The 61,754-nt window shown below is 38.5% G+C and overlaps 2 protein-coding genes across 2 annotated transcripts; both read right to left on the bottom strand.

Annotated features, from left to right (window-relative positions):
* Nucleotides 1-26,799: 26,799 nt before the first annotated feature.
* Nucleotides 26,800-42,208, bottom strand: LOC139714782 (peroxisomal acyl-coenzyme A oxidase 1-like). Its single transcript, XM_071626437.1, has 15 exons — nt 42,076-42,208; nt 39,071-39,230; nt 38,061-38,215; nt 37,345-37,452; nt 36,916-37,035; nt 35,531-35,646; nt 34,674-34,843; nt 33,903-34,065; nt 31,846-32,036; nt 31,215-31,367; nt 30,169-30,274; nt 29,671-29,817; nt 29,037-29,107; nt 27,717-27,852; nt 26,800-26,862 (listed from the first exon to the last, which is right to left on the bottom strand). Exons 1-15 carry the CDS (start codon nt 42,206-42,208, stop codon nt 26,800-26,802), a joined length of 1,992 nt encoding a protein of 663 aa, XP_071482538.1.
* A 5,477-nt stretch (nt 42,209-47,685) lies between these two features.
* On the bottom strand, nt 47,686-59,512 carry LOC139714783 (protein-serine O-palmitoleoyltransferase porcupine-like; the record flags this gene model as incomplete). Its single annotated transcript, XM_071626438.1, has 7 exons — nt 47,686-47,974; nt 48,799-48,906; nt 54,784-54,869; nt 56,159-56,222; nt 57,222-57,298; nt 58,078-58,178; nt 59,384-59,512. Coding segments are annotated over 7 exons (667 nt in total), but the record flags the coding sequence as incomplete, so codon positions are not given.
* Nucleotides 59,513-61,754: the final 2,242 nt, after the last annotated feature.

Raw genomic sequence — 61,754 nt, forward strand, 5'->3', positions numbered from 1 at the left:
TTAATACCATAATACCTGGTAGGCCTACCATTTTTTCAAAGAAATAAATTATGAACTCTCAAACATTAAAAAACAAAAAAACAAAAATTTCTTACCACACTCTCTGACACAACTCTTGGACATCTCCACCTCAATGCAAGTTATCACCTAAGCTAAGCAGCCCATAAAACAACCATCTTTTTGACCTAGTAAACACATGATGCTGGAGCTTTGTGTTGTGTGTTAAAACGTTTCTTTGACTAATTCGATTGAGACAATGATGATGATGATGACAATGAAACAGCATTTAAACTATATAGCGCCATTTTTCTGTACAAACATTCAAAGGCGCCTGGCTCCCACAAATGCACATATCACACATCATTCAAAAAGTTACAGCTGAAAAGATAGTTTTCAGTTCAGATTTGAAGGTATTGAGGCTGTTGCATAAAACTATACTAGTAATCGATAGACACAACATCATCTAGGCACTAAATCAATTTGTCTAAACAGTATACACACACACACACACACACACACACACACACAAAATGTGAACATTACTGCACTCCTTGAACATTTAGAATAAAATGTTGACACCGAAATGAACCTCTGTGCGAGTACGAAAGGATGACACTGATTTTCCACATTAATTGGCATTCAACTATATTTGGACAGAGGAGGAAAGTGGTGGCTTTGGCATGATTATTGCCTTTGCTTTGCTTTGACATCCAGAATGTGATTTGCCCCAAGGGCCCAAGTTAACTTACCCGGTGCTAATCAACCTAGGAAATCTACTAATTTTGATTGTGAGTGTCGTCAAGACTTGTGTCCTTGGGCAGGCATCTCCAGCTTTACAGCTATCACGATTCACATTGTGTTTCAACCAAACAACTGACCCAATTTGACTAAAATTCATGTAGGGCCTACAACACATGCTAGTTATCTGCCCACATCATCACCTTTTGAGTTGATTCGATCCCTGGTGATATATGGGTATATGGATGGTTGCCTTTTGATGTGTACAACAATCCGTCAGTTACATGTAGCTAGCTGCAAGCAAAAACTTGTGACCTGCGCATCTCATCTACAGTGACCTCACCTGCTTCTTGCAGACTTGATGCCAAGCCCACCACAAGAAGACTGCCAATAATCCCGTCGTCCACGTAGCCTGACGAAAACAGTATATTTGCTACAACAAGAGAAGCAGCGAGCAATGTCTCTCCTGACCAAGTTCTCCCATTCACAGTACAGGGTTAGTCAGAATTAGGGACATGCGCAGAAAAAATGAGGAAGAGGGAGACCTCCTGTCTGGGGAGAAAGACGAAGTTCACGCCGCATCAAATAAAAGCACGCGAAGGATGAGAGAGATGGAGCGCGCACTCACATCATCACCCGGCGCCGCGCCGCTTGCCTTGGTTCACCCGTGGATGCAGGGCCGCTGCGCTGCAGACTTCGGATGCGGCTTGCTTCAAACCCGCGCCCACCTTTTCACAATCTCTGAAATCTTCCTGTAAAACACCACTGGTGAACACAGATAATAGACATCTCACCAAGAGATGGCGCTCATCATCTTTATGACACGGGCGGGGGTTTCTGTTTTCTGTTTTCTTTGCTCATTTTATTTTTTCCACTAATAAATATCATTATCAAAAACATAATACATTGTAATCTTCACGAACAGAAATAATCGGTTGCCGTCAGTTTCCAGGACGAAATTTTCTTTGAGAAAAAAGCACATTTGACCTCGTTCATATTTTTATTTCCTCAAGGATAAAACGAAATATATTGGAAATTTAGAAGGAAAATTTATTGCTTTATTTTTGTTGTTTGTTAAAAGCTAGATCGCACATGGTTTGATATTACTGACTTCCTCATTGAGTCATGCTAGCGGGGACATATTAGGCCCTATTGTAGAGCCTGCTGAGCTGGAAAGTTTAACTTATTTTCATCATTATTTTCATACATCATGTGCTCGGAGACGATGGTATAAAGGACAGAAAGTGTGTTCCTTCGAAAACCTATTCTATCAATGCTTATGGGCCTACACCCTTTTCCAGAATGGACTTGGAATTCACATAAATACAAGGATTTTGACAAAAGTTTTTGAGATAATTACTACCTTGACTGCTTTTCATGAAAAGGATGTAAGGAGTAAGAAAAATTTGACATCTGACAGTCAACAGAAACATTAAATAATGGAAAAATTACCAGCAGGCCTATATATGAAAAGTTTTATTGCAAAACAAGCTAACTCCATCCTTGTTGAGATATTTGTGATTAAAGCTGTTCAAAATAAAGAAAATAATAAGAAAATATAGGATATCTTTAATTTCAACTTCTAGAATATTCCTTGTTATGTTACAAGTGAGGTATCATTGGAAAGGTTTCATTTTGCTCTCTCTGACGATGGACCATAAGTTAATGATACTTTAAAATGTTTAAAAATGACGCTTAGCTCATTTTGCAGCCGAAACTCTTCATAATATGTCTACCCACAGGAGTCTAAGGTTGTGTGCAGTCAAAAGGATCACCATCAAGAAAACTGCTATGGTTTGTCATTTTTGCTCTAGATACATCTCACTCAGGCATTAAGCCTATATGAACCAGCCCTAACTTGTCCGTGTATGTAGTGTTTTGATTCAGAAAAAAAAAATGCTTTAGATATTTTTGTTTTTCATCAATGCGATGTCAGCAATTACCATTCTTTTCTTATACTTTTAGAGAAACTATCAAGAAGCCCTCCCTTTAATCATGACAACTTTAGGTAGGCCTACTTTGAACTTAATGGCATGAGAGGTCATATAATGGATAGCTTACACCACTCAACAGATCATTCTCATTTTCACACAGAATTTAGTCAAAAATGTGCATATGAATAGGAACACTCCTGCCAAATTATTTTGCTCAAACCCTTTCGTTAAAAAGTTGTCAACCATTTTGATTAGGGAAGTAACTTTTCTGTTGTGTACTCTCTAAAAAAAATCGAGTGAAAATATTCACTCTTAAAAGAGTGAATACAAAAAAGAGTGAATTCAGAGTGAAATTGGAGTGAATTTTGAGTGAAAATGTTCATCTTCACTCATTTTGGAATGACCTCAGGGATCACTCGAAGATTTTGGAGTGATCCTTGATGTCATTGCACTCTAAAACGGGTGAAAATGAACATTTTCACTCAAAATTCACTCCAATTTCACTCTAAATTCACTCTTTTTTGTATTCACTCCTTTAAGAGTGAATATTTTCACTCAATTTTTTTAGAGAGTATATTATTATATATTTTACCATATAGATATATATGAACTGAGCTGAATTAAGTGTCTTTGTTATGAAGAGTTTTATCGTAAAACAAGCTAACTCTATTCTTAAGTGGAGATATTTGTGATTAATGCTGCTAAAAACAAAGAAAATAATAAGAAAATACAGGATATTACCATATTACTAATCATAACTTCTAGAATATTCCTTATGTCACAAGTGAGATATTACTGGAAAGGTTTAATGATGATGGACTTACTTTGAAATGTCTTTAAGTGGCGCTTAGCTCATTTTGCAATAAAACTCTTCATATGTAATATGCATACTCAGTATATATATATATATATATATATATATATATATATATTTGCCTGACGCCCACAATAGGGAGACAAATGGGGGTTATAATGTGGATATTAAGGAGACAATTTCTCAAAGGAGACAATTTGCTGTCTCCTTAATGATTTTACACCTTGTACCATCTTGCTGAAAGGATGTTGGCGTCTTTTGCACTCTTTTTCGTTTAGAGGGAACCAACCTAAGTCTGCAATACCACTCGGTCTTGTATTATGATTTAAAGGTGGAAGACGGGATAGGTTAGTTGTTCTCATCGTGTATATCTGTAGGGGTTATAAAGCGACATAGAGGAGACTTTTAGTTTTTGGCCTATTGTGGGAAGAGGAAACTGTATATCTTCATTACAAAGGTGGCAGCAACAAATATATCTTTTCTATACATTCTGGTACTGGTATCATCAAATATACTTCCGAGTTGTTCATTAAACATGCACTTAATTGAAAAACGGCCCCCGAAATTGCACGTTTTGACCCTTACGCACTGTTCGCTTTCGATCGGCTTTTCGTCCGCTTGCGCGCTACGTACGCCTCCCCCGCGCGCGCCGTTGCATGATAATGTCGCGGCAGTACCAAAACACTTGCACCCAGAACGTGTGAAGAAGAAAAGAAAGAAAGAAAGAAAACACCTAGAATATAGACAGTTACTAACGTTATTCTGTACATTGTACCAACGGCGTAAATCTGTACTGACGAGTGGGGGGAGGGGGGGGGGGATCGATGATCGGCGATAGTCACCATCACCACGATTGCAAGCCCATAACCGGACCGGCGCAGCCTTGGTGGGGGGGGGGGGGGGGGGGGGGGGGGGGGGGAAGAGGGGAGAGAGAAAGAGAGAGAGAGAGAAGCTTGGTGCCCCCCTCCCACACACACACACTTCACAGGGATTGAATGTCCCACTCTTTTGTATAAAATAAAAAGTGGGAGGAAAGTGGCAGCAAAAATATAAATACTTTTGTTGTTGTTGTTGTTGTTGTTGGTTGTTTGTTTGTTTGTTTGTTTTTTTTTTGCTTGTCAGATGACTTTCGGCGGGAAATCAGGCCTTAAAAGTATGAAGACCTTTTCTGTGTTTGAAATATCTGTGCCAGGAAGAGGAGCGACCAAGCGGGAGAAGGGTGTGGGAGGGGGGTATCCCACAAGAGGAAGATTTTGCATTTTCAGACCCGAATTCCAGCGATATGGTGCACACTTTTGGTGAAATTGTGCATTTTTCTGTCAAAAAATACAAAAAAGAAAAGAAAATGAATATAATTGAATGACTAAATCGGGGTATTTCAGCTCTTGCTCCGCCTGTGCGACATAACTGTGAAGGCCTATCACCGGCGTAGCCGGGGGATGCGAGGGAGCGAAGCGAGCGAGGGGGGAGGGTGTAGGGAGGCCTTCCGCTTCCCACGGTGAGAACTTTTTGCATTTTCAATCTGTAAATGGTGCAATTTGATGCAATTTTTGCGTGTTTTATCGATTTGAAACAGTCCCACATCATTAAGGTAGCACTTAATTGTGATATAGATTATTATTGAAAGTTTTTGCGTATAATATATTATGATTTATAAACATCGTGTACTAATTATTACACTGAATATCATGAACACGACCGAGCCCGAGCGAGCGAAGGGAGCGAGGGGGGGGGGGGGGGTCCCCTCCCACGATGAGAACTTTTTGCATTATGATGTTGTGCATGGTGCAATTTGAGGCATTTTTGTTTAAGGTAGCAGTACATTTTGAGGTAGATTATCATTGAACAACTTTAACTATAAAATTGTATCATTTGAATAAACTTCTTGTACATTTGTATTAATCATCACCGTGCGAGGGGCTATCTCCCCTCCCATGGTGAGAACTTTTTGCATTTTGATTTTGAACATGGTGCAATTTGATGCATGTTTTTGCGTGTTTTATCGACTTCAAATAGTCCCAATTGTTTAAGGTGGCAATGAATTTTGATGTATTATTGAACAATTTACCTTTAATAGCATCATTTAAATAAACTTGTATTAATTCTTCAACTGAATATCATGAACGCAACCGAGCCCGAGCGAGCGGAAGCGAGCGAAGGTGGGTGGGGTGGGGTGGGGGGGGGGTGGGGAGGGCGTTACACTGAATATCATGAACACGAGCGAGCGGAGGGAGCGAGGGGGCGGGGGCGGTGGTGGGTGGGAGGGAGAGGGGTGTCCTCCTCCCACGGTGAAAACTTTTTGCATTTTGATGTTGTAAGTTGTGCAATTTTATGCATATTTGCGTGTTTTATCGACTTGAAAAAGTCCAAGCACGCGAACGATTCGCGAAGGACAAGAATGGAAACATCCAATATTCGGAAAAGTTTTTCTCCGAGTGTGTTCCGACAATGAAGCTGAAAACCATTCTTGCGCAATTTGTGCGAAGTTCTCACGACGTACTATGTGCGAATGTCGTGTGTATCATTGCTATAAAGTACAGCATGTTACGTGCACGAAGAACGCACGAAGGAAATGCGAACAACCCAAATTTTTAATGTACCCAAGGGTTGGTGGGAGCTGTCTTGAGTTTTTTATTCTTTCCTGAAATTTTCCTTTCTTTTTCTCTCATTTCTCTATTGTGTGCTGGCCTAGAGTTTTTTCATGGGACATAAATTATCTCCACTAGTAAATCATTTGACTTTTTTTTTTTTGGGGGGGGGGGCAGTTTCTCCAACACATAATCTCTAGTTTCAGATGTAGTTTTGGCATACTTTAGATTCTGCGATATTTTGTACATCAAACATTTCTTTCTCTTTGGTGGTCTTTAATTTCTTTTTTACTATATAGTTGTTAATAGTTGTTCAGATATATGCTACAATATGTTTGGAGAAAAAGTAGGTCATCCAAACAAGCGCTAAACGTGCGTGAGAATGCCTCAGAAAGTACGCGAACAGTTTGCGGTTTGAAGTAAAAACGATATTCGCGAACGATTAACGACGCTTCCGAACCTTCACGCTCGTTTGGCGATCTACGGAAGCTTATAAGCGCCAACCAGATGACGAGATAAGAAGACGAGAAGACAAGTTAAATACCGAGAAGCCGAGTTATTGGAACTCGGCAAGTCGACTTGTTTGGATCAAGAAGACAAGAAGCCGAGTTGTTGAGTCGATTTGTTTGGGACGAATAGACAAGATCATGAGCTGTCGAAACTCGGCAAGTCGACTTGCTTTGGACAAAAATACAAGATGACGGGTTGTTGGAACTCGGCAAGTCGACTTGTTTGGGTCAAGAAGACAAGCAGCCGAGTTGTTGGAACTCGGTAAGTTGACTTGTTTGGGACAAGATTTCAAGATGACAAGTTGTTTGGGATAAGAGGCCGAGTTGAAAAAGATAACGAGTTGTTCAAACTCGGAAATTGACTTTTGGGGGATAAGAAGACAAGATGATGAGCTGTTGGAACTCTCCAAGTCGACATGTTTAGGACAAGAAAACAAGATGACAAGTTGTTTGGACAAGGGGACAAGGAGCCGTGTTGTTGAAACTCGGCAAGTCAATATACATATTTCTTTGCGACATTTGCAACCTCATTGCGTCGCGGATTTGCATACTGAGTTTCTCTTCCACACGACAGCAATATCTGGAAAAATTGACATTCTTCCTGATTTTTAAGCTATTTGCCATATTCCACAAATTGTTATCATGGAAAGAATAGTACTGGAATACGTATTTGACAGACGGAAGGCAGCAACTTGCTCTTTAAAACATCTTAAACTATCTGAAATTATATTAAATTATAGGAATAAATTGCGACAGTAAATAAGCCTCTTCATTTGACATTTTGAAATTTTGTGGAAAAACTGAAAAGAAATTATGCAACTAATTGGGATTAAAACCAAATCAAAGACATGGACTATTGAGCCATTCACTCTGGAAATTTAAAATAGAATCATTAAATAAGCGTTGACAATTGACACAAGTATTATCATAAGCATTTCTCAACAAAATGTGATATCAACACATAGCATTGATTTACCAAGGGCGGAATGGGGAGAGGGCATAGATTTTATCTACGGCCACTAGCACTAACTTTTTTGACAAGCTGCAAGAACTAGAAAAAAAAGATACAAGAGTCAAGCTTATAGATCGATTTACGGAGGGGGGGGGGGGGGGAGGCAGCTCAGTTCATAAACCTGTCATTTATGTATATTATGGTCGTTCCTTTACTTCTACAGCAATATCATATTTCGCAAACATTTTGTTCCCATCTCCCAGAGCACCCCTCCCCACCAAGCAGGGGCGTAGATAGCAGGGGGGGGGGTGGTATATGCACAATCATTCCCCGCAGGTTTCAGAGATAGTAAAATATATGTGTTCCTAATAAATCGCCTGATTTTTCCTCGTGAAGGGTGGGGGCAGTTGGCAATAAAAATATTGGAGGGGGGGGGGAATATTGTCCCCGGCCCCCATATAGGTCGCTTAATGTCAAAATTTGGGCTTACCGTTACAGGGCGGATACAATCACCAAATTTGGAGAGGTGATCCCCTAGGACCTACTCAGGAGCCCTCTGGATTTTTTTTTTTATTTTTAGGGTGAAAATGCTGAATTTCAATATTTCTCTATTACCGTATTTGCGTAATATATAGGGGAATATGGTGACATATAGGTTCAGATCTGTTGTGAATTGATTTATGTTTTCATGGATTGAAAATATTTAACGTAAACTTGAAACCATGATCAACATCAAACCATATGAAACATGGAGTTGGTGGAATTAATTACCGATCAAATATGATTATACAAATGATGCACAGGATAGAGTGCGTTAGTGTAGGCGTATAGTGCACTCGAGGGTATTTACAATTGTGAAACATGCACTACATTGTAGATACCCAAGAGTGAGCTACGCCTCCACTAACGCCACGAAATAATCCTGTGCGTCATTTGTTTTATAAAATGGGTCGAAAATTCGAAAACTAACAGCATTTTTCAGCGTTTTTCACGTACCTTTGTGGGTCAAGACGTCCGAAGATGTTCGTCCCAAACATTTACGCGCGTCGCACTCGGAAATCCCGCACATACAGTATAAGTATAATGGGGGGTTGGGTTTCCGGACACTTAAGTTCCCGCATGAAAACTTACATTTTACATAGAATATGCACCCTTTACCTTAAAGACTTGATATAGACTCCTCATATAGGCCTACTAGACAACATACTCTGAAAACGGCGTGATAATTAACCTGCTAAATCGTTGGATTTGCCCTTCAAAGTGACTCCATGTACGCGTCCGGTCCCACAACGCTTGGTCTACTGTACACTGTACGTATGATACGTACGCCACACAATATATATGCATGCACAAGGGAAGAAAGGCCGGCCGGCCGGCAGTCCGAACTAGAAGTTGTTTACAGGATTGACAGCGCGTATGACGTGATGCAGGAGCCGCCGCGCGCACAGACGATCGGCAATAGGATTTAACACGCAGTGCAATGGGACTGAGTAACCAAAGCACATGTGACTCATTTCAGCGCTTCCTATTGGCTACATTCTTGAACCCATTTTATAAATACATATATTACATACCAATCAAATATATGTATACAGTTTAAAAAGAAAATAGTCTCTGACATAAGCGGTTTTCCTATATAGTGGATCCAGGTGGGGGCGCACCTAGTTTACAGGCACAAACCCTTGTTGGTCGTAGAGGAGTCTGCGCCAAGACTACTATATGCACCACTTCGGCACTGTCCCATAGGCCCTGTGTTGTAGCTTCAACAGTGCAGTTTTGCGTGTATTAGTCTTGGCACATGCAGACTCCTAATACGACCAACAATGGTTTGTGCCTGCAAACTAGGGCGCACTGGCCCCTCTTCTTTGTTGAAATAAAAGAAATAAATAGAAAAAAAAAACATAGCGGGGGAGCACGTACCCCCCCCCTTTTTTTTTATTTTTGTAAAGGCGCCCCTCCCCCTCACGGAATTCCTGCATCTGTCCCTGCTTCTCCCATAATCTGAGACTTGTTTTACACTGAAATTATTGTGCAGTAAGATTTTGAACTGTTTTCAGGTACAGTGCACCCTTGTAATAACGAACGTGGTAATAATTTTCGTCATTATAAACGTTTTCGTTTAAAGTTAAAAACCAGGTCCCAAAGCTATCATATATCCTTCTATTAATACTTTACTGTTCGGTTGTAACGAAATTTCGATATTACGGGAAGAAAACTGCTGGTCCCGACGACGTTTGTTATAATGGGGGTGCATTGTACTGCAGTCTTTTAGAAAACAGTATTTTGACTCCCATCGTAAATCTAGCAAGGTCTAAATTGCATGAAATTGAATGGTCATCGATTAACTAATTACTTAAACCACGAACAACTTCCTGTTGTGCTACGGAAGGTCATGCTGAGATAAGTTATTCATCTAGAAACAGCCAAAGATAGACATCTTAGAAACCACTGGTGAGGATGTTTGACTACATTCAGCTACTGCATTATTCTTCTTGTGCCACCGAAACGTGTCTCAGCAACCGAAAACTTCCCTTCTGAGATTATGGGTGAACTTTATCTTTTACCAAGAATTTCACTGAATCAGATAATCATACCAAATGAGGACAGAAAAATATACACGATGTCTTGTCATAGTTGTGTTGGCCATAATCTATATTTGTGTTTACAGATGTTTGAAGTTTTGTGGGATGAGGGAGGTTTGTTTTGCAGAATGTTTCATCAGACGAAAGAAACTAGCTGACTGGCATAGTCGCTTTGTCCTTTTTCCCCCCAGAGGATTACCTTTATCATGTACATGTGTTTTCTGCTGTAACAGCCCAAGGCATCATAAATGTACATACCTAGAGATCAATTTTCACCAGAAAATGTCTTTGCTGCCAAATACATGACAATATTACTCCAATCCACCTTAAAGGACAAGTTCACCTTCATATACATATGGATTGAGTGATGGCAACAATATTAGTAGAACACATCAGTGAAAGTTAGGGGAAAATCCGACAATCCGTTCAAAAGTTATGAATTTTTAAAGTATTTGTGCAATCACTGCTGGAGGAGAAGACTACTACAGTGCATGATGTCACATGCGTACTGACTGAGCAGAAACTTCAAAAATTCATAACTTTTGAACGGATTGTCCGATTTTCCTCAAACTCTCATTGATGTGTTCTACTAATATTGCTGCATTCACTCAACCCACATGTCTATGAAGGTGAACTTGTCCTTTAAGTGAAATGATTGAATGGAATTCAAAGGTTTATACGATAATTGGATTAAATTCCAATACTTTTGCTTTTCAGAATGTAATCCATCATGGTAATTAAGTGGGATCGTTGCGTGATTTGCCAGAAGACACCGCTCAACCCTTAAAGTGTCTCTTGAAGAGTTCAAGGGCAAGTGGTGACAAGACAGATCCCTACAAGTCTTTCCTGTCGAATGTCGAACAGTTCCGAGTCATTAATGCTGTTCCAGTTTAACTCTGTTTTGGAACGAAGAAAGTGTTGAAAGCTTTCTTACAACTAAACTCTGCTCAATGGCACAGAGCTTACCATTTGCAATTCAATAAATCTAAAGTGGAGAAGCCAAAGAAAAGAGCGTTCACACCCCAAATAAAGACCAAAAAAGGCTCACCAAGCGCAGAGATGTTTAAAAATGTTTCTTCTGTGAGAAAGGAGCAGAGGGTGGAGGATGTCCTCCATGAAGTGTCAACATCCGACGCTGATAAAAATATCATTGACATGATCACAGAGCTCAATGACACCTTACTAATGGCCAGAATAGTCGTAGGAGATGTCATTACAATGGAAGCAAAATATCATTTGACCTGTCTCCTCAAGCTTAGAAATCAATATCGCAGTCACACTCGCAAGACAGGCCAGTCGCCAGAAACATATACAGTGAAACCCCGTTATAACGAGGTCCGTGGGACCGCCGAATTATAACTGGTTCCTCGTTATCAACGTACGCGCTAAAAACAAAGAAAAACATAAGCATGGAGTCGCATACCAAGGAATCAAACTTATGAGCAGTCTTTGTGTTGTTATTACACAAGTAAATGTATCATTATTATTGAGAAAGAATAAAAAGGAATCATTTGTGAGTTGATACCGTAGCCAAAAGAATAAAAAAGAAGGGGTTGAAAACGTGTTCTTTGTTTTTCTTCCGAAAAATCTCTTCGCGTGTGTTGTGCATGCGTTCTTGAAAAGTGCACGGCAGGGTTGAACTCTTAATCCTTTCTACACCTATCTCTTCCTCGTGTTTTGAACCATTCTGAAAGAATAAAAATATCATTTGTAAAACACAGTATAAAATTTTAATAAGCAAAGTCATATTGTATTAAAAACGTTTGTTACTTTTTTTCTGAACATGGGTGCAAGCAGAGTAACATGCATTATTCAAAATCATTTTACGCTGTGTGCGCCCAGCGGGATCGCGATGATTACATTAATTATTTAGGCTGTATTCCAAGTCTGCACTTTGCGTTATTACATTACACAAGTAAATGTATCATTATTATTGAGAAAGAATAAGAAGGAATCATTCGTGAGTTGATGATTCAAAATCATTTTACGCTGTGTGCATCCAGCGGGATCGCGATGATTACATGAATTATTTAGGCTGTATTCCATGTCTGCACTTTGCGTTATTACATTACACAAGTAAATGTATCATTATAATTGAGAAAGAATAAGAAGGAATCATTTGTGAGTTGATACCGTAGCCAAAAGAATAAAAAAGAAGGGGTTGAAAACGCGTTCTTTGTTTTTCTTCCGAAAAATCTCTTCGCGTGTGTTGTGCATGCGTTCTTGAAAAGTGCACGGCAGGGTTGAACTCGTAATCCTTTCTACACTGACACCTGTCTCTTCCTCTTGTTTTGAACCATTCTGAAAGAATAGAAATATCGTTTGTGAAACACAGTATAAAATTTTAATAAGCAAAGTCATATTGTATTAAAAACGTTTGTTACTTTTTTTCTGAACATGGGTGCAAGCAGAGTAACATGCATTATTCAAAATCATTTTACGCTGTGTGCGCCCAGCGGGATCGCGATGATTACATGAATTATTTAGGCTGTATTCCATGTCTGCACTTTGCGTTATTACATTACACAAGTAAATATATCATTATTATTGAGAAAGAATAAGAAGGAATCATTCGTGAGTTGATACCAAAAGAATAAAAAAGAACGGGTTGAAAACGCGTTCTTTGTTTTTCTTCCGAAAAATCTCTTCGCGTGTGTTGTGCATGCGTTCTTGAAAAGTGCACGGCAGGGTTGAACTCGTAATCCTTTCTACACTGACACCTATCTCTTCCTCTTGTTTTGAACCATTCTGAAAGAATAGAAATATCGTTTGTGAGACACAGTATAAAATTTTAACAAACAAAATCATATTGTATTGAAAACGTTTGTTACCCAAAAGAATAAAAAAGAAGGGGTTGAAAACGCGTTCTTTGTTTTTCTTCCGAAAAATCTCTTCGCGTGTGTTGTGCATGCGTTCTAGAAAAGTGCACGGCAGGGTTGAACTCGTAATCCTTTCTACACTGACACCTATCTCTTCCTCTTGTTTTGAACCATTCTGAAAGAATAGAAATATCGTTTGTGAAACACAGTATAAAATTTTAACAAACAAAATCATATTGTATTAAAAACGTTTGTTACTTTTTTTCTGAACATGGGTGCAAGCAGAGTAACATGCATTATTCACAATTATTTTACGCTGTGTGCGCCCAGCGGGATCGCGATGATTACATTAAATATTTAGGCTGTATTCCATGTCTGCATCAGCAGGGGTTGAAAATGCGTTTTGTATTTTTCTCCCCAAAATCCTTCGCATTTTATACATGCGTTCTGGAAAGGTAGACGACATGGTTGAATTCGTGATCCTTTTTACGCCTATCTCTTCCTCATTATAACGGACCATTCTGAAAGAATGAAATTATTCATTTGTAAAGATACAGTGTGAAATAATAATGGACATCACGATAATTTCATAAATTATTTCGGCTGTAATCTTTTACGTATAGTGTACACATCAATGTTTCCTAACCAGCAAAACAACTGGAAGTCGGAACTAATATGGAAAGGATTATGATAAGCTGCACATGCATTCCAAAAATATATCTCTCAATGTTCTGTCACCAGTTTGTTTTACTGGATGAAACAATTTTGAATGAGTTTTTTTTTTTTTTTTTTTTTGGTCACATGCAACAGGCTCAGGAAAGGGACACAGAGCGGGAGGGGTTAGGAGGGGTACGATCCCCCTCGTAAGCACAAGAGATTTTACATTGCATGCATTCTGGTGCATACTTTGGAAAAGATATTTAGACAAACGCAAGAAAATTTTCCTCATTTCGGGAATTATTTGGCGACAAAATGACATGTTTGCCCCCACCCCCGTCGTCCAGAATCTACGTCCCTGCATACGAACTGGGCTTTTGCGTTCTTAGAATACAGATACAAATGAAAAAATTTCGATGGAAAATTTGGAAAGCTGTCAATCCCCAGAATGTACTATAAGGTTTTTAATGGGAAACAAAGCGGGGAAAAGGTGGATTCAAAGAAGATATCCCCTCCCACCGCGATGGATCTGTCGTGTTCTCTCTTGTAACTGAAGTGAGAGACCTGGTGCACTCTTAAGATAAAACTTTTGGGAATCTTGCAATCTAAAAAGAAAAAAAAGAAAAGGACCGAAAGGGGAGGGGGTACCCCCTCCCACGCGAGATATTTTTTTTTTCGCATTTTCAGAATTGAAATTCTGCAATGTGTTGCACACTTTGGATAAGATGTTTGGACAGTTTTCTATCCAAAAACGCAAGAAAAGTTTCCTCATTTCGGGAATCATTGGGGATCAAAATTATATGTTTGGTACCCCCTTGCATTTTTAGAATTCAGATGAAAATATGTCGCAAACACATTTATAAGGTAATCTGGGAAAATTTCAATCCCAGAAGTGTATACTTTTTTTTTGAGGGGGGGGGGGGGACCCTTCAAAAATTGAAAGCATCTAGATATCTCCTCCCACCCACTGAACTTTTGCATTTTCTTTTAATTGAAGTAACAGACCTGGTGCACACTTTAGATGAAACATTTTAAAATCTGTCAATCTGAAGTGTACGGGGAGGGTATGGGAGGGGGTAGGCCTAGGCCTATCCCCCTCTTACTCGAAGGAGATTTTGTATTTTCAGAATTGAAATTCCGCCATCTTTTGGTGAAATATAAAAACAGTTTTCTATTTAAAAAAAAGGTAAGAACATTTCCACATCTCGGGAGTTACGAGGAGGAGCAAAATGATATGTTTGTCCACGATACTTTTATTGGGGAACCCCCCCCCCCCCCCCACACCGACCCCTCTGCATATGAGGGAGCTTTTGTAAGTGAAAGATCTGCTGCACACTCTGTGATAAATTATTTGGAAATATACGTCAATCTCAAAAGTGTACAAAGTATATTGTAAGGGATCCAGTATATAGCGGAGCTTTTGCAGGTTTATGAGTGCAATTCAACGATCTGGGGCATAGCTCTGGCGGCATTTGGTCAATTTTCCATGAAGAAAGTTCGAGATTTGTCCTCATCTTGAAAATTCGTGGGGGACAAATGATTTGTCTGCCCAAACACTCCCATAGGGGCGGGGCAAATGCCCCTTTGCCTCCCCCCAGATAGATTCGACGCCCCTGATCATCCCTTAGTATACCCATAGATGTATCCTGACTGAGTCAGCAGAGTCATCATCGTTTCTCAGGAATGATTCAGGAATTAATGGAGAGGGTTCAATTATGGCGGTATAGTTTTTGTTATTGTTTGTTTGTTTGTTTTTCGTACATATTTTGCAGATGGTCCCGAGTTGCTCGCGTCATAGCATGTTTACATGTAGGTCTATATCTATTGACGTTGTTAACGTCTGGGCCATTCCTTACAGTGTATGTCGATTATTACTTTCTTCAGCGCTTGAGAAAAATATGTATTTACACAACATCCTACAAGATAGAATACTGTTCAGTTCTGTTACCTGTATTTCGGGGGGGGGGGGGGGGGAGGGATTCATACCCCCATCCCCTAGTATTTACGCCCATGCCTTGTACTCGTGGTAGGGTCATTGTCATGCTACTTAAATTCTGAAACATTGAATCGTGAGATTTTGCAAATTGTATAAGCTTGCGTACTGATCATGGAAGAATAGTCAAAAAAATACTACAAATACAAATGTGCGAGCTTTTTTTTTTCTTACGATTGACACCCATGACACTATGTGACCGTGCACCACAAAACGAACAAAAAGTCGTACACACTGATTTTGTGTGAGGACTGAAAATAAGTGAAATGGGCCAACTTAAGCGATCTTGAGTTTTTCATATTTTCTGAAAGAGCAAGTCTTCTTCTACATTATGCTAAAATTTGGGATCATAAAACGGGTAGAAAAGTGTGTTTTTTAGCAGTTTATCTTGAACATGTTTTGGTAGAATAGTGTTATCAGGTGTGTTTTTAGAGTCCCTTTTTCATTTCTTAAGAACCTTGTGCGTACTCTTCACTTTCAACTCTGATAACTTTTTAAAGGATGATGCTACTGCTTTGAAAGTTAGCATCATTTATGAACAAAATATGTTGATAAGGCACGCTCAATTTCAGTTTAATCTGATAATCTCTTCATCATTGTTACTTTTGTGGTTTACATCCTGTTTTTTGTCCCATTCATTGCACAGCCAGCGCGGCTTGGTAAAGATTTAGTTAGTGCTTGAATAGACACTGCACTTCAGAGCCTCTTTTCTCAGTTCACACTTTTCCTGAGTGTGTGTTTTCATTTCAATATTTAGATAAAAATATGTTAGGAGAGTCCATTTGATTTGAGTTATACATCATTTTAAAACTTAAAGTCTGCTATTTTAGATTATGCTCTTAACTAAAATTTCATGTCTGGCGACTTTCTGTGCGTTTTGTGATGCAGGGTCACCTATAGTCTGTGGCAACATCTGACAGATTTTAGGATTTATTAGGATTTAGCCCCCCCCCCCCCCCCCCCCCAAAAAAAAAAAAAAAAAAAAAAAAGCCCAAGCTATTTTGACCCTTCCCAAGCCCGGGGGGGGGGGGGGGCTAACTTTTTATTTTAATCATTTAATATATCACCGTCATATTTGGCACATGGATAGAGCAACTCACATGCTGCATGACCGTACATTTGAATTTTCTCATGGTCACCCATGGAGGGCGCTATTTACGAGAAACGATAAAGAAATACATAAGAAATATGCTAAAAACATGATTTTCCTGTGTAATATCTTCATCTCGGTATACATGTCTTATTATAGACCAATCATTCTCATATTTGCCACAAATGATAAGTAAGTAGAATCTCATTATTGGCTATGGTGGAAATTTCTCAAGATCATCACATGGAGCGCTATTCATATGACATAAAAAATACATTTTGAGACCTGTGACCTGGGATAGGTAGGCGTACGTGTATAGTTATCACATTTCACATTTGCATGATATTGGAATTTTGAGTTTGTAGATAGATAATAATTGATTATGATAATGTAATGATATTACAGGCATAACTAGAGTGTAAGAATCAAAATGATACATTATAGAAGGGCAATCGTTGTAAAAAGCGGGTTTTTTATTTTCGCTATCAACGTTTGATGCTTTTGTCACATACAAACAATGGACATGATAAGAAAAACATTTTTAGGACCATAATCACTTCACATGTTGCTTCTCCAGCAAATTTCAGCCCAGAAACGCCCATTCCATTCATTGTAATTTTGTTAATTGAAAGTGGAACAGAAAAAAAAAATGAATCTGACTGACATGGTTATCAGTTTATGGTTGCCATGGTAGCCAGCAATATCAAATAGAGCTAAATGTATATCGAAATGTTTGCAATAAGATGTTAGGATAAGTCACTAAATCTGGTTGAAATTGGATAGAGGGCAAAGGAAAGGCAAATGAAAATCTGGTACGGGCTCAATGCCCCCCTCCCCTTAATGGGCTTTAAAGGGTTAAGCTTACGGGGAAGGGTATGAAACTTTAAGTTACGAGTACTTAATCATTAAAACAACATAAGAATTGAATATTTCCTTGTGAACAATAGCAACAGCATAGCAACAGAAATGCTATTAAAATAATAAGAAAAAGAAGGAAGAAAAAAAATAATGTACGTATTGCTGTCAATATGTATATGAATACGTGTGTACTTAAACTCTGTCTCCCTAATATGTGATACATAAATATGAAATTTGATATTGGCACATTATGGAAAAAGGTCTCCCTAAGATACTTATTTTTCAAAGTGTCTCCCTAAGGTGGACTCTTGGGTTAGAAAACCTAAAGGAGACAAAATTATCACTTTTAGAATAAATATCTGAAATGAATTTTCTTGGTTCCAATTTATATTTCGGATTAAAAAGAGATCTTCATTTCCAATGTTTTAACGTAATATGCAAAAATAGAAACTATGACAAAATCACTCTTTTCAGAGTTTACCATATTGTCGCTGTAAGGTATGTATTTCACGAACGTCTCCCTAAGGTTTCTTCCAGGAATATATATATATATATATATATATATATATATATTTATATCAAAAAATGTAGGTCAAAAATTAAGGTCAAAGGTCAAAGAAGTCAAAGGTCAAAATTCTGTGTAGAAGTTTTGAAGCCCTCACCTAGTGCCATCACATAAAGCAAACAGAATCGAAATCGGGTAAGAAATGGCGAAGGAGTAGCATTTTGTAGCAAAATGTACAATACAGGTCAAAAATCAAGGTCAAAGGTCAAAATTCTGTGTAGAAGTTTTGAAGCCCTCACCTAGTGCCATCACATAAAGCAAACGGAATCGAAATCGGGTAAGAAATGGCGAAGGAGTAGCATTTTGTAGCAAAATGTACAATACAGGTCAAAAATCAAGGTCAAAGGTCAAAGAAGTCAAAGGTCAAAATTCTGTGTAGAAGTTTTGAAGCCCTCACCTAGTGCCATCACATAAAGCAAACGGAATCGAAATCGGGTTAGAAATGGCGAAGGAGTAGCATTTTGTAGCAAAATGTACAATATAGGTCAAAGGTCAAGGTCAAAGGTCACGACTGAAATTCTGTGTAGAAGTTTCAAAGCTCCCATGTAGTGCTATCATATAAAGCAAACAGAATCAAAATTGGCTCATAAATGACAGAGAAGTAGCAATTTGAAGATTTTGATCACACACGGACGCACACACGGACGGACACACGGACGGACGGACGGACACACGGACACACACACGTACGGAGCCCGTTTCATAGTCCCCTGCTCGAACTCGTTCGGCGGGGACAATAAATAGTGAAAACTTTGAGCAAAGAAAATGGGTTTTCATCAGGATTCGAACCCGAGACCTCCGGATTACTAGACCGGTGCTCTACCGACTGAGCTATTGAAAGCCCTAGATCGGTGTTCGTCCCAAACCCTTATTCTCTTTGTTCGTGTGGTCAGAAGCTATAGTGTGTGTATTTTTCTTTGCTCAAAGTTCTCACTATATATGAAGAGTTTGTTTGCAAAAACCGATAAGTCCATATTTGCCAAATGGAGATATTTGCGATTAAAGGTCAAGAAAAATAAAGAGAATAATAAGAAATGTTTTGCTTTTTTTGACCATAACTTCAAAAATACACCTTTATATGTAGTGACCAATACATCATTTAAAAGGGATTATTTTGAACTTTATGACAGAGACCGTACTTCAAAATCTTCAAAAATGGACTTATCGGTTTTTGCAAACAAACTCTTCATAAATATATATATATATATATATATATATATATATATATACATCTATATATAATTTATATTTACATATGAGTGTGTGTATGTGTGTGTATATGATAATATATGTAATATATATATACACACACATATAATATGTTTGTAAACACAAAATAGAAATAATTTGTGAAAAAAGTTTTTTATTCATATTTTATGAAAGCATTTTGCCACATTGGACACACTGATGACATTGCCTCACACCTGCACAGCTTCCCAATTTCAGCAGTCAGTGCATACAGGTCGTCCCCACTGAACCCCCATAGAAAACCAGCTTTGCTGATCACGGTGTTCCATCCCACTATGCGGAATTCAATTCAATTCAAGTCCATTCACATTTGTGAAAAGATATGTTTGTGTACATAAAACAAAATTTCACACAGTTTATTGATCTTATACCAAACACACTGGCTTTTAAAACAAAAATGTCCACTTTTTTTTTCTTCTTTCTTGCTGCTCCAAATCTGCAACCCAGATTTTGTTTTTGTTTTGCTTTTGATACATTTTGTGTCCACAGTACTTTTTTAAAAGGCGATCTTGAGGAGAAGTGTACATGACACTATGACAGGGTTTGTTCATGCCATTTAAGTCTCTCAATGCCATTCTCAACTTGCTTGTCTGTGGTGTCAGGGACATTTGGGGGTTGAGGACGTGAGAGGGGTTAAACGACACTTGCTGGTTTAATCTCTTTATGGCAAGCAGCACTTCCAAAAGACTTTTTGACATTTTACATAAATTATTATGCTTGTAACACTACCCATTTGCTCACAAGAGATGACCATAATGACACCAAACATTGAAATCATTCTCATTCATTTAAAGTGCAAGGTATAGTCTTTATTATGCATATTAAAGATGATATCATTTTTGCATTATTGCTTTCTCATGTACACATTAGAATACTGATAATTGACATTTACAGATAGACATTCATTATAATATACATATACATAATACATTTTACAATGATTTAGGGCAGTGCCTGCTGTGTGACTAGACATTTGTGTGAGTGTGGGGGTGTTTGTATGTGTGCCTGTGTCTGCATTCAAAAGAAAGAACCTGTTTGTTTATTTATTTTTTCAAAAGGAGATGTCATCTTGGGTTTAAAATATTTAAACTTGGATGTATTCCAGACAAATCTCTGATTTTGGTGCAATGTAGTTCAAAAGTGTTCATGCAACAGGGCAAAATAATACTACCAGGTTACTCTTGATCTCCTTAAGTATGCAGGTACATGTAACAACATTGATAAAAAGAATGGAATGTTTAGGAATGTATTGTGTATATAAAAAAAAAGATGACAAACAAATAAAAATCAAAATGTCACAAATGAGCTCATGAAATGCAACATCATTCAGTACATTGTAATGAAATAAGTTTAGAGCACTGAAGTAAAGGTCTTGTGTACAACTGGTAGGACATAGGGGGCATGCAGTGACCCAATGACCGTAAGAGTTTCGGTGGGGGTCACGGGTCGCACATTGATACACTCTCGCTTGGGGGCGGGGGTAGAAGTGAGGAGTTGTTAGCTGATTCTCAATGGAGGCGGACGTTGCCTGCAGTGTCTCTCAATGTTTTGTTGCATATTGTATATGCTGTGTGTATCAGCCATTCGTGCGGCGAGTACAGTCAATTATGCTTGGTGTCAGGGGAACTGTCCTGGTTGGTAGCCAGATCATGATCAGCGAGTATGGCAATAAAGCTTCTCATTCGCATACACTTCTATCGTCATCTGAATAATGTTGACTCAGTGTGACGCTGCTGTATTGTATTGAGATTGTTGTGACTCTGAGTGAAATGTCCACGAATATACCCAAAGAAGATCCCACACAGTAAATGGAGAAATCCAGTTGTATTACACTGGTGGGAGCGATGGGATGGCTTTCGTGGACCAAGTGACTGCTTAATGATGATTTTTATGTTCATTTGATATTACTTTGCATTTGAAGAGAGACCCTTTCCCCTGCAGTGCTAGTAATGCCCTTGTTACAAATGCCTACTAATTTTTTCAGTGCCTGCAGGGTGACTCATGTCTCTAAATCTGTAAATATATCATGCCTATTATTTCGGCCTGCAGGTGAAAGCATCTGTTACAGGTGAAGGAGCCTGCAGGTGAAGGTAAGAAGGAAAGAGCCTGTAGTAGGCCTGCAGGCAAAGGCCAGAGACTCCAACCCTAAGCACCTTCTGATCCGGAGATTCTCCCGCCTGAAACCCCTAGCAAACGGGAGACTCCAACTCGCAAAGCGCATATCACAAGCGCAAAGTTCCAAGCGGGCCCTGGAAGCTCTAATAATTAGGGTTCTCGTATGCTCTCTCGTGCTATATAAGGCTTATTTTTCAACATATGAAGACAAAAAGTAAGAAATCATTTCAAACGGGAGACATAGAGCCAGGGCGGGAGAAATTAAATCTCAAGCGGGAGAACGGGAGATTTTGCAAAAGTGGGCTTTCGGCGAGAGATCTCCTGTCGAAAGCGGGAGAGTTGAAGTCTCTGAAAGGCACCTGCAGGCGAAGGCACCTGCAGGTGAAAGGGGCTGCAGGTGATGAGGCCTGCAGGCAAAAGGGCCTGCAGGTGAAAGGGTCTGAAGCCAAAGGTGTCGCCCTCAGGTGAAGGCGCCTGCAGGTGAAAGGCACGCCTGCATTGTTCATAGAATATGCCCGCAGGTGACTACGGCTGCATGGAAGGATCTCCACCTGAGGGAAATAATAGCGCCTGTCAGGAAGAAACAGCAGCACCTGCAGTGCCAGTGGTGCCTTCAAACTGAATGCCCGCTCTGCCTGCACATTCCCAACTTTACCATCAGACTTGGAGACTTAATCACTCTATTCCTGATGATAAACATTTGTATTGCTACACATCATGACAGTGGAGAAATTACATTCCAGTGTTGAATTTGATGTCTTATAGTGGCAGTGGTCTAAAAGGGAAAGGAGGCATTGCTCAACTCAAGGGCAGAAAATCAGACACTGCTGGAAGAGAATTACACAACGAGAGAGCAGTTGCAACAGTTCGGATATGACAGCTGCAACTAAGATGCCAACAAAGTGCACTGGCAACAAGTACACATACCCTGTAGAGTAAGAGAGGACACTAGATTCCCCTCTCCACTTCAATAGTGTAGGGACATTGCTGAATGAGGAAGGGCCTACGCCTGTAACTCAAACAGAAATCGGTCCCAAAGAAAATTGGATACCTCGGAAAGCTTCAACCATTTGTAAATTAGGGCTTCAAAGTCCGGGATTGACGGAGTTGGCATGGTCCATTCCTGATTGTTGGAAAGTTATCAGATGTCACCTTCTGGATAAAGGAGAAGAATAATGGAAAGAAATGAGAGATTCATGTTGATTGCATGAAACTTGGGTGAGCCATTGCAGTCATGGATCGAGGTCGGTGGAGGTAGTGATGCTCCTTTGTACGTAGGAGCCAGATCGTCATGTCCTCTTGGCACCAACTCAGAAGGTCCCCAATGAAGCTGCAGAAGTTAGACCAAAATTTAACCCTACCGATTTGCACATTGGCGAAGAGGTACCCAATACTCCAGCTTCTGCCAGTACTCCTCCCCAAAGCAATCCACGTCGGAGGCAAAACCCAACTCGGCGATGTGGTGACTCGTAACAGGAATGCTGGGCAGAATGTCGGGTGATTACAGTGAATGTGTGTACAATAATATTATAATATAAATATGTAGGAAGTTGTGGGATATACCTGTAACACCATGTATAATTTTGACAGTCCAACCAATGAATACATCGTCATATTCGATATCTTTCTACAGCAGAATTCCAACATGTCCAGATCACCTGAGAAAGGTCTCTGAAAGTGTTACAATGGTCACTGATATTTCAGCCATCATTGAAGCTTATCCAGGCATATCGACGGTGAACAACGAAGTCGGCACAACCATGACTGCAAGCGGTGTGGAAAGCAATTCTCTAAGAGACAACCTCTTACCTAATTACAAGAGACTGCACAGGGGCCAAAGAGAAAATTCTCCAACATGGGGAAAGGATAAATGGGACCACACCCGCAAACACCACGGCCAAAATGAGGAAGCTGGAAGCCAGCATATATAGGTCCCACTCTCCTGCTGCAAAGCAGGTGAAAAGCAAGATTTTTGATTCCTGAGATTCCTGGCCCTTGTGCAGAAATCGAGATGGCAGTCTCACCAGAAACACAGCAAGAGGTGGAGCAGTCCCTCCAAGTACCCCTGGCTATGGCAGCATGCGGAAAAACACGGGGTATGCTTGCAATGATAGGGCCACCAGATCCCAGGTAGAGAATGCCAGAATCGGAGCCAGATATCCCAGTATCCATGCTGGATGGGGACACCTTGGAACCACAAATATGGCTGATACAGTATAGGTGAACCAGCCTGTGGGAGAGCTGCCCATCCTGAATCTCCTGCAAAATCAGTGGATAAACGTTGGGGAACAATCCTTGTGATCCATTTATCATGAGGGGGAAAAGATCTGGGAAAAGATCCAGGAGAGAAAGTATGATGTTGTATTCCTTCAAGGTTTTGAGCAAAAGCCCACCGCCACAGCTCATGAAGTTGCACCACGTGGAGACTGCCACACCTAGTGAACCCATGACAGAGGAAGACTTGGCCAAGGTCCTTGTTGGTCAAGTAAAAAGGATCACGGAGACAGTCTGCGAGATGACTTACAACAACGGAGTTTTGTTTAGGAGACTGAAATGGCGCAAGGAATTCTCCGTAGACGCGGTGATTGGAGTGAAGGATGGGAAGCCATAGCGGAAGGCTCAATGACGCACTACCCTTCATTGTTGTTATATATCTTTTAAGTTATGGACTGCTATTAAGAGAGATTTACTTTTGTGGTATTCAAATAAGTGTCAATACCATCTAAACCACTGTACAAGACACCTTTGGTCAAGGAAGGAGTGCCGAAGCAACCAGGATTGTAACCATTATTTGTACCCGTGTATTCTATAAGTTCCTTGTTACAGGAAAGGAGAAAGACCAAACACATGTGAGTAGTAAATGCCTAGCTAGTAGAGTAATGACTCGACTTTTACCATGGTGTTGACTAGAGTTACGGTATGTAAATGCATGTAAATCCGAAGATGTGAGCAGGTATTTTGTGTACTTTTGTAATATAGTTGTTGCCGTTAGCGTGCTTGGAAGATAAGGTGAAGATAACAAGTCCGCAAGGCTTATATGACATAGAGTAGGAGGATGTAAGAAATTTCATTATCGTGTTATTCATTCATGTTTTTGTTAATGTGGGAGACAGGATTTCAATGTCCAATGTTGGTCATTTCATTGTTTATTTAAAGTCCAGCCCTAGTCAAGCGACTGACTAGTCTTAGGGAGGGACTGTGCAATGAAAACGGTAATGAAGTTTCTCATTCGCACACACTTATGTTGTCATCTCGGTGAATGATGTTGAGTCTGCGTGATGCTGCAGTGTATTGAGATTATTGTGAGTCAGAGTAAAATGTCCAAGAATACACCACAAAAAGATCCCACACAGTAACTGGAGAAATCTGGTCGTTGCATGACAATATCATGATGCAGAATTGAATGGAGTATCACAGAGAAAAAAAAGTAAATGACTAGTCAACTTCCATACCAAATATACATACACTTGTAGCTGCAATAATCAAAATTACAGTCAACCCTGCTGAAGTTGACCTCGGGTAAGTCAAATAATAGCCTAAGTCGAAGGTCTTTTCAAGTCCTCTTCACTGTATATTCTATTGATATTATCCCTCACAAGACAAGTTTTCTCAAAGTCGAAGCTGTTTCTTCAGTCCAAATAGATTTGACTTTATAGGCAAGGTTGACTGTACATTATACAATGTACAAATTTCATAACAAACAACGGGTGATTTTGAATTCGGTGTTAGCGTTGGTGCTGGTGTTATCTCCAAAATAGTCAAATTGAGCTCCAACACTAACATGATCATAACTATCAATACCCAACACTAATGTTATCTCACGACCACAGCAAAATTTATGTCATTGTATTGGAATTACACCAAAAAAAAAAATGTCTTTTTAGGGTCAACCTGCAAACATCAACTAACTTCAAGTTTGGGGTTATCACCAGCACTAGCACTGAATCTGAAATCAACTTTTTTCATTAAGAATACACAAGTAAAATAATGATGACACATGCATTGTACAAACAATCAAATTCTAAATTTACATGAAATTAACACAAAATTTTCCTGTTGGCAAGAAATGAGAATGCCATGATGCACCAATATAATGAACGCAAAATCAAGATGTATGTATACACAAATACAAATAATATTACATTAATGTTAGACAAAACAGACCTTGCAACAGAATGTCTGAGCCTTAATCTTTTCTGAATGTCAGTCCATAATGTGATTATACTGTCAAAATTTACTCTCTTATGCCCAAAATAATGTCTTCTGGACACTAGAAAGAAGTGCTTTCGATTTACAAAGTGATTACTTGTATTACTAACAAGTCACAAACACATTGTCTCATAATATTTAAAGATGAATAAATTGCAGTGGGATGGAACAATCTTTGGTCTTGTGTCTTAACAGAAATTGTTACGAGCTACAAATCACATCGCTTCTTTGTACATTGATTTACAAGCACATGTGACAAAGGCAAATACTTGTTTTCTTCCTCTTTAAGATGAAGAATTGCACAGATACTGTGGGGAGAAAATGGGATTTTGGGTTACAAGCAGAGTTCCATTTTATCTAGATATATTCTGTTTATACTTGAAGACTATCAACAATTTTTTTCCCCTTTTTGATACGAAAGATGTCAAAATACCTATCTCTCTTACTTACTTATACACACGAACACACACACAAACACACACACACACACACACAAGAAATGGCACAATGAAAAACTGGCTTCCAAAATCTAATTCTGAAATAAACAAATTGAGCATCTCCAATTATCACACACATAAGTTCTTTTGGCAAAATACCAATTTGTCACAAAAGGCCAAATGTTTTGATTGACTACAGATATGTCATAATCAGAATCTACTGGGCAATAGTCTACAGTACCCTCGCTGCATTTACCCTGATATCAACATCATGTAACAAAATAAACCTTATAAGTTTTTTTTCCTGCATATCTAACTAACAGCTCCAAAGTACAACATTCATATATGTTTGCATAACTGTGATCCCTGACCAGTACACTCTGAAAACATACTGATATTGCAGCAAAGCCTGTGCTTGCTCTTAATGCTTTGGTAGTGGTCACTGAATATATTGCATTTATTCGCAAGATGGTACATCAATGACCTGTTTGTGTCTACATCAAAATTACTTAAAGCATACAGAATGTCCAAGGAATTGTAAGCACCAATAGCCAATACCATTTCTTCAACACATTCTCTTTCTTTTTCTATTGATTGTCCCAAATTGGGTACAATAAAAGCTACATGGTTTTTCTCTTTCTTTCACTCTCTATCTCTCTCTCTATATTATATATATATATCTATCTTTCTCTCAAAGTTTTGCTATCAATCCCTTGAGTAGAGGCCTCAGATACTTGTAGTACGTCTCATGGACCTGAAACAAAGCAGGCAACAGTGAAAGGAAAAATTAAATGATATTTGTTCAAATATGGGCTATCCAGCCATCTTCTCAGATGGAAAATGAACAAACAATATACACTTCAAAAAATAGCCTATAGTCAGGCATCCTGAAAGCTCAAATAATATTCAGCCTTTATGTGTACAGACTTACCATAATATAATGGTTTCAGCCTTTTCACGTTAATGACTGGTTCAGTTGCTTCATCCAGCTGTTACCTGGCAACTGGTTGAATGCATCTATCATATTAATTGTACGTAGAAGATTCTTTCTAGTACTTTCTTTCGTTCTCTTTCTCATTATCTTTCAATTTTGCTAGTCCTTTCTTTTTCTCAGCATCACCTGTGTACATGTCTATTAATGTTTTCTTTTCTGAAATAATGTCTTGTCTTGTTGTAGCTAAGTATATCAATATTTTATAGTAGCCATTTTTTTTTTTTTTTTTTTTTTTTTTGTATGTATCTAATAACACCCCAAACATTTAGTTTGCTTACAAGGTATCCTCCGGCATGGCAATATGATTTTCTTCAAATTTCTTTGTACTCTGTCACAATGATTTTACACATTCTTTCATATTCAAAGCTAGCAATGATGAATCTAAAATTAATTTGAATGTTTGCTCCAGTGATTTGTTAATTTGTACCATGCAGAAACAATAAATGCAATGAAATAAAAACCTAGGATTCATGATAAAATTCAATATTCAGGTTCAGAATAAAAGATGATTTAGCACTTTTAATACCTTGCCTCTCTTTCAAATGATTGCTTGTAAGTGTGACTTTTCCACACATACTTCTCCTCAACTGTACTGGACAATGACTGTAACTTACCTCTGTCTTATTTCTTGGGTCCGTCTTTGCGTATTCATACATGCGCTCGTAGACGTTGCCGTCGTAGCAGCCCAGCGTGGATTGGAGGAACTCATCACAGATGTCAAAGGAGTCCACCAGTGTGACTGCCTCTGGTCTGTAGGGACACAGCCACGTAGCAGATATCAGAACACCAGGCAAAGAAACAGACCAGTACATTTGGTGTTTATTTTAAAAGCCTGAGCCATGGTAGCAGGTATCTATTGTACAACAAATAGCATTAGTAGTACCGGTAGTAGTAAAGAGAAACCCTGTTATAATGGGGTCACCAGGACTGTGGATTTCACCTCCATTACAACCAGTACCTCATTGTAAACATACTAAAACTGAGACCAGCTACACACAGTAATGGAAAAATTGGGACCACCGAAATGACCTTGTTTAAGCAGTACCTAGTTGTGAGCAACATTGTTACAACAGGTAGTATTTTAAAAAAATTGAAGTTATTGGGTCAATAAGCATGCCACATTCGTACTGTGACTAATAAATATCGACAAATACTCCTTGAAAATTCCCTACATCATTCCCATCATCATTTGTGTATTCAATTATTTAATGTAGAAAGGAACTTGTCTTGCCAGGTCAAAGTTCAGGAACTTTTTCTACATTCTCAGGATTTTTGCAAAAATTACATTGTATCTTTATTTGCAGCTCAGATAGATGACCCGTCTGTGATGTATGATATGAATATCGCAAATGTCTTAGTAATAAAAGGAGCAGCCCTCTTTTGAGTCTTGTTCAATCCATTTCATCTGGAGATACCATTATGTGTCAACATGGCCGATGAAAATGTTTTACTAGTCACAGGGTCAGCAGAGCAGAAGTAAAATTATTCCTGAGAATGCCTTTCCTTCCATTCACTGCCCTCAACATCATCCAGTCATTACTAGATATAATTATGGATCAGATTCATATCAACAATAACTCACCACTTGAGATAGCATTTCAAAGAACACTTTTCAACTTTTGTTTGAGAGTCACAGCAAGTCTATGCCAATAAGTGCAACTAAAATAACCCCTAAAGCATTTCCACGAGATAACAGAGAGTTCAAGGAACATTTTTTGGTCTTATCTGTACAGGTGGAGATGTCACTTTGACCCAAGCATTATATAGGACGGACTGATTCTGCTACAACACACATTTCCCAGAGACACCTGCTTGAGTATACTCATCCTCAACGGTTTAACATCAACCATAACCTGTTAATGTCACCTTCAGATGCAATCTTTGTGGCTGCTGAGTGGACAAATGAATCACAATAGCACAGCCAGCTCACTCACCTAATTATGGGGAATGTCTCCAAGTAGAGTCTGTGAAGCCAGTCTAGCTGGTCTGATGAGATGAAGCCATCCTATAAAACGAGTCCACAAAATCATACAGCAGTGATGATCACATACTAAATACATGTTTTGGGAAGAAATGGAATATTTTAAGACACCACTGTAAAAAAATGGTGGGCAGTGAACCATGAAGTGATGAATGTAATGAGACACCTGTCAAAAGTGAGCTGAACGTGTCACGTATGAATGTAAACATTGTCAATTCTGCAACATTATTTGAAACCCAAGGTTCTTACCTCTCAATAATTCAATAACATTTAAAACAAAGTAGGGCCTATTGTTTCCCTTATTCCCATTATTGAATGTGTAACTGAGCATCACAATGAAGGATCCTTGAGGAGTATACATATATACACACTTTTTGCAACTCTATATCATGATCATTTACAAGCTATATCAAATGGTCTCACAACTAAAGATGGAGCCATTCACTACCCTGATGTTTGACACAAATCTAAGTGGAAATTTAAGCTGACATCCTTAAAAAGGCATGAAATAACTGCTGACACAAGCCAAGCACATAAACTTGGCCTCTCCCAATCTTGTCAGGCTTATACCTAGGTTCACAACTTACCACCACAAATTCTCCTGCATTCTCTTCGACGTGGTACAAGGCATACAGTCGGCACAGTGCTTCTAAGACTTTCTTCGTAGCTGGAGACACTTGAGTCTCTTCAACTCCATGGTAGAACGACTGCACAATGAAGTACTGTGTATGTGCCTGTGAATGAATGATAAATGATGAGTTTGAACTAAATGCTGGAATCATCTTGTCTTTCCAAGGGCACCCAAAGAGTTTGACTTGATCCCAAATGTATTTCATTTCAGCATACTCAACAAAACAAAAATCACTTTATGCAAAACAAATACCCTTGATGTATTTCAGGCTAATACATGCATGCTCATGAGAAATGAAAATGACATATTAAGGAGTAGTAGTCTACTCAAACAGTGACAATGTAATTCATATGATCTTGAAGAAATTGTAAGGATGACTTTAAATGCCACTGCAAACTCCTGGAGCTACTGCAGAATTTATTCTGGATACATTTTAGCTGAGCCACGATCTCACCTGAGCTGCCTTGACCAAGTCGATACCACTCTCATTCCAGGCTCTCTTCTGTGTCATCCCTTGTGCCATCAAGCCTGCCAACCTCTCCCCAGCCTTCTGGCCCAACCTGTTCATGAGAGCAGGTCAGGAATGACACTGGTCAGGCATATCTTTTTTTAATGAAATCATCTCTTCACCTTGAAATGAAAAGTCACAAAGATTGCCTCTCCCACTGAGCTTCCAAACTTTCCTTTTCTTCAGTTCTCAATTACAGTTCACTTTTTGCTTGACCATTACAGTAAAAAATGACATTGATCAGATCAATAAGACAGTATAATTGAATGCTGTAAATATCCTTCGTTAAAACAAATAATCTAAATCCTATCTCAAAAGGGAGTCTGATGACATGTGGCAATTTTTTTTTTGAAGGAAACTACACAAATAAGTACATGGTTCAATAAAAATTGATGTAAAGCAAAAAACAACAACAATCCACGAGTCATCACAGAATTACAGATTGAGAAGGGGCTGATCTGTTAAATATGGTAAATGAATAACAGGGTCGGTTAAAGTGTGCTCACCTCACCTGAACATTTTGAATATGGTAGTAAAGTACACAACTGAGTGATAGCTACTTATTAACAAAAGGGTCACTTTATGCCCTTTACACTCAGCCAATATGATTATCATTACAATTTGATAAAGGGCTTCAAAACATATCAAACTGTACATTTCAATAACACACTTACATCATCATTATGTTCTGCCATATTATTCTATGAATCCAATGTACTGACATTATGGAACAGCCCAGTCAAATAGTGGTATAGGGTGTACATGAAAAAATAGATATGACCAAACTGCCTTTGGAGATGCCTAGTGTATCAAGTAGGACCACCTGTCAATGGGCACCCCACTAAGCTTGACTCCCCTTGGCTTTATTCACATGCGTTTGAGGGTGCTGTGTGCAAAGATCACCCTAAGATAAAGGCAGCTTTTATTTCCCACTACATTTGCACAGCATCTACACACAGCTGATTGTGACTACAAGTGTACTACACGCATACCTCTGTGCTCGGTGTTTGTATGCTGCGAATATGGATTCCCCATCCAGGGACTCGTGAGGGCGCCACTGGTCTTCTGGCTGATTGGCCAGATATGCTCCCACGCCAGACACATCTGCACCCATCTGAGCTCTACTCAGAATCTTCATGAGATACCTGAGTTGAAAAAAAAAAAAGAATATGACTGCGGTTTGATATAGATGTAACAATAAGGACTTCACTTGTAAGTGATGATGATTATGATGATGTTGATGATGATGATGATGATGATGATGTTGATGATGATGGTGATGGTGATGGTGATAATAATAATAATAATAATAATAATAATAATAATAATAATAATAATAATAATAATAATAATAATAATAATAATAATAATAATAATAATAATAATAATAATTGCATTCATATGGCACTTTATCCATCTATCTATCTATCTATGTCTGTCCATTCATATATCTATCTGTCTATCTATTTATCTATATGTCTGTCTGTCTATTTACATATCTATCTGTCTATCTGTTTATCTATCTATCTATCTATCTATCTATCTATCTATCTATCTATCTATCTATCTATCTATCTAAGTATCTATCTGCATTCATTTACACTGTATTAAATGTACACACACCCTGCGACTTGCAGCAGGAGGACAGTGTTTTCTCCCTCATATATGCAGGAGGCCGAGAAGCAGTCATAGAGCTCTGGGAGACCACTCTGCAGCATGACCCCGTGACCTCCGCAGGCAAAGCGACATGTTTCCATGTGGAGAACTGACTCCCTCGTGGCGAGCGCCTTCAGACCTGAACAAAGAGCATGCAGCTACAAAAACAACAACAACAATGATGATAGCAATCATACATCTTTGAAATAATGAATGTTGATCATGAATCTTACAGTCAATCACATTTGACACTATGTTATACATATAGGATGTGTATAACATTCAAAATCGCAATTGCAATTACATTCTCCAACTTCAAGAATCACACTCGGTTATGAACAATTAATTCTGAATAAAAATGAGAAAAATGATATCACACACAACAAATGAATTTCAGTAAACTTGAAAAATCTGCAAAGCCACAACTATCTCAAAGCTCAGGTTTGAGTTTCTTCAGTTTGTCTCCCTCTACAAATGAAAATTTGTTAAGATAGCAACTGCTGATCTGTAAATTAACAAACATGTCGGAAAAAAGGAACCAGTGGGACTCAAACCTGTCATCTACTGCTTTCCGGAGAGCGACACTACCACCAGGCTGTCCCTGGTTGCCGGCAGTGACACGATGAACATGGAACAAATACCCAAGCTCCGAAATTCCGACACTGTTATGTTAAGTAGTCCAAGGCGGACAAATTTTCATTTGTAGAGGGAGACAAACTGAAGAAACTCAAACCTGAGCCTTCCCCCCTCTGAATAATATTTTTCTTTCATTTATCTCAAAGCTGTCAAGCAGTCATTTGACCATAATATCAATTGAGTAGCTTCTTTTCATCCGCTTTGCACACGAGGTGCAACTGATCATTTTTTTTTTGTAACACGTCTTGTCTATATGTTACGATGAATTTTCTTTCATACAAATCTATGGCAGTCTTTTTTTTTTTCAATGTGGCAAATGAATCTGATGAAGTAATTCACAAGTAAAACTATGTAGGAACAGACACATGACTAAACTGCTATTCTACAAATCATGAGTGGCAATACTTCATAATATATTGTCGTCATTGGGGGCGACAAGACCTTGTACCTTCAAAATGTCAAATGTTTAGGAGAGCAAAAAAGCATGGTTACCAAAGCACTATATCAAATGGGATAGCCTTTCCTTTAACATGTCATGGTGGCTTCATTTTTGGGGTAAGACAGCTAGGATTTGGACAGGACTCACTTAACTGATTATCTGACCATTAATAAAAAAAAAGTCATTTTCACCAAAATTTGGGATACAAGGTCTTGTCACCCTAGTGACCATATGACCATTTATACAAAGACAACTATTCCACAATTATTACCTCAATTCATTCTCACTCTCCTAGATATCGTTATCGACATTGTGGGTGTATCAATGATTTCCTTTGGACTGACCAATTTTCACAGGACCCTTATCCTTTCAAAGAAGTAGCCCCCACTTGTTAGTCACAGTAATTGGAAATAGTCCTCTTCTAGCTTTAAAAGTGGTTGATATACTCAAACAATCTCTTTGTTGGCCGTAACGCAGAACTGGACTGATAAGCAACAGTGTTCACACCTCAAGATAGAAGGGCACCTAAAATTTGCGTACCATAAAACACAATATTTTCGCGGTATGAAATTTTCATGAATTGGCGCCAATGGCTTTTTTCGCGGCCTGAAAATTTCGCAAGTTGCCTCAAACATTCAATGGGTATAGTGTACACAAGAACTTTCAAGTGCATTTTAGTTTTGTGAATCTTGGCTCTCGCGAAATTTACGAAATTAAAATGTATGCAAACATTCCTCATTTTACAATACAGAGAAGACAGAATCAGGAAAAATAAAACATTAATGTCTCAAAGCCAATCCCTTTGGTAGAATGGTTTATGCTGATGGCTAACACATGACAGTCAGACAATGAATACCATAATTATAAAAAATTTCACTCGGGAACTGGGGGAAGGGGGGGGGAACCAGCAAGAGGGTGCCATTTCCTTTTTCTTTCATGGATGCTTTACCTCCGGCAGAATGCTAAAGTCTCCCTTCAGGAGGCTCTCCTCATTCTCCTCATAAAGCCTCCGGAGATGCTGACCGGCAAAGTAGATGGCAAACACGGCGGCCAGGCCTGGAAAGAGCTTCTGCTGCTGGGTCTGATAGTCCAGTATGGGCACCTCTGGCCCGCTAGTCATGGACAAAGTAATGGGAGAGAGTTGGGAAGAAAAGTGGGGAGGGGGGGGGGGCATGGGAGAGAATGGCTTTTATTGTTGTTGAATTTTTTAATACAGAAAGAGTTGCACTCGAAGAATTAAAAGCATGCATGTAAACACCACTTCTGTCAACATACTGAATACAGTAAATGAGGGGAATTATACATGCCAAAATTGTTGTCAACAACATTTCTCTCACAAGAACTATGGAAGTAAGAGGAAACCAAACCAAGCAAAAACACACAGAAGTTCAATTTTATCCCATCAAAGCAAGCTGATTTTTGTATAACCACCTCTTTTCCTCTCCTTAGATCTTCTATCTCTTTTTTTTTTTTTCATATGTTGGCTGATTTTAAGATGTTGGGCTGGTTATTGTTAGCACTGCCATTACTCACATTCATCCATAAAGCTTGGAAAGTTTTGTTACAAATTAGGCCAAAATATAGATCCCGTAATGAGATCAGCATCCACTTCATTGATGAATGTGAGCAGAAAATTTCATCTACGAGGAATTTTAATCCTGTACTCAATCTGAAGCTGTTCCTCCTTTTCAAGCCATAGATTCAGAAATCTGAAACCAACCTGTCCTCAATCTTTCCCTGGGTGCGGACAGCACTGTACCTCACTGCAATCGTGAGGGATTTACTGAGCTCATACGACGCCGCCCTGACAATGGCCGTCCTCACAAGAACCATGCTGCCGTAAGTGACTTTGGGGTTGCCAACTATGCTGAATACTCCATCTGGTGAGACCTTGGATATGTTTCATTGTGAGCAAGAAAGTAAGATAAAACATGATAGCCCATCCTCGGCATTACATGGTGGCATCTGCCAGACAACATGTCAGGATTCATAACATATTCATTCATTTATAATGCAGCCTAGGAAGGGTTGATACCTATCACTGACTATTGCTAATCTCCAAAGATGAACTACACAAGGTTGGTTTCACCACCTCTTTTTTGTAAGTGTGTGTGGTTATGAACCACTTTATCAGATTTGCACATTCCCTTTTTTGAGCCTGCATGAGGACATGTTACTTGTGGATCCTTTTGTGTGTGTGATTTGTGAGCTTTTCTTACACAGAACTACCACATGCATCCCGTACCGCTGTGACGAAACAAGAAATAAGCATTATCTCTTTTTAGAAGGAAAGACAGTAATCTAAAACCTTGGAGATCATGTACAGCACATTTGTGGTATAGGAAGCAATATATTTAAGAGTTGTTAATTTTGCGATTACCAGTAAACTCGCAAAATGTGTTTGTCAGATATCATGTTTAAAAAGACTGAGAAGACTGACAAAAATGATGACAATATGAATCATATGAAGCCATGGCTTTACATATTTCTGGTCATGCACCACAATCTCCCCTGAACATCCATGTGACAGAAAAAAAAGAAGAAAAGAAAATAGAAACAAACCTATACACCACTCACTTTGGCATACTTCATGAGCATGCTTTCCCTTGGGATCCTGACTTGTTCCAGAATGAGGAAACCGTTGTCGATGGCAGCATAGGATGACTTCAGACCAATGTCTCCTACTGTCCTTCCTGTTAGAATGCATACCAGGTTAACAGTACAAACATATGATTATATTGACTGGGAAATATAACAACAGCAAAAAAAATCAATGAGATAATAGAAGAGCTCTGTCCATGGATTCACTACGCTCAGACAAGTGAAAGATGGATTAAAAGACGGTGACGTCTATTAATTACACCCTCTTTGGCATGAAATTGAGAATGATATACATAAAATTTCAGACCAGATTGCCCATGGTCAAGCAACAAAAAACTGGATCAGTCCTATGGATGGCCATCTCTCATCCTAATACATCCCCAGTGTCAAAATAAGAAGTCAATTCAACACACCACATGAATAATATATCATAGAAATAAATGTTAGCATACTATATCACATACTACATATCTATGGTTATTTTATCAGGGATGCCAGTGGCAAATTGCTCTTGGGCCGGAAATTTTTTTTGTGAACGATATTGATGTTCGCGAAGCGCACATCACGAGCGCGAAGCGCGAAGTCCCTTCGGCCGGGGTCCAGGGCCCGCTCAAGGGCCCTGGAAGCTCTGGGGTTCTTAGATGCTCTCTGGTGCAATCTGAGCATTTCTGAGGGCTCTTCTTCCCTCAAATCTAATCCAGAGAAATGAATTTGTACCAAAAATAAAGAAGTCCTATAGTGCCGTAAACTCCGTAGTTTTGCTTCGTTCAGCTGACTCAATCGACTCACACCACACCGTCTCAGCGCTGTAGCTATAGCGAGAGCGCAGTATGATTCATGCACCGCGACCGCACTACATCGCATAGAAACACCACACACTGTTCGATCGCTATTCATCGCACGTGTTGCATGTCCCAGCTAGCAGCAGCAACATCGCGCTAGTTTTGCATGACAGTCGTTTTGTGATATTCTCATGCCCAAGTATATGCGAAACATAATACGGAAATCGTGAAAGTGAATATCCCGTAAGTTTAGATGATCATATTTTTTCGTTTTTCTTTCTTTCTTTCTTTCTTTCTTTCTCCTGTTTTCCGGCTTTCCAACACAGACGGAAATAATATCATGAAGCCGGAAATTGGACACCAAAATATGAAAAAGCCGGAATTCCGGCTATTGCCGGAAAACTGGCATCCCTGTTTTATGGTATATGGAACATTTTATGGCATCATGTTAACTGAATGGTGAGGTATGAGAAAATGTCATTAAGGAGGAGGAGGAGGAGGAGGAGGAGGAGGAGTTGGAGGAGGAGAAGTTGGAGGAGAAGGAGGAAAAAGAAAAAGAATATTACTACTAATAATCACCTGGTAATGGTTGATGTGTCTCCAAGCTTCTGAGCTGAAGAATGAAGGCATGCACTCCATGACGTTTACCTCGGACAATCAGCTGAGCCAATATGATGCAGTGAGTGCATGTCTTACCCACTGTGAAGAAAACATAGTGTGCATCAAAAGAATAAACAACGACAACAATCAAGTGAAATCATCTTTCAAAAAGATGTTTGGAATTCTGTGAATTATTCAGATCTTATAATCATAGTCAAGCTCATTATCATAATTTGACATCTTTTACCCTTGCTTATCACCAAACCTGTACCGGTAGGTATCTTAATTAGTTCTCCTTTGAACCAACAAGATGTGGTCCAGGATAACAATGTACAGTTTGCTCTGTCCATTACAGATAATAATAATAATAATAATAATGTAATTGAGATCCCAATGAGTAGCACTTACATGCCCCTGGCCACCATTTCATTGCGGTTTGAGTAGGGGAGTTGAGGATGAACTCCTGCGTTGTCTCATCGTAAGTTGCAGTCGTCTCCAGGCCGCTCAAATATGTGCCTGGTTCAAAGAATCACAGAAATAAAGAACTTTCTGTCAGAAACAAATTTAACAGCAGTCTCATGAAAGATCTTTATGTCATCATGTATCACAAACATGTAACTGTTCTATTAAATCTAATACAAGCTGATGTTCTTCCTCACATAAAAATTGCTTAAAATTTAAAAGAGTAGTCTGACAGACAACGTCTTTAGTAACAGACTGACAGAAAGGTCAACAGACCAAACACACAGAGATTTCTATACCCCTTACACACTTTGTGTGGGCATGGTGAACAATAATAACAACGAACAAATTCTAGCAGTGATATACATGTAGCAATACATTCATAATAACCTCCACTCACCGACACACTTAAACAATGCATACTACAGGTTACTTCAACCACAACAATATAAATGCTGATGTTGATCTTCACAGTATAAATAAAATAATTCAAATTTAAATGATTTGAAAAAAAATGCACAACTGTAAGTATGCTTGCGTACTAAGTCAACATAATTCACACGTGCAACGCACAAACTGATGAGCATTACATTTGTTTTCAAGTTTGCACTTACTGTTGATTTGAAACAAACACACAAGCAAACAAACAAAGAAAACTGTACCATGTCCCAGTTCTGTTTGTGCATAAGTGCCCAGGATCTTGTACTGCTTGGCAAGTGGCAGCCACTTGGCCTTCTGCTCCTCTGTCCCGAGTCGCTCGATTGATGGTATGAACATCAGCGTGTGAATTGCGAATCCTATGTTGTTGTTCATGCATCTGTGTGGATAGCAAAAAGGAGACTACAAGAGTTACATGTGTATTCATATGCATAAACAACCAAATTATATGATATTATCATACTTTTGAGGATGACACAAATGAAAACATTTGCAATGTGTAGATTAACAACCTCATTTACAATTTGTGGATTGTGCTGCATCTACAGGCATGTGAATAAGAAATAAGCAACTACTTACCTTGATGGTACAAAATATTTTGGGAAGATTAATTATTAGAGAATTAAGGCAGTAGAAATACTTGCTGGGGGCATACCAGGATAAACCTGAGCCTCGCCATGCCCTCTTAAACTAGAGTGTTGTAAGTGCTTGAGTTGGGAATTAAGACACAGAATGACAAATAAGTATTATTCAGTCATGTTCATTTTCACCAACTGTATATTATGCAAGGATATCTGATGGTTCTTAACAGGCATGTTTTATCTCAAGTCTTCTCAATTACCTATGTCTGACAACTGCTGTGGTACTGGCAACAGTAGATCTCTTGAACAAGATTAACAATACATCTTGATTTTGATCATCATTATCAACAACATCTTTAACATCATCCAGTTATCATCATCACCATCACCATCATCTTCATTGTTATCATCATCACCACCATCTTCATCATCACTGTGACCCTCAAATCACAAGCACAATCATTATCATCACAGTCATCATACCCACCACCGTCACGTTAAAGCAGCACCATCACCATCTCAATTTCAAAACGCTCTTTATCATCTAGCCATTTCTTCATTCTGATTTACCTAAAAAATCAATAAACTTTACAAAATCTATTGACTGTTCCAAAGATATCTCCATTATGTGTTAATTATCAAGTCCCTCTCACCTTAATATGATCATGTCATCCCTGGGTTGACTGAGGTTATACTTCTCCTTGACAGCGACCCAGCGTACAGCTCGCTTCACGGACTGATCAAAAGTCTCTGCCGGACTGAGGGTGAACCGGTAGCTCTGGTCAAAGTGGGGGTCACTGAGAACAATGGACTCTGGTAGAGAATCATATCAGACAGGAGTAACAGAGCACAATTATTTGAATATGAGCAGTAACCACCGCCCCCACCACCAAAAGAAAAAAAAATAAATGAGTAATTTGTATCATACAGGCACCTTATAAATCTAAATGACTCCTTCCCCCTTCTTTTTAAAGAAGAAATAAAAGAATATGTGGATGTGTTGTGGCTGAGTGGATAAGAGTGCACATTTCTGAATCATATGAGTGTGGTTTGGGTTTGTGGGTTGGAGCCCCACGAAGCCTGACACGTTTGCCCTTCAGCAAGGCACTTTATCCACATTGCTGCTCTCTGCTAAGGAGTATAAATGGGTACCTGGTAGGATGGGAACGTTTATGGTGGTTGATCAGCATGTGCCCACCAGTAAAATGGTGACTGGCTGGAATGCTCCCCAGGGAGTGGAGAGTAAGCACTGTCACTAATGCTGGCGGGAAATATAATGTATCAAGAGATCAGAGTAATGATAGTATGCATGCGCTTTGAGCGTGCTCTCACAGAGGGGATTTGGCACACCATGAATTCATGCTATTATTTAGTATTATCATATGTTACAAATATCACCCTAGATCACCCCCCCCCCCCCAAAAAAAAAAAAAAAAAAAAAAAAAATGAAACTGCACGTAACAGCCGTAACAATTTCTTGGCATTTTGGCATTTTTTGGCAAGTGAAGAAATATACAAATAATCTAACTGAAATTTAGATTTCAAAAAGGAAACAACCAACCAAATGGCAATAGAGTGCAGAAAATTGAAAGAAAATGAGATTCTATAGATTTGTATGCAAAATATTTTGATTGTAAACTGCCTCATATAAACAATTTATTTGATATACTTAACTGTATGAATGCAGTAAAATCCCTCGCTATAAGTTGAGTATTTTGGTAACCAGTACCTTTGACCGTAATGCAGATTAATAAACAAGAATGCACAACGACACTGCACAAGTACTGTATTGATATTGGCCTGATAGCAGGATCCAAAGCAAACAATCTTAAAAATACAGTCTGCATGAATATGCACAGTGAGAGGTCAGAGGTGTTATCAATGCATTGGTATCAAAGTGCATCAGTCATTTACTGTGCTAAATCTCCTTGACATTGCCATGATATAAAATGGCCGTCATCTGAGAACAAAAAAGTATTTTGTAAGTCTCTTGAATTTAATATGACTTGGTAAAGCCAGGGTGGGAGTCAACTTCAGATAATTTTGACTTTGAAGCTATTTAGTACTGTATTCAGAGGGATATCAAAACATTCCTGCATGATGGTAAGGTACCGGTATTTACAATATTTTAGTCAGGTTGATGCTATGCCACAATACAGAACATACTGCTGGTAGGTATTCCTTTTTTGGATAAAGGCAGCTTTGCTGATAAGCCAACAAATCTAGAAGAATGCCTTGTTAAATCAGATTATGAATCTGTCAATTAACATACACTTTCATTTCAAACATATTACACAAAGTAGTTGACGGAAAGATCGGTCTATATCTGGTCGTCGGGGATATGTTCTGCGGAGACGAGTCTGGCTTCACGGATCCCCTCAGAGGAGAGCAATAACGTAAAAAAAAAAAAAAGACTTGACTCCGGACAGACGGATCTTTCTGTCTAACAAAGTAGTAGCTTGTGGGATGCATAGATTCTATCGTAAGCTTGAGCATTCTCAGGGTACACATGTAGTACCACATACCAAGCAATGTCCAATGAGTCTGTAATTTTGAACTCAAATCTGGATCACATTCACAGTCGAATGGAATGGTAGGGGGCCCAAACTCACTGTGTTGTGGGCCCGACTGTATAGACATACACTTATGGGGAAATTCTGAACAAGTCCCCTGCCCTGCCCTGGTCACCGATTTCATCAATCATATAAGAAAAGTATTGTAAAATTTAATGTAAATTATACTGTAAACTTTTGATAAAACTGAGTGAAAGTTTTAATTCACTTAAAGGACAAGTTCACCTTCATAAACATAAGGATTGAGAGAATGTGGCAATATTAGTAGAACACATCATTGAAAGTTTGAGGAAAATCAGACAATCCGTTCAAAAGTTATGAATTTTTGTAGTTTTTGTGCAGTACCCGCTGGATGAGAAGACTACTGCAGTGTATGAATAACTTAGATGTCACATGCGTACAACAATATAAGGAAAATATAAAGAGAATTTCACAAAATTCCATCTTTTGAAAAAAGTACACATTCCCCTGACTCGTTACCGACAAATGTTATGGATAATATTATTCCCCCTGCCTTTAGAAAGAGGCAAGTCAAGTGCTCTATTATTATGCGAAAAAAGTGAAAATATGTTGAATTTTCTTTTACATTTTCTTTATACTGTTGACGTGTTGTACGCATATGACTCACAAGCTGTAGTAGTCTCCTCATCCAGTGGTTCCAACACAAAAATTTAAAAAATTCATAACTTTTGCATCGATTGTCCAATTTTCCTCAAACTTTCACTGATGTGTTCTACTAATATTGTTGCATTTTCTCAATCCTTATGTTTATGAAGGTGAACTTGTCCTTTAACTAATGCCATGGTTTGATAGATCACGAGATAGATGCACATAATAATTTGTATTTTTGGAGGTCAGCTGATTAAGCCCAGAAGTTCGACGTGGCGCCAGAAATAAAGTGCCCCCCCCCCCCCCCCTGCTTAATTAGATGTATTAAGCACAGCTTGCTGAGGAGGCTACCCACCACCACCACTGCACTGGGGACCTCGCCTGATCTGACTGATCACCTCCGGTGCTCTTCTACAAAGTACAGCCTACAGCCCAGGCATACAGGGTATAACAGTAAACACTACAGTTTAACTCACGAATGTATTTGATTCTCTGCAGTTCCTGGGGACCACCGTTCAGCAACAGAGTCAGCTCATGTTTGTCAAATGACGCCCCTCGCCTTTCTTGCGTTAGCCGAGGATTTTCACGTGCTGTCATTGAGTCAGACATCGTCGAATACTGCTTTTTTGCAACTCGGAATTCGCTCTAGAAACGTTCAGTTTAGTGGACTCCTCGACATCTCAGCTTGCTCTGTGCCTTGCGTGACAGTCAGCGCGGGCGCGGCGGTGGTACGACGTGCACAGCCACACTACATCACCCGTGCTGATTGATTGAGCAACAGCTGATAACTGCCTATGGAATGCCAAGAGGGAGATTGACAACAATGTCAATGTTATATTTTATGTGTTACCAACAAAAGCTTTCCCCTGGCCCTGCAGACGCTCAATTGCTTACATGCACCTAAGAACACACCCCGGTCAAGTTATTGATACTCAGTATACTGGAGTTTTCTTTCTTTCTTTCTTTCTTTCTTTCTTTTTTTTTGGTCTGCTTACCATTGTGACAGAAGAGTGTCAAACTACATCATAGTAGAGCCTACATGTATGCAAATACCAAATACGTACGTATTGCAAACATTGCAGAGGATGCATAGCGCATACATGGAGCTCCGCAGCTCCATGGTACCAGAGATGCTAAGTTCAAAAAACTTTTATGAGTGAGATTTTTATGACTCGGCGTCTCGGCGTTCGCGCGCATGCGCACGCGAACGAGGAGGGTGTCCCCCTCCCATGGTAGGGATCAGCTTTTTTAAATTATTATTACCTCCGATCTGGTGGATGTTACTAATTTTGAAAGGCAAAAGGGAAATATACCTTCAATTGCAACTATCACTTTAATCCTTTGAGCTATGCTCCTTATTTTTGGCCCAAATTGCAGACTTCACCAGATGCGTGAGAAAAATGGGTGCCATGCGTGAGATCGTGAGACAGACCCTAAATGCTTGAGTCTCACGCAGAATGCGTGAGACTTGGTAGCTCTGTGGTACATGCAATGTGCATAATATGATTATGAACTAATATCTGTTGCAGAAATCAGAAAAACATATTTGTGGTCAATGACCTTGTGGTAATTATTAATCTTTCAGGACCACAAGCAGCACAGTCAGTGAAGGTATTAATGTCTCTCTCTCTCTCTATCCCCTCCCCCCTCTTTCTCTCTCTCTTTCCCCTCTCCCTCGCCCTCACACAAACACACCTTTTACTCAGTTTATGTCTATTTGTCACGTACCATACAGTGTGTTGAATGTAGTGAATGTAATATATTTTATAATGAATAATGTAATTAAATGATGTCAATTGTTATTTTGTAAATAGTGATGAATGATTTGAAAATTGTAAATACTTTCTTCTTTAATCAACTATGTACATGTATTGTGTGAACAAATATTGCAATTCAGCCTTTTGGCTGTGAGAACATTTCATCTCATAAACCATACCATACCATACCATACCATACCATACCATACCATACACCAGAGACGCTGTGGTCACAAAATATTTATCATGAGAAAGACATTTGTAGCATATTAAAAATCTTGAGATTTGGGGCATCTGATATTTCGGCTTATTCTGATGTCATAACCATATTGTCAAAAATGTGACTTATTTTAGGTGGTTGGAAATCTACCGTTTTGTTGTTGTTGTTGTTTCTCAGTTATGGGATTTTTGAGGTGTGAAAAAATAGCTGACACACAAATAGAACTCACAATTTCATGTTAATTTGTAGGGCCTATTCACTATTGTAAATAATGTATGTTCATATTTATAGGGCCTATACTAATTCATTGTCAATATATTTTCATTGAGACTCACACTCCTGATTGGGGGTCCATAGAGTTTAATAAAATCTTACAAATCTTTACAAATCTTGCACACTCCCACATCTTTTTATATACCGTATCTGTCTGTCTATAATACAAATATTTATACAAACATCACACACATAATCATACAAGTACATGTGTATGTATACATGTACATCACTACCTGTCTTACAAAGAAAACATAGCATCTAGCTCACAAACTGTGTTAAAATCAGTCTACACTAACACTAACAATACACAAACACTGACACACTATCCAAACTACAGTGTATAGTCCTGCTGCCTCTTGTCTATGTACTGGTGTAATCATCCAGAGAAACCATACACACAAAAAGCAGAACTCTTGGTGGAGCTTGTTTTATAAAACAAGTGCTATCATTTATTAAGTACAGTACAAGAACCACATTCCCAACAAAAGAACGCTTATTCAGCAAAGAAGAAGGGAACAGGTGGGCCTATAGGTGGGGGAAATATTCTGGATGGAATACAAAAAAAAGAAAAAGAAAATGAAAGGCAAACATGCAGTCAAATATCCTTTGATGAGGCTAAAATTTGTAAATGCTCACTGGAAAGGGCATGTTCAATACAAGTCTGTAGCATATACTGTCTGCTGCAATACCAGAGAAATTATATCGAAGTAAAAAAAAAAAAAAAAAGAACAAAAATCACTTTTCTATTCTTGCCTATATGCAGTCTGCAAGTTTTCAAATCTTTTAAAAGCTTTCTTTTTGTTTTAAAACCAAAATATCTGACAAAGGGCGGAATCCATATTTCTGTTTCCGTTTCACCAGTTTCATCATGACTGCATAAAGCGTAAGTTTTTAGGGTCAGGTTTGAGAAATAACCACAAAAAGTTAAACACAAATGCATCTTTGACATATGCATCAGAAACAAACATACACCAACTTATTGCAGCAGTCCCATGCGCTCACAAATATGTCTACCTTTCAGGCATATCATAGTCTTTATTGTGATTCTCACATTCTTGTCAACATGATTATGAATGTAATACAGGAAATACATACATGTATTCCATCATGACGAAACAAACAGACATAAAAAAATACACTTTCATGCTTTCTTCAGCTAAGTCTTTCACTTGGATGTTCACTTATATTGTCCTCCATGAATTTCTGCAATATCTACTAAAGAGCAAGTGGATTCAGAATACTGTAAAAGTGGACATTTTTGCGCGAGTATTTTTTCTCGCTGGGCAGGGTACGATGAATTTCACTAATGTCTATACCAATTGAGCAAGCACATTAAGCAGCTCATTACTGCCACAGCAGTTTATTGCTTTGGCAGCATATACTGTAGTAGTAGGTCATTGGTCTGCATTATGGCTTAGCTACAAACAATATAAATATAAATTAAATGTACAAAAGGCCTACCTTCACATCAAAGATATAGAATAACATTACATATAGCATGCACAAAAACTTGTGCCCTTTTGTTTTTCCTGCAGCTTGCATGTTGTGCAAAATTTGCAAAAAAAATTCCACCCCATAGAAAATTTCCACTTTTACAGCTGTCTGTTAAAAAGTTCCCCTAGCATACTGTATCCATCCAAAGCACCATGAATGAACAATATTACTTAAATTTCCTTATCTGCCATGATTGATTGTGATGTCATCAAGCCATTTGCATTTACGAGTATACATCATGTTATGACCTCTGTTACGCCTATCCAATTCAACCTCAAATCAGCCTACTTTCGTTTGAGGTTTGTACTCCTAACCTGAACATTGTGTAGACACACACAAACAAGTCATGAATATGTGTTCATATAGAAATGGAATACTACACATATTGAAATTATCACTACAAGACTAGAATGCTACATGGCTGCATACAGAGGTATACAAATGGCATACAGAGGGCAGTAAAATTAGCATTTCTTGAAGTTCATTTCTTGAAGTTCATTTCTGTTTTTATGTCAATATACTCCATATGAAAAATGCACAGCAAAATAACAATACAGATGATACCACTTGAGTGCAGTGAATTTCATGTTGCAGACACACATGATCTCACCAAGTCTGAAAACTCCTCTTGAAGTAGCAGAACATTAACAAAATTTCACATCAGACATCTATATTATGGTAATTCATCAACACTAAGTAGATTTTACACTAACATACCAATAACACCATGAATAGGGAATACACACATTATGTGTGTTTAAGAGTGAGACCTATTCACGCCCTTGGTGAAAGACTTGATGTAGGCCTCATAATACACTTGACTCCCCCGCAAACCTGAACCACATAAATGCACATATTTTGTAATCCATCTTAAGTAATCATACCACTGGAATGTAGCTGAGCTAAATAGATGCATACTGAATATGTCCTGGAAAACTGTTTTACTAAAACCTAATTCTCGGAATAATGATACTGAAAAGAAAAGAAGAAACTAGGACAATGGAATCCACTTGACAAGGTTAAACAGTTTTATGGCAGTGTTACATTAGATGAATATCATAGAACGAATAAGACCAGACCCACATACACTTGGTAAAAGAAAGAAAAAAAAAACTGATGAAAATCCCCAAACAAACAACTTGCAAGTATGTGATAGTAATTCTGGCACAAAGCACACTGAAATTTATACTTGCTACTTACGTACACTCAAATAACACAATAAGTAAAGGCAATCCATACTTTTATCTAAATCAAGGCACATAGGGTACTTTTATTGCATGGTACTGGATAATATTACCAACTACTGAAAAAGTGAAAACTATGCATAAATATTTGTTCACATTCACTTCAGTGAATTTCACCGGTTCATAATTTTACAGGTTCATAATTTTACAGAACAGTATTTCCGTACATAGTTTACTGTTTCGAAAAAACATTGGCATGCACACCAATATGTCGACACACTGCGTAATATTCTACGTTTACGGTATAGGATATGGAAGACTATCTCCATCAACAATTGCTCAATGTTCTTCACTTTTATATTCAAGCTCACATGCAAAGTTCTTGCACATTTTATGCCATAACAAGAAAAAAGTAAATGGACTATGCAGTCATTTCTTATGCCATACTGTCTATATAAGTCGTGGATGTGATGCTTACGATATGAAAGCTCTATGTGTTGCCTACTGATGATAAAAAAAGCATGATTTCACACAAATATTAATTGCCTATAATTCAGCGGCAATAATGTTAAGTAGTCTTGCTCTTTCAACAAATACAGTGTGCTGCAAAACTGTGGCAGTTATGAAATTTACTTTCTTGAAATCTACAGTGTTTGCATAGCACTGTCACTGGTAGTGGTCAAGATAAAAATGATGATGATTGAACAATAACAATAGGGCCTACTGATAAATATGATGATAATAATCACAATAATAATATCGGGTTACACATATGTATTGAAATGGTCAAAGGTTGATTCCCAAGGCAATGCATACATCTTTCTTTACCACAGTAATTCGTAAGGAACTAAAGTATAAGAGAAGAAAGAAAAATATATACTGCACAATAGCAGTCATGACGAAAAAAGGCAATGCTATAGAAAAACTATTGCTTTTGAAAAAGAATGAAAACTTGTTTTATGGACATAAAGAATTTGCCTTTAAATTAAAAAAAAAATGAAACTGTGCACTGCCAAACTCAAACTGAAAGAAAACTAAATGCAACCACAGTTACATTTGTACCTTCATTTTGAACCATCTTTGGCAAAACACACACATTATCTTTCCAATAGTAACCAAATGTATGAGACACGCACATATAAACTTGCTCAGCCTCACAGAGATGAAATACAGCCACTGCACTATTGAAAGAAGGCACAGCAAAAGCTCACATAATGAGAATTGCAAACTGTTCACCAAATCCTTCATTTGGCATCAGACTTTTTACAACGTGCACTCTAGAACACGTTGTCCTTTGATCTTCCCGTTCAGTTTCATGGGAGGAGGGAGATTGTGACGATGGTCATTGAATGAGCCAGTTGAACAGGTAGGTTCCGAGCACGACGTAATGACTGGCGTAATTCAGTCTTGACCATGTGTCCAGTGTGTGTTTCATTGTGTAGCCCTGTAAGAGGGAGTAGAGATGTTACAAAGAGAGAGAGAATAACACCTTTGGATTGACGCTCTCATTACCACTAGCGACGTGTCTGCTAGCCTACTTTAAAGGACTTTTGCGCTGTTGTTAACACTGACAGTCGTGAACAAAGAGAGCTGAAAACCAAGCATGTCATCGCGAGGGCATTTGGAGATCCCTGAATGTGATCGGTATTCATGAGCTCGTAAAAAGTCCAACCTGTGCAATCACTCTTTCTGAATAAGTTTACATGATGTAAGACAAACATTTCTTTTTCTTTGTTTTGTTTTGTTTGTTTGTTTGTTTGTTTTTTTTTTTTGTTTTTTTTTTGGGGGGGGGTTATATTCCAGTAACAAGCTTGCAGCTAGTGAAAACAAAAGGTTATTGAAAGTGTATTCCGAATGCAGTTAAATAAATGAGCAAAAAACAAACAAACAAAGAGACAAGTACATCATCTTTGGTTATATGCACTGTAAACCTTCCCATTGATTCAGCATAGCATCACCAGGGTCACAAGACCTTGCATCTCAAATTTTGGTGAAAATCTTTTTTTTTTTTAATTAATTGTCAGATAACACAAAGTCACTACAGCTTTTCAAAGGAAAAGTGATCCCATTTGTTATAATGCTTTGGCTGCCATGTTTTTTACACTCCAGAACAAGTGACATATTTGAAATACAAGGTTTTGTTGCCCCTAGTGGCAAAAGATGATTTGCCAATGTGCAGGAGGATATATAGATACTGTGTGCTGATCTAACTATAATGGTATGTGCTACAGCAAGCATATCATGTCAAAAAGCAGCTGCATTCCTTACCTCTTCCTGCAACTCAGAGTCTGTGTTGAAGACTACACCTAGGTAGGCAAGATGGAAGATTGCCAAGCCGCTGAAGAGGAGGTTCACAAGAATGACCAATGGATTCATCTGTGATCAGGCAGAAGGACAGATAAATAGATAAATGGGTGGATGAATGGATGGATGGATGGATTGATGTATCTAATACATATCATATACAGTTAGACACTAAGGGTGCATATATGGGTGGGTGGTTGTGGTGTGTAATTGTTAAATGAGGGTATTCCACACAGGGTTTTTGTATAAAATAGTGGCATGCTGAAACACTTTTATAGTCTCTAGTCTCCACTCATATTGGGTACCGCTTTATTGGGTAATCCTTTTAATTGCTGTACAGGCTAAACAAACAATTCCAATATTTATCTCATAATCACATAATCCTTTGGGTTAAATGGGTACAAATTTTCCACTTTTTCAGATTTTTAACTTCATCTGCATCAGCATCATCACCACTACAGGGTTCATACGCTTCCACATTTTCAAAATTCCCTGACTTTCCATGACTTTCCAGAGCAGAAAATGTAAATTTCCATGACTATTTTACGCGATGTACACATCTTATTCTAAAGTGTGTAAAAATACATCATTATAATACTAGGAAGCAAAACACAAAACAAGTGTGTATATTCGGTTATACACAATTATGCTTTGTTCTGAAGGAAGCACCTTAAAGGGGAATTTTCCCCAAACAACAACGTGGATTAGGTGAGTAGAAAACAATTTTAGAAACCCAACAGTAAAATGTTGAGCAAATTTTGATAACCTGTTAACACGAATTGTGCAAAATTGTGTATGTTGCCCTCTTTGGACGGAACTATGCCAGAATACGTGATATCACAAGAGGACAACACTCCTTTGAATTTGTACATAGAATTTCACAATTTTAGTTTTTTTCTTGGATATCGATAATGCAGTTGATCAAGTTCAATAATAAATGTTAGCACAATTATCTAAGCCCTAACATCCTCAAGTATATAAAGGAGAGGGAAGATGATTATTATTTACATTGAAATGATTGTGTTGTCAATATTCTGTGGTAAAATGCTTTAATTCAAATTCTATATCAAAATCAAAGCACTATCTCAATCCAAAAGTAATCATACATTCGTGTTATTAGACAGGGCGCCACACTAACTTCTATTTTTGGTGGCCTGATCCGGCCACCGAAATCATTGATTTCTATTTTTTGGTGGCCCGAAAGTAAAATCTGGTGGCCCCCCCAAAAAATCAAGAAAAACATAAGAAAAACTAAATCGGTCCTACTAAACATAGAAAAATAAATATTAAGTATTACTGACGTGATACAAGTACCCATGTCTAAAATAAATGAATAGAGTTATCATAAAAGTTGATGCCTATTTACATGTAGGTGGTCAAAACTTACGTTTGAAATGATAAAGTGGGAGCATTTACAGACATTTGTAAACATCCGACATTTGTTTTGGCATTGTAAAGAGCCGAAAGTTACCGTTATTCATTTCTGATTGTGAAAGCAATCATTTAACATTTACTAGTATTTTAACACCTTACGGAGCCGAATGTTACCGTTAATCATTTTCAAAAGTAAAAGCAAACAACTGACATTCATTTTAGCATCTTACGGAGCTGAATGTTATCCTTATTCATTTCCGAACGTGAAAGCAAGCATCCGCTATTTATTCTAGCATCTAACTGAGCCGATTGATACCGTTAATCATTTCCAAATGTAAAAGCAACAATCTGTTATTTATTTTAGCATCGTACGGAGCAGGATATTACCGTTATTCATTTCCAAATTTAAAAGCAAACATCCGACATTTATTTTATTATCGTACGGAGCCGAATGTTATTGCTGCCCACTTCCGAAAGTGAAATGAATCATCTGACAATTATTTTAGCATCGTACGGAGCCGAATGTTACTGTTTTTCATTTTTGAACGTCAAGGCAGACATCAGACATTTACTTTACCATCAAACGCAGATGAAAGTTACTGTTATTAATTTCGAAATATAACAGCAAATATCCGACATTTATTATAGCATCGTATGAAGCAGAATATTACTGCTATTCACTTCCGAACGTAAAAGCAATCATCTGACAGTTATTTTAGCATCTTCCGGAGCCAAATGTTATTGCTATTTACTTTTGAAAGTAAATGCAAACATCCGACATTTATTTAATCATCGTAGGGAGTTGAATATTATTGTTATTCATTTCCGAACGTCAAAGGGATCATTTGACATTTACTTTAGCATCTTCCGCAGCTGAATTCTATTGCTATTTACTTTCGAACGTAAAAGCAAACATCCGACATTTATTTAATCATCGTAGGGAGTTGAATATTATTGTTATTCATTTCCGAACGTCAAAGGGATCATTCGACATTTATTTTAGCATCTTCCGGAACTGAATGTTATTGCTATTTACTTTCGAACATGAAAGCGAACATCCGGCATTTATTTTATCATCGTACGGAGTTGAATATTATTTTAATTCATTTCCGAACGTCAAAGCAAATATCCGACATTTATTTTTGCATCTTCCGGAGCTGAATGTTAATGCTATTTACATTCGAACATTATAAAAGCAAACATCAGACATAATCATCGTACGGAGTTGAATATTATTGTTATTCGTTTCCGAAAGTCAAAGGGATCATTCGACATTTACTTTAGCATCTTCCGGAGCTGAATGTTATTGCTATTTACTTTCGAACGTAAAAGCAAACATCCGGCATTTATTCTATCATCGTACGGAGTTGAATATTATTAGTATTCATTTCCGAACGTCAAAGCAAACATTCGACATTTATTTCAGCATCTTCCAGAGCCGAATGTTATCCGTATTCATTTCCGAACGCAAAATCAAATATCTGACATCAATTTTAGCTCCCTACGGAGCTGAATATTTCCGTTATTCATTTCCAAAAGTATAAGCAGACATCTGACGTTTATTTAAGTATCATACCGAGTCGAATATTACCGTTATTCATTTCCAAAATTAAAAGCAAACATCTGACATTTATTTTAGCATCTTACGGAGCCGATTGTTACCGCTGTCCATTTCCAAAAGTAAAGGCAATCATCCAACTTTTTTTTTTTTGGTGGCCCGACGTGCGCTTTTTATGGCCACGGGCTACCGGGCCACCGTTAGGGTGGGATTTCACGGAGCACGCGAACGATTTGCGAACGACGCGAATGACAAAATCCAACATTCGGAAAAGTTTTTCTCCGAATGCGTTCCGACAATGAAGCCGAAAACTATTCTTGCGCAATTTGTGCGAAGTTTCCACGACGTTTGTGCGAATGTCGTGTGTATCATTGCTTAAGTACAGCATGTTACGTTCACGAAGAACACGCGACGGAAATGCGAACGAAAAATTTTCAATAATCATGGGATAAAATGTACCCAAGGAGAGGTGGAAGCTGTCTTGAGTTGATTTTTTTTTCTTTCCTCTATTTCTCCTTTCTTTTTCTCTCATTTTTCTATCCTGTGCTTGCCTACATTTTTTTTCCCTAGGACCTATCTCCACTACAAGTAGTAAAGCATTTGATTTTTTTTTTTTGCAATTCCTCCAACACATAATCTCTATAGTTTAAAGAAAATTTTGCATACTTTAGATTAATATTAAGTGTATTCTGCGATTTTTTTTTTGTATATCAAACATTTCTTTCTCTTTGCTAGTCTTTAATTTCTTTTGTTACTGTAGTTGTTAATAGTTGTTTGATGTTTAGATGTATGCTACGACTTTTATTTGTAGAAAACGTATAGGTAATACATCCCCCAAACGTGCGCTAAACGTTCGCGAGAATAATCTCAAAAGGTATGCGAACAGATTGCGATTATGTCGTAAAATGATCGGAAAAACTTCGCAGATTTCGCGTAACATACGCGAGACATTCTCCAAAGTTTCGGAGTCTGTTTGGGGTTTCACGAACATTTTGCGAACATCGCGCGTGTCTTGCGAAGATCTTGCGCATATGACGAGGCTTTAAAGACACTTTCGAGAACAATTCACGAGCAAATCACGACCAAGAGTGTGGAAAAGGTTCGCAAAAAATTTCAAACTTTTTTGAAATTCTCGCCGAAGTAAAAACGACATTCGCGAACAATTGACGACGCTTCCGAACCCTCACGTTCGTTTGGCGATCTTTTGCAGACTAAAATACGAATGCTGGATTTTGCCATTCGCGTCCTTCGCAAATCGTTCGCGTGCTCCGTGAAATCCCACCCTTCACGGAGCACGCGAACGATTTGCGAAGGACGCGAATGACAAAATCCAACATTCGGAAAAGTTTTTCTCCGAATGTGTTCCGACAATGAAGCCGAAAACTATTCTTGCGCAATTTGTGCGAAGTTTCCACGACGTATGTGCGAATGTCGTGTGTATCATTGCTAAAGTACAGCATGTTACGTACACGAAGAACACGCGACGGAAATGCGAACAACGAAGAATTTTAAACAATCATGGGAGAAAATGTACCCAAGGAGAGGTGGAAGCTGTCTTGAGTTGAATTTTTTTCTTTCCTCTATTTCTCCTTTCTTTTTCTCTCATTTCTCTATCGTGTGCTTGCCTCCATTTTTTTCCTAGGACATATCTCCACTAGTAAAGCATTTGATCTTCTTTTTTTTTTTGCAGTTCCTCTAACACATAATCTCTAGAGTTCAAATAAAATTTTACATACTTTAGATCAATTTTAAGTGTATTCTGCGATTTTTTTTTTGTATATCAAACATTTATTTCTCTTTGCTAGTCGTTAATTTCTTTTGTTACTATAGTTGTTAATAATTCTTTGATGTTTAGATGTATGTTACGATTTTTATTTGTAGAAAACGTATAGGTCATACATCCCCCAAACGTGCGCTAAACGTTCGCGAGAATGTCTCAAAAGGTACGCGAACAGTTTGCGATTACGTCGTAAAATGATCGGAAAAACTTCGCAGATTTCGCGTAACATACGCGAGACATTCTCCAAAGTTTCGGAGTCTGTTTAGGGTTTCACGAACATTTTGCGAACATCGCGCATGTCTTGCGAAGGTCTTGCGCATATGACGAGGCTTTAAAGACACTTTCGAGAACAATTCACGAGCAAATCACGACCAAGTGTGCGGAAAAGGTTCGCAAAAAATTTCAAACTTTTTTGAAATCATCGCCGAAGTAAAAACGACATTCGCGAACAATTGACGACGCTTCCGAACCCTCACGTTCATTTGGCGATCTTTTGCAGACTAAAATACGAATGCTGGAGTTTGCTATTCGCGTCCTTCGCAAATCGTTCGCGTGCTCCGTGAAATCCCACCCTTAGTGTCCAGCCCTGTATTAGATGACTGACGCTTCGATCATGCACGCAATTTAAAATAATGCCGATCACGTCATCAGCAGCGCTCATGTCACGTGTGTACATATGTGTACACAAAGGCACCACAGCACCTTACATCACTGCCAGTCGATTGTCATACACACAAGTACACGTGCACATGCCCATGAGAGACGCAATTAGACACCAATCTGCGTGGAGTTTGTTACGAAAACGGTCTTAATACGAGAAACCACAAATTTGACAAACTATTCTTCCTTTGTTGATAAGAGAAATCAAGTATCATTTTAACAAATATCTTGAAAAAATGATTTTCCCTGACTTTCCAGAAGAAATAGATGGATTCCCTGACTTTCCCTGACTTTTTGCTTCTGGAAAAAGTATTTTGAAATTCCCTGACTTTCCAGAAATTCCATGACGCGTACGAGCCCTGCACTATCATTATTATCATCACCATCATCAATTTTTTTTTCAGTCATATTATATTCATCTCCTAATAATTGGAAGGGAGTGAAATTACCTAATTCTGTTTGACTATAAAAGATAATACCATGGGTATATGGGAAACGCTTTTGATGTTGAGATACACGCAGGGCATCATTAGCACAAAGTGTCAAAGACAACTCTGCAAACAGGCAATATACTTACGGCTTTGTATTCATGCACGCATACATTTTTGCACTTTCTGGCATTTATGCATGCGCTGAAAGTATCCGCCAATTTGCTTCTGAAAACTGAACAGAAAGAGGAGCAAAATTACCACAGAGGCTCGGACAGCGGAGATACATACACAAGCAGAAAATGTTGAAGTATTAAAATGAACAAAGAAATATATTGTTTGCCATTACTGTCTGATATTGAACCACCCATTTTGTAGAATTTCTCACAAGTGATATAAATCTCGACAAGATTCCTGCCATCTGCTGAGGAATTTACTTAAAAAAAAATGTAGCAAAGGTTTGAATGACATTATTACAGATTGTATAGGTCAAATTTCACAACTAATCTTGTTCTACTCCTCAATGCTCCATCCACACTTGTAGGTTTTATCACAAAAGTAAGGCCATCACATTTTCTTAGGTATAAGTAATGATTTTTTTTTTTTTGCTTCATAAGCCACAATCACAATTTGATACTATATGAGCATGAAAATGTAAACAAGAAAATCTTTTCTTTTCAAGTAGAGTAAACTACGTATCATAGCAACAACAACAAAAATGCATTCACACTTAACCCTAACTAGGCTGGGCTATTTAGGTAGATGATAGAGCCCCGGGCCTCCCAGGCCCCCCCTCCAGATCTCGGCCGTCGACCGCATGATCGCGACGAAAATTGGCACACACATTGCCTATGATGTAATCTAAAGTACCATGAAGTTAATTTTTTTTTAAATTATCATTTACACTAAATTATGCTAATTTATGCATAATGATGCATGAAATCAGACAATTTGGTATAAATCACTAAATAAAGCTCAAAACAGGCACATTTTTTGTGTAAATATTCTTTTTAAAGTCCTTAGCAAATGTAAGAGAAAAAAATTGCACAATCAGAAAAAAAAGTATTTTATTGCTTTTTGAATTTCTTATGTATTTCTATGTTTTTTCGACTTTATGTTTTTCATTGGTTTTTTCGATGAAATTTGTCCGCGACATTGTTCTGAACAAGAAAATATGTTAATAATTGATTTTAATTAATAAAACCCGAAAATAATCATGCTTTTATAAAATTTGCCTGTAAACACAGTTTGCATTGAATTTGTATACGAATTCACGTTTTTGAGCAATTTTTGGTCTGACATGCATGTGCATATTTATGCGCGACTTCGGAACCGCATGCCCGGGCATCGCAAATTTGGTGTCAAAAGATGCGGGAGACTCGATAGAAAAAAGTCATGAAACGTCGCTGCGATAGCTTCTCGCGATAGCGATACATCGCGCGAAACGTCGAGGGGGGCCTCGGAGGCCCCCCGGCCTAGTTAGGGTTAAGTCTTCTTTGACTGAGAAAGCCTTCAAAATCTTACCATGCTCTATATAGGAGTACACGCCCAGCGAAAGTAATACAGCTGCAAGCTGGAAATTTAAGCCCTGTCACAAGAGAGAGAAAAAAAAATCCCTGGTTATGTGAGAAACACAGAGGCAGATGTCCTCCTCACAGGGGCATTGGAGAGATGCAATATATATTTCTGCCATCTTGTCGGTCTTCTATTATTTCTAGTCATTCCAGTCTAGCATTCATTCTCTCCAAATCTGGCTCGGGCTCCCACATATTGGCACAGAACTACAGAGTCAGATAGTGTTTATATGATTGAAGAGACAATTGACTTGAATCCTGTCATTTCCTCTAGCAAATTGCCTGCGAAAAATGATGATGATAATTTTTAAAAAGATGTCGAGAGAATCACGTCACAAAATTGCATGCATTTAAATTCAACTTTGGACTTGTTCTCACAAGGTTAAGTTTTAAATCACAACCTCATTTCTAGTCAAATACATACTGTACATAGTCAAGTTAAAAAAAATATGAAATGTTATGTTCATAGGAGGATGCATTATAGATATTGTGATCGTAATATGCAATGGAATATGCATTCAAATTCAATCTAATATGTAATATCTATTCAATTCTCAATTACAGCTCTATGAGCACGCATTTGATATTTTCTACTACTGCTGGAATATTTTTGAGTTTGATGCAGTTCGATACCTGAAGACGTACTCTACATGCCATATATTTAATAGCGAGTTGTCTTCACATATCAGGACTTACCACAAATTTCGCGAGTGGTCAAATTCGCGATTGTGGAGCACAGTACAGGAGTGAAGAAATGAATGTGTGCACGTCACAATCATGTCGATATTAGAGTTAATATTGTCGCGTGTTTTTTAAATTCGCGAAAAGCACCCAACTCGCGAAATTCGCAAAAATAAAAACCTCACAAAATATTCAACATATACAGTTGATGCATGACAGCCTAATAATCACAGATGGCAGTATGGAAGGAAAACCTGGTGAAACTGAATAAAGAGTTTATTTTCCCACTTGCTTCTAGAGGTATGGATATATGGATTTTCATGACAACTTACATGAAGTACTGAGCTGGCAATGTAAGTCAATAAAATGGCAGCAAATTTTCCCAGGTGGGCGCTGGTCTTGAATACATCTGCAGAAAGAGAAAGGCATGCCATGGCTCATGTCATCATATGGGTCCAGTGACACAGGCTACATAATGTATTACCAAAGTCTCCACTGACTGCTATTACAATACACAGCACATCTGTCTTCTAGATAACTTCAGAATACCACATCATACACCCAATTCAAGTAGATCAGTGAAGTGCTCAATCTAGCATAATATATGAATAAGTTCTGTGTTTTGTTTTGTTTTGTTTTTTACGCATGCTCATTCACTTGAAATTTAGTATCTGTTATTAATTCCAAAATGACATGAATGAACAAAAGGAACAAAATATATATAGGGCATCAGTAGGGATATTATGCCCAGTAAGGATAAGAATCACAATGGCCATATATCATATCTCAGCAAATATCACAGTTATCTCATGCAATATAGGTGCCATTCCTCTTCAAACTTGCCAGTATTTTCAGACATCTGTTATAAAAAAGAAGAAGCTCTTTTCTCATTCTTGCTCAAGAATCAAAATAGAGAATGTCTTAACATTTGATAAACACAAAATATTATCATACAAAAAATAATGTATTTGTTCAAAATATTTAGTTTTGATGCTATGATATTACTATAGACTCTTTGGGATGATATCATACACTGTCGTAAACACCATATACAATACAAGTATGTACTGCCTGTGCTTATGTTTCATCAAGCTAATGTCTCGATGTGTTTCATTGCAGTTTAGTGAATAACACTACTGGGCAATATAAACCATACATAGTTTACGGGTATAACACAGATATACTCACAATTCTTCAGCCAATAGTGCATGGGTATATTCCAGTTTGTGACAACATCCACTAGAGACCTCGGCAGCTCTATGTGCCATGGCTTAGCAACAGAAAACTCCCTGTATGCCAGATGTATAGGACAGAAAAGGGGGAGTAGAAGAGATATTGAAGAGATAGATAGACATATACACAGATAGATGGATGGATACCATTGGTAGATGGATGGATAGATTGATGGATGCATGGATAGATAGATAGATGGATAGATAGATAGATAGATAGATAGATAGATAGATAGATAGATAGACAGATAGATAGACAGATAGGTAGGTAGGTAGGTAGAGTGAGTAAGGGACAGAGAGCAAAATCAAGTGAGTGTATGTGTTCACATAAAAGAGAGTAGATACATTACAACAACAAAAAAAGAGAATACACTCTAAAGATGGCCCTACTCAGATTATTTGGAAATCCCCGCAATGAAGAGTGTACAGCTTTATCACTGATCTCTATGTCAGGAGACACACAGCTGAAGAATCTCAACTGGCGTCGAGTGCTATCAATGAGTATATGCTTTCATGCACATATTCGCCGATGGGTGCTGTTTGTGGTTTTAGAATGTACCCCGATGGGCAGCAAATGAACACCTAAAAAATCTGAAAAAATCAGATACTTATAGGGGAGTCTGAAGTGCATTGAACTGTGAACATTGAACTGTGTGGGGGCGCTGTGGCATAGTGGATAAGACTCCCGACTCCCAATCGGAGGACCCAAGTTTGAGTCCCGCCCAGTGCTTACGTCCTTGGACGAGATGTTTTTACCCACCATGTCCCTCTTGACCCAGGTGTATAAATGGGTACCTGGCAACACTGGGGTACTAATAATGGCAGGGCCCTCTGGTAGAGTAGTGGCAGCACTGAAGAAGCTACCCTGGATAAATAAGACCTTATTATTATCATTATTATTAACAATTCAATGTATATGAATTGCAAAAAAAGTCTGAAAGTGGGTTTTGAGTACAGTAAAAAAAAAAAAAGTTTGAGGTCACATTAAACTCTGAACTCTCACATTCCTGGATAACTTCAGCATGTTCTATCATCTCTGGGATGCTGTACTGTTAAATTGAGGACCCATATCCTTACCATCTTGTCGACAAATGTACTGAGAACTGGCCACCTGCGACCAGGAAGCACTATTTCTGAAGCACATTAACCCGTTGAGGACGGACTGATTCTGCTACAACCCGTATTTCCCATAGACACCTGCCCTAGTAATACCCGGGACTCATCCTCAACAGGTTTAAAAGCATGTAGAATCACAGTTTTACCATTTGACAGATCCGTCTGATTGTGACACTGCACCATATCCTGCAAGTACGCTGGAAGCCGACGAAAAGTAGCTCACAAAGTAGTGACTGTACCGAAATGATGCTGCATCGCCATATGCACTGAGCCATCTGTCAGTAGAAATCAATCAACGGAGAATGGCGCAATTATGACTACTTGAAAATTATCTACCGCAGGTATCGAACAACGGATAAGTGCATGCCTAGAAATAGGTATATAAACATTGATGTGATAATCTTGTGAAGCAGTAACACTATAAACTACTTTGCTGAACAGAAATCCATTTGGTGGTATTAGGCAATGGAAAGTTAAGTTGACAAATGAATCACTGACTTCATAAATATCAATCAGATAACCTGAACAGAGTAATGATAAACTCAAATGAAAGGGAGTTGATGCATATGAATACTAACTCATCTAAAATCCATACATATGTTTCAGAAGATGACTGTTACCACACAAGCATGTACAAGAAATGAACAAACTAGCTACGTCAGCTTTGAGGATAAAAGTGGATGACCATTAGATGTAACATTCCACATGTCTTGACTGTTTCTTTTGCTGATTTGAAGATCTTGCTTTATTTACACAACTGCTGTACAGACAAATGTTGGTGATTTAATACCTTACACCTACTTCTCTGCAATGTGATATATCCATGGGCGTAAATCCCGGGGGGGGGGGGGGGGGGGGGGGGGGGGGGGGGGATGGGGGGGATATATCCCCCCCACTTTTGAAGGAGGGGGGGATGGCCTGTACAAATATCCCCCCCTGAAATTCTCCCAAGAAAAAGATGTAGGAACAAAAAAAAAAAACAAAAAGAAATGTGGTGATATTGATTTCAGCATGATGGATTATTGCATAGCCTATAATCTAGGCGGAGAATGCAGTTATTGTCTTTGTAATTTGCTGTTAGCTAAACGTATGATGCAGCGAGGTAATTGTCTTTGCCAAGCGATACATCTGATGCGGCGAGACTACGAACAGTGGACGCATCTACCGCGTCCGCTAGGCGCCACGATCGGTGGCAGTTTTTTTTTTTTTTTCCGTGTAAGAGGACTGCCACCGTTTTAAAAAAAGAAAACAACGACAAACAACTGGATCATAGGCGGTGTATTCGCACGCATCCACTGTTCGTAGTCTCGTCGCATCAGACCAACTGCATCCCCACCTAGGTTATAGGCTACATACTGTAATGCATGAGCCATGACGTTCGCACGCCCGCCTCGTGACGAGAGCATACTGCTGAACAGTGCTAGCAGCGCTCGCGTACTTCTCTCGAACGCCAATGCATGTAGAGCAATATCGACCGTAATGCATGCTTCGGATGTTGAACTACTAAAGTTATAGTAGCCACACAACCAAATGGCAACCAGCTGCATGCAACCATGGAGGTGCTCTTCCCACCTCCTTGATGCAACACAGTCTGTAGGGCCATGGACGTAGGCGTGAACGAGTGCACAATGCCGAGCGCGATACGACTCACGTCGAGCTCCGCATGAGTTACCCAAAGATCTAGATAACAAACGAGTTCGTTAACAGCCTTATACGAGTTTCAGTCGTAGGAATTGCAACACATTTACCCTCTCCATATTGGCAGTGATTTTGCTCAGTTAGTATAATTCGTTTGCCTCCAGAAAAAACAAAAGGAACGGATGTCGATTCCCATATTTTGCCATATGCAATTACTTCCTTTAATCTAATGAACATTGCTTTAGATTAATGGTTCAGACCTATTAACCAGATTTCTTTTTGTTTTCATGGGAGATGTGCAAAAAACACAAGAAAGTTCACCTGTTAACAAACATACATCAATAGATTAATAAGACAAGTTTATTCGCAGCAATTTTATTGATATGCAACATTCATCTCACGAACAGAAAAATGGATCCTTTAATCCCTAATTAAACAATCCCACAGTAAAGGCAAGACATTCTAACAGTTTGCCAGAATATTACGAAAAGATTTTCACTTTTTTTTTTTCCAGTGAACAGGACCTACTTGGAATTGAGTACTGAAACGGATATTGTACCTTACCAAATCATTTTCACACGTTGGTAAGAATGTATAAAACCTGAAGTGTGCCGTGATCCAGAATGAATTTTACAACTGTATTTATGAGCCTGTTATGCTGTTGGAAAATAACGTTGCTTATCATGTCATTGTGCTTAGTAGGGGCCAGATATGAAGCCATTAACTTGACAAAGATGGAAAAAAGGTGAGCAAAATAAATAGAGCTATCTCTACGAAAAGGGCTGAAATCATTTTGATTACTGCAAATATGAATGGTGTTTAAATGGTAATGAAATAAACAAAAGAATCTTTAAGAAAAAATCTCAGGAAATTATTCAA

Source organism: Diadema antillarum, unplaced genomic scaffold (genome assembly GCF_040938485.1).
Source record: "Diadema antillarum isolate AM-2024a unplaced genomic scaffold, OU_Dant_1.0 seq00002429_RagTag, whole genome shotgun sequence".
Taxonomy (NCBI): Eukaryota; Metazoa; Echinodermata; class Echinoidea; order Diadematoida; family Diadematidae; genus Diadema; species Diadema antillarum.

Excerpts from the sequence above, each read along its gene's own strand:
- LOC139714782 (XM_071626437.1), bottom strand. The coding sequence starts at position 42,208 with ATGTCTGACTCAATGACAGCACGTGAAAATCCTCGGCTAACGCAAGAA. Across the intron at positions 37,036-37,344 it reads GAAATGGTGGCCAGGGGCAT|TGGGTAAGACATGCACTCAC; the intron begins GTAAGTGCTACT and ends TTTTCTTCACAG. Across the intron at positions 31,368-31,845 it reads CTCCTGCTGCAAGTCGCAGG|GTATCTCATGAAGATTCTGA; the intron begins GTGTGTGTACAT and ends TTTTCAACTCAG.